This window comes from Malania oleifera, chromosome 13 (genome assembly GCF_029873635.1).
Source record: "Malania oleifera isolate guangnan ecotype guangnan chromosome 13, ASM2987363v1, whole genome shotgun sequence".
NCBI classification, from domain to species: domain Eukaryota; kingdom Viridiplantae; phylum Streptophyta; class Magnoliopsida; order Santalales; family Ximeniaceae; genus Malania; species Malania oleifera.
Genome location: NC_080429.1, coordinates 42526246 through 42598334, shown reverse-complemented (window position 1 = coordinate 42598334; position 72089 = coordinate 42526246). Strand labels below are relative to the sequence as shown.

General features: G+C 35.5%; 2 protein-coding genes and 1 long non-coding RNA gene across 3 annotated transcripts; all 3 read left to right on the top strand.

Moving 5' to 3' along the window:
- Positions 1 to 24960: 24960 nt before the first annotated feature.
- On the top strand, positions 24961 to 38277 carry LOC131146472 (uncharacterized). The gene is made up of 4 exons (XM_058096104.1): positions 24961 to 25680; positions 29006 to 29128; positions 29275 to 29562; positions 37608 to 38277. Exons 1-4 carry the CDS (start codon positions 25141 to 25143, stop codon positions 37812 to 37814), a joined length of 1158 nt encoding a protein of 385 aa, XP_057952087.1. The 5' UTR covers positions 24961 to 25140; the 3' UTR covers positions 37815 to 38277.
- Positions 38278 to 41623: 3346 nt separating this feature from the next.
- On the top strand, positions 41624 to 45281 carry LOC131146497 (uncharacterized). Its single transcript, XR_009134377.1, has 3 exons — positions 41624 to 41751; positions 41925 to 41994; positions 44838 to 45281. It is a non-coding gene; the product is annotated as an uncharacterized LOC131146497 (long non-coding RNA).
- A 15563-nt stretch (positions 45282 to 60844) lies between these two features.
- Positions 60845 to 62942, top strand: LOC131146278 (uncharacterized). The gene is made up of 2 exons (XM_058095755.1): positions 60845 to 61645; positions 62494 to 62942. The coding sequence occupies exons 1-2, from the start codon at positions 61007 to 61009 to the stop codon at positions 62647 to 62649; spliced, it is 795 nt and encodes a 264-aa protein (XP_057951738.1). The 5' UTR covers positions 60845 to 61006; the 3' UTR covers positions 62650 to 62942.
- The last annotated feature ends 9147 nt before the right edge of the window (positions 62943 to 72089 follow it).

Sequence of the window (72089 nt, the reverse complement as noted above, 5' to 3'; positions counted from 1 at the left end):
TCAAATTAAGTATGCAATATTATGCTCAATTTTTGTCCAAAATTTCTCTCCCTTTTGACATCAATAAAAAAGAGTAAGATATCAAGAAAAACGTATAAATACTAAGACATTGAGTAACCATAAAAAAAATTTATTCATCATGCATAAAAAGATAGACAACAAGTTCCAAAGTAGCATGAGAAAATACAAAAGATTTATCATAATTTTCAATTATTTCCTATCATGATACCATTATTTATTAAGTCTAACTCCCCCTGAATGAAATGTATTTCATATTCAATAAATTCAGACTTTAATTTGAAGTATTATGAAGATACCAATTATGCTTTTGAATTTTATCATGCCACGCTTCAAATATTAATTATTTAAAGTAAGTGCTCATGGATACCAATATCAAGAATAATACCAATATTATATCATTATCAGAAATAATATAACATGCTTATGAATACAAATATGCTATCATCCTCAAGTATCAATTAAACATACACATGGATACCAATATATTTCATAGATACCAATAGTAATATCATATCTTGAGCTACTTATTGATATCAATTTATGTTCATAGATACCAATTTTTCAATTCAACTCTCTCTCCCCCTTTTTGACATTAAAAAAGAAGGTTATCAATAAGCATATGTATTCTAATACAAGGTACAACACAAGACAAATAAGCCTTGGACAATTCATCCAATAATTGTAGCCAACAATATTATTTTCATTTGTTTCAATATGATAAGTATCAATAAGCTTAGAAACTCATCCTTATCCCCTACTTCAACATGTCTACTTATTTTCCATAGATTTGATCAAGGAGAATTGTTCTCCTTGAGTCAGCCATATGCTATGAGCATAAAACAAGTTCATTGCACCTACAATACTTAAATTAGTTGTATTTCACTCATGAGCTTTGTTAGTGATTGATTTTTTTAAATCTCAAGTATGTGCAAATAATATTATCTGTTGTGCTCTTACAAAAATTTCAACCTCAAGTACTTATAACAATTCATCTAAGGTTATGCTTTTTCATCCCTTTAACTATAGCTGAAATATTCACCATGATATGCATAGTTAATATAGACTTTCAGATTATGCATCAAATAATTAAGGTAGACATATCTATTTATATTTCATGAGTTAAGCATGTCTATTATCAGAGCACATTTATAATTATCACTTTATTTCTAATTGGCTAACTTAAATTCCATAGGTTGTTGAGTCATTACTAATCCATTTCATTTTAGCATAACTTTAGCTTTCATAACTCTAATACGTATATCTAAAATCAAAGGTTTATGAACTAGTCTTTCATCTTGGTACCTATACTTTCTTGCGTCCGGTTGGTTTAACAAGAGATATTTCTTTTACTTTCCAAGCTTGTTTAATTTTCAAATCTTTCCTCTTTAATGGACATTCAAACTTTATATGACCCTTCTTCTTACATAGGAAGCATATAGTGTGAGTATAAGCAATATTAGAGGAGGTGCTAACATAGCCTTTGGAGGCCTTTGTAAAGTACCCCATATGGAGGTTCTTTTTCTTTGTATTTTCAATTCCATTGAACCCTATGCCCTTCTATTTAAATACATTCTTTGTGCACCAATCATTCTATCTAAATTTTCTTTTCCTTTAGTGAAGTTGTAGATGATTTTAGCTTGATCCTCATTTTTCCTCTTAAGATCATTGATTTATGAATTTTCTATATTTTTACCCTTTTCTTGATTTTGAGACATCTTGGTAATTTTATTTTCTGGTTCAAAAATAAATAAGTCTTTTTCATCATCCATAGAAGTTTTGGACTTTAGATCTTCTAATTCTTTTATCACCTTCTCATTCTTGCTTTCTAGTTTATTGATTTTTAAATCTTTTTCTCTTTCAGCAAGTCGTAGAGATTCCAGCTCTTTCATTACACATTCATTCTTGTTTTTCAATGATGTATTTCTTTTAGTTACATTAACTAAGATTTTATGCACTTTGAATAATTCATTTTGAAGTTTTTCATAAGAAGGCATACTTTCATCATTTGATTCTTCAGATGAATCATTGCAAGAATCATTAATTGATTTGGATGAGGAGCTTTCCTCATCGTCCCATGCGATATAGCAAGCAACCTAGTGGTCACTTGATTCATTATCTAAACTACTTGTACTCATATTATCCCAAGTAGTTGCTTTCATAGCCTTTTTCCTTTTCTTTTTGGAATCTTTCATAAGTTTTGGACAATCTAATTTTATATGTTCAATTTTCTTACAATTATAGCATGTTGGTGGTTCAACTTTTGCTTTCTTTTTACTGATTTCCTTTTCTTCTTCTTCATCTGATGTTGAGTTTCGAATTTTTCTTGTAAATTTATTCTTTCTTCTAAGAATTTTTGCAAGTTTCTTAGATATGAAGGTTATTTATTTTTCATCCATTTCTTCTTCATATTCATCACTAGAGTTTTCGTTTGAAGCTTTAAAAGTAATTGATTCTTGAGCTTTAGTTTTTCCACTTCTTTCATTCATAGACATCTCATATGTGAGAAGGGATCCTATGAGTTCATCTAGAGATGTATTTTTGAGATTTCTTCCTTCCATAATTGTTGTAACTTTAGGTTCCCATATTAAAGGAAGTCCTTTAAGGATTTTTCAGATCATTTCATAAGTTGAGTATGTTTTTACTAAGGCATTGAGGGACTTTATAATATGTGTAAACCTTGTATAAATATTTTTTATGGTTTCATCCTGGTTAATCTTGAAAGCTTTATACTCACTCATGAGCATGTCAATTCTACTATCTCTAACATCTATAGTTCTTTCATAGGTTACTTCTAGCTTGTCCCAAATTGCTTTGGCCGACTTACATGACATGACTCTATTAAACTCATTAACATCTAAAGCACAATATAGTAGATTCATTGTAAGAATCCGACCCTAGAATTTTGAATTAAATAAATAAGAAAAGGAAGGAAATTTAAATAAAGGAAAATCAGCAGAGCTTGTCGACGAGGCTCGTTCTCTCATTGATGAAGTCCCTTCTACAGCTCAGCGACGAGATTTAGAGGTTCGTCAATGAGTGAATGCCCAGAGATTTGGGAATTCTGAAATCTCAGGCTCGTCAATGAGGCCAACTTAATGGTCGAAGAACTCCTTTCTTATACTCGTCAACGAGGACGTTGTCTCTTCAACAAGGCTGGCCGGGTCAACCAAGTTATAAATATCCTATTCATTGCTTAGTTGCTAAGAAAACTAAGATTCTCTCTCTCTCTCTCTCTCTCTCTCTCTCTCTCTCTCTCTCTCTCTCTCTCTCTATCTCTCTCTCTCTCTCTCTCTCTCTCTCTCTCTCTCTATCTATCTATCTATCTATCTATCTATCTATCTCTCTAAGATTCGGGCTTTTTGTTACCTAAATCAATGATCCAACGTTGCTACGTGGATCAGGGGAGGAATCTCTACGTTTATAGTTGATCGGATCTTCGTTCCGAGGATTTTTGGGTTTTGTTCCAAAATCGTGGTAAGGGTCCGATTTCGTTTTCATTTTAGTTGATATGTAGTAGACAAGATTACATTGAAGTTGTGTTCTTCGATTTTTAGGTTTTGGGAACTTGGTTCGCTATTTTGGAGCTATTTAGTTCGTGTTTTGGTTTTCGGGAAAAGGTAAGGGGTTTATGTTTATATCAGTTATTTTGTAATCTGAATCGGTAAAACTGTGGTTTACGATTATACAAATGTTTTGGCTACTTATTTAGGAAAATTTATAAGGTGAAATTATGAGATTTTTAGGTTTATAGTTTTTGGGAAAATTGGGGGTTTCAGGTATCATCTCCGTTTCAATTGGAAAACTATATATTTAGTTAAATTGCACTATAGAGATGATCGTACTGTTGATTATTTTAAATTGTATTTTCGAAATATCTGATATGAGATTGTTAGTTTACCCAAATAAGTGTGAAATAAGCTTATATATATTGAATGATATGTTTTGTGAAAAAGCATGCCAGTTAACTACCGTAGGCTGTGAATGATGTATTTTGTGAAAAAGTGTACCGGTTAACTACTATAGGCTGTGTGTAATTGAAACAAGATATAGGAACATGAGTTCTAAATTATTTCAAGTTTCATGAAAATGCCGATTTAGGATAAAACCGAAGGCCTAGGACAATCGAAGCGTGCCAATTAACAACCCAAGGCTGAGATATGAGGCTTGTCGGAATAAAATCATAGGCAGCCGAGTCAGTTAACTACCGTAGGCTCAGATATCCAGCTTAAGGCCGAGGGTGTGTAATACCATCTATGATTCCGGTTGGTCACCAAAGGGTATGAGTTTGTACCATGTTTGCACCGGTTGAATGTAATAGGGCTTAGGCTACACCAAGTTACCCGAGGCACCATGTCATATGGCCGATTTAGGCCAAAGAGTGTGACGACACTAAACTAAGGCGTTTTGGTGAGATGTCTACTGGAACTGTATTATGAAAATACTGAAATTATGAAATGTTTATATTTTATTATTGAAATAACACTCATGTATCCACACACTGATATAACATGTTTCTCCTTTACTGATAGGTGTCTCACCCCTATCATATAAATGTTTTTTTAGGTCCTTCAAGTAGATGACCCTAGCATTCTAGCATTTTAGGAGCGTGGGTGTTGGTTAGCATTGTTTATGTACTTGTGTAAGTACTAAACCGTGGTCGGGGTGTCATTTTGAGTTATGTGGATATTTGGGGATTATGTTTTGTATTACGGGACTAGATCCTAATGTTTTATAGACTCTAGTATGATTTTTGAATGTATTAGGTTGAATTTTTCGCTGCGTATATATATTTTTTATGTGATGATGGATAAGGTATACGTGAACCCTACAAGGTCGGACCCTTATATTGTGTAGTATCATGGATGTTGTATGATACAGGGGCAGGTTAGGTTACTAAATCACATCCTAGGTCTCATTTTCAGGTTCGAAGTGTGACAGCTTGGTATCAGAGCTAACCAAGTTGTTAGGTCTTGTAGGCTTGGTTAGGCGTGATTTTGTGAATATACTAAAGTATAGGATGTAGAGGATGGGTAGAGTAGGTCAAGGGTTGTCTTGTAGCTAGACAGGGATTCATTGGCGGTGTTCTGTGTTTTTCTTAGAATGACGATTTCAGTAAAATCACGGCAAACCATTAATGGTTTTGTGTTGGTGCAGTGAGGCAGACCTAGGCCTGAGAGTTTAGAAGTTAACATGATTATTCTGCAATGATTATGTTAATTGTACTATGATATAGGAATTCTAATCTATTCCCGCCCTATTTTAAGAATGGAACCCAAGAATAGAAAATGGGATAGTAGTTCAGAGGCGACTACGAGTGAAGAGTCACCTTCTGTGGCTCGGGGTTTAACCGGGCATATTATGCGAGAGATCGGGCGAAGTGTTAGGGGACAGGAGCGTCCATCTACGACTGCAGGTTACACCACTGAGAAGTTCACCCGCATGCATCCTTTGACATTTTCTGGAGGATCTGACCTGATTGTAGCGGAGAACTGGGTGCAAAAGACAGAAAAATACTGAAAGTTCTGCATTGCACCGATGAGCAGAAAGTTCTTTATGCTACATTTCAGCTGGCGGAAGAAGCTGAGAGGTGGTGGATGGTCGTGAGTCTTCTTAAGGAGTAGAGAACTGATTCATTAGGGATGATGTGGGTTCGTTTTAAGGAGGTATTCTTCAAGAGATACTTACCGATTTTTGTCCGTGACACAAAGGCATAATAATTCTCAATTCTGACTCAGGGGACCCTAATAGTGCAAAGTTACGCAGCTAGATACATCGACCTATCATGCTTTACGCCGTGTATGATCTCGAATGTATACGAAAAGGCTCGAAGGTTCGAGAAGGGCTTTAGGAAGGATATCCGTAGGCTGGTGGGAATCTTGCAGATTCGAGAGTATTCTATTTTGGTGGATAAAGCCATTGTAGTTGAGGCTGGTCTTCAGGAGCATGAGGTCGCACAGGATCAGAAGAAAAGGTTAGTACCTTCTGGTTCTCAGACTGGTTCCCGTCAGGAGCAATGGAAGAAGAGGAACTACGGTTCACGTAATCTCTAGGGTATGAAATTGTGGGGTTCACAAGAGAATCGATCTCATGGGCATTATGTCAGGTGCCACAAATGGCATGATGGTGAATGCCAGCCGTTTGGGGGTAACTATTACAACTGTGGCAAAACGGGCCACAAATCCTGACTGTCGTATGCAGATGACTGGTACGTCTGCATCGAGTCAGAATTGAGAAAATAATCAAGTGCCTCGGGGAAACTTTCAAGGAAACACAGCTCAATCGAGAGTGTACTCGCTTACTCCAGCAGATGCACAACACACTGACAATGTACTGACAGGTACCATGTTACTGCTTTTAAATAAAGTTATTGTTTTATTCAATTCAGGAGCAACCCACTCCTTTATATCTACAAATTTTGTGAAACTGTGTAGGGCTAAAACCCGAGTGTTGGATGAGGGGTTGTCTTTAGCTACACCGTCTGGGAGTGTAGTGGTCTGCAGGAAGTTGTTAGGAAACTGCCCAATGGTAATTTAGGGAAGGTCACTACCAATGAATTGCTGCCAGGCAAGGCATCAATTTCTATAGCTCCATACCAGATGACTCCAGCTAAACTTTGAGAGTTGAAGGAGCAGTTGCAGGAACTACTAAATAAGGGCTTTATCAGACCTAGTGTTTCGCCCTGGGGAGCTCCAGTATTGTTCGTGAAGAAGAAGGACGAGTCAATGAGAATGTGCATTGATTACCGCAAGATCAACAAAGTAACAATGAAGAACTGATACATATTACCTTGTATAAATGATTTGTTTGACTAGCTGCAGGGAACGCAAGTCTTTTCAAAGATTGATCTACGGTCAGGGTATCATCAAGTGAGAGTTAGGACTAAGGATGTTGCGAAGACTACTTTTTGAACCAGATATGACCACTACGAGTTTCTAGTCATGCCATTTGGGTTGACTAATGCTCCGACGATATTTATGGACCTAATGAATAGGGTTTTCCATGAATACTAGGATCAGTTTGTAATAGTATTCATCGACGATATTTTAGTATATTCTAGGAGTCTGGAAGAGCATGAAAACCATTTGAGGTTGGTACTTCAGATACTACGGGAAAAGAATTTTTATGCCAAGTTAAAGAAATGTGAGTTTTGGTTGAAGCAAGTGCATTTCTTGGCCATGTCGTGTAGGGAGGTGGTATCTCAGTTGATCTAGGTAAGATAGAAGTAGTGGTTAACTGGGTGAAAGCAAAGAGCGTGCAGGATGTTTGGAGTTTCCTAGGACTGGCTAGGTATTACCGATAGTTTGTGGAGGGATTTTCTAAGTTATCTAGTCCTCTGACACGATTTACGAGGAAAGAAGTGAGATTTGACTGGACTGATGAGTGCGAGTAGAGTTTCTAGGAGTTGAAACACCGACTAGTCACTACTCCGGTTTTAACCATCCTATATGAGGACGGTGGTTTTGTGATTTACAGCGACGCATCTCTGGAGGGTTTGGGATGTGTGCTGATGCAACAAGGGAAAGTAATTGCTTATGCTTCTTGGCAACTCAAAGAGTACGAGAAAAATTACCCCACGCATGATCTGGATTTGGTGGCAGTGGTATATGCGCTGAAGATCAGCAGACACTACTTGTACGAGGAACAGTGTGAGATCTTCACGGACCACAAGAGCCTCAAATACTTTTTCATGCTGAAAGAGTTGAACATGAGGCAGAGGAGGTGGCTGGAACTGATCAAAGACTATAATTGCACCATTAGTTATCACCTGTGGAAGACTAACGTGGTAGTTGATGCGTTGAATCAGAAGTAATAGCTCAGCATCATATCAAACGAGATCTTGAAAGCCTTGGTGTGGAGTTGGTGGATGGTAATCATCAAGATATCATTTCTAGCTTGGTGATCCAGGTGACATTATTAGAGAGGATTAAAGCCCCGTAGGCTAATGATGAAGAATTAGTCAAGGTTTTAAAGAAGGTGCAACAGGGGTTGGCTACAAATTTTAACATCTTCAAGGGAGGTGTATTGAGGTTTGGAACCAGACTGTGTGTTCCAAATGACGAAGGGATAAGAAGGATGATCCCGAAGAAGGCACATCATTCCTTGTATATGGTACATCTGGGCAGCACCAAAATGTATGGGGATTTACGTGAATCTTTCTGGTGGAGTGACATGAAAAGGGAGATTGCTTGATTTATGGACCAATGTCTGATGTGTCAGCAAGTAAAGGCTAAGCATCAGAGATCGGCAGGGCTGTTGCAGCTATTGAGTATCTTGAAGTGGAAATGGGAGCATATCTCCATGGACTTTGTCATCGGGTTACCACCAGCAGTTCACGGGCAGAATGCAATATGGGTGATTGTGTACGGGTTGACCAAATCTACTTACTTTGTACCAATGAAGGTTAGCTACCCTTTGAGTAGGCTAGTAGACCTATACGTGCAGGAGATAGTCAGAATGCACGGGGTACCAATGTCCATTGTTTCAAATTGAGGCCTAAGATTCACTTCTCGGTTATGTAAGAGCTTACAGGAAGCACTGGGGATGAAGCTTACTTTCAATACAACTTTCCACCCCTATACTGACGGACATTCAGAGAGAATGATAGAAATCTTGGAGGATATGTTACGGGCGTGTGTGTTAGACTTTGGTGGTAGTTGGATGCGGTTCTTATCATTGGTGGAGTTCGCCTATAATAATAGCTTCTAAGCCAGTATTGGTATGACACTGTTCGAGGCATTGTATGGTCAGAGATCTCGGTGTCCTCTGTACTGGGATGAGGTCAATGAACGAAAGATATTGGGTCCCAAACTCATACAGCAGACTTCTAAAAAGGTTAGCTTAATCAGGGATAGAATTAAATTAGCTTAGAGTCGGCAAAAGAGTTACGCGGATGTTCGCCGTTGTGAGTTGGAATTTTAGGTGGGGGGTAAGATATTCTTGAGAATCACTCCGATGAAATGGGTGATGAGGTTTAGGAAGAAGGGCAAGCTAAGTCGCGATATATCGAACAACGAGTGGGGCCAGTAGCCTATAGGATTGCACTAGCCCCAACGCTCTCTCGGATCCAAGATGTATTCCACGTATCCATGTTAAGAAGGTATGTGCGGGATCCATCACATGTGATTAGTTACGAATCCTTAGAGATTGGGGATGCTTTGGCATATGAGGAGATACCCGTTCAGATTCTGGACCAAAAAGTTTAGAAGCTGCATACCAAGGAGATACCATTAGTGAAAGTGCTATGGCAGAATCACACGGTTGAGGAGGCTTCTTGAGAATTAGAGACGAAAATACGCCGAAAATATCCACATTTGTTCTAAGGAGTAATGTTTACAGGTACGATTTAGGTATGTATGTGATGTATCTATTGTTTATAGTGTTAATGTGTGGTTAGTCTCTGAGAGGGTTTTGTGATAAATGTGAACTCCCGAGACCCTATGTATGTAACCATGGTATTCCTCTGCCATAAGTGATGGTATGTTATATATTTGGGATGGGGCTACTATGTGGGTGGCCACCGGCTCTTCCTAGAGTTGGGTGTGTGTTTGGTTATATTGATAAGTTAGTGAGCGAGAGATTGCAAATTTCGAGGACAAATTTTTTGTAAGGAGGGGAGGTTGTAAGAACCCGACCTGAGAATTTTGAGTTAAATAAATAAGAAAAGGGAAGGAAATTTTAAAAAGGGAAAATCATCAGCGCTCGTCGACGAGGCTTCTTCTCTCGTTGACAAAGTCCCTTCTATAACTCGGTGATGAGATTCAGAGGTTTGTCAACGAGTGAATGCCGAGAGATTTTGGAAATTATGAAATCTCAAGCTCATCGATGAGGCTAACTCCATCGTCGACAAACTACCTTCTTATGCTCATTGATGAGGACGTCATCTCGTCGACGAGGCTGGCCAGGTCAGCCAAGTTATAAATATCCTATTCATTGCTTAGTTGCAAAGAAAACTAAGATTCTGTCTCTCTCTCTAGAACTCGAACCAACTCTCTCTCTCTCTCTAAGATTCGAGCTATCTATTACCCAAATCGACGATCCGACGTTGCTACGTTGATCAGGGTAGGAATCTCTACGTTTATAGCAGATTGGATCTTTGTTCTGAGGATTTTTGGGTTTTGTTCCAAAATTGAGGTAAGGGTCCGATTTCATTTTCCGTTCGGTAGATATGTAGTAGATAGGATTATATTGAAGTTGTGTTCTTCAGATTTTAGGTTTTAAGGACTCGGCTCGCTTTTTTGGAGCCATTTAGTTTGTGATTTTATTTTCGGGAAATGTAAGGGGTTTCTATTTATATCAGTTATTTTGTAATCTGAATTTTTAAAACTGTGGTTTATGATTATAAAAAAGTTTTGGCTACTTATTTGGGAACATCTATTGGGTGAAATTACGGGATTTTTGGGTTTACAAAATTTTGGGAAAATTGGGGGTTTCGGGTATCATCTCCATTTCTATTGGAAAACTATATATTTGGTTCAACTATACTATAGAGATGACCGTACCATTGATTATTTTAAATTGTATTTTCGGAATATCTAATATGATATTGTTTTTTTACCCAAATAAGTGTGGAATGAGCTGATATATATATTGAATGATGTGTTTTGTGAAAAAGCGTGTCGTTAACTACCATAGGCTATGAATGATGTATTTTGTTAAAAATCATGTCGGTTAACTATCGTAGGCTATGTGTAATTGAAATGAGATATAGGAACATGAGTTCCAAATTATTCCAGGTTTTGTAAAAATGTCGAGTCGAGATAAAATCGAAGGCCTAGGACAATCGAAGTGTTCCAGTTAACAACTGAAGGATGAGATATGAGGCGTGCTAGAATAATATCGTAAGTGGCCAAGTCAGTTAACTACCGTAGGCTCAAATATCTGGCTTGAGGCCGAGGGTGTGCAATACCACCTATGATTCTGGTTGGTCACCGAAGGGTGTGAGTTTGTACCATGTTTGCACCAGTTGAATGCTGTGGGGCTTAGGCTATGCCAGGTTACCGGAGACGCCGTGTCGTGCGGCCGGCTAAGGCCGAAGAGTGTGACGCCACTAGACAGAGGTGTTTTAGTGATCTCAAAAATCAGATTAAAGATAAAGAAAAGGTCATTAATAACTTTACAAAAGGAAAAACAAACTTTGACAAAATGGTAGGCTCCCAAAGAATGTCTCTAAACAAAGAATGCATTGGATTTAATGAAATTGTAAATAAAAAGAAAAGGAATCTTTACATGGGTTATTTCTCAAAAGCCTCCAAAGATAATGCAAGCACATCCCTTAATGCTTATACTAATACAGTATGCTATCAATGTAAGAAAAATGGGCATATCAAGTTTGAATGTCCATTTAAGAGGAAAGGTGTGAAAACTAAACAAATATGGAGAGTTAAAGAAACATCCTTTATTAAATCAACCGGACCCAAGAAAGTATGGGTACCAAGGTGAAAGACTAGTTTATAAATGAAAAACTCCATGGATTAAGTCATTCCCATTTAAAAATTGAGAAAGTAACTTAATTCATGATCAACAAACAAACTAGTTGAAATAGAAAAACTTGACAAATGAGTTAAGAGCTTATTATAACAAATTCAAAATGACATTGTTGGCCAAAATCATTAGATGATTTTTACAAAGCTTATCTTAAGAAAATATTAAGAAAATATCAAATTGAGCTTATTACATAAGTACTTCAAGTTGATTCAAAAACGATTTTTTTTAAGCTCATTAGGCAAAGAGACTTAGAGACCTTAGTATAAAACTTGAAACAAGTTTTTCAAAGTTAAACAAGTTCATTTTCCAAGATTAATTGAGCAAAGAAGAGAGAACTCAAAAATATGTTGGAATGAGTAAAATCCAGTTGACAGACGACTGTCTATCTAGTGACAGATGACTGGCATGTTTTTGAAGTGTTTTTAACACAAGTCAAAAGACTGACAGACGACTGTCAAGTAATGGACAGACGACTGCCAGGGACCAGTGAGCTGTCTGTGAGTGTTCTACTAGACGATTGCCAACCTTCTGTGTATATTGAAAAACTGATTTGTTCATGGACAGGCGACTGTCACCATATGGATAGACGTCTGTCAGCCTTCTGTTTATTTTTATTTTTTTAAAAAAAAAAAACCTAGTTGTTTAGTGACAGACGACAGCCCCCTGTTGATAGGCAACTGCATAAATTTTTTTTAAAAGATATTTGAGAATGAAATGCTATATGTTCCATTACATGCCTATACGAAATGCTATATGTACCATGCTTACATGCCTATATGAAATGCTATATGCTACATGTTTACATGCCTATGCTACATGATATGCTTGACTTATATTGAAAATTTATGGCTTACTATGTTGAAAATTTGAGCATGAGATTATTGAGTATAAGCGTGAATTTTGATATGAGATTAATTCTTGATCATGCATGCTATTGATGAATTACATGGATAGACTTACTGCTTTTTATATTAATATCCATGAGTTATAAGATATATAATGGTTATATTGGTATCCATGAGTTGTGTATAATGTGATAATGACTTTGGTATCTATAAAGTCTTTGGTATCCAAGAATATTTTTGGTATCACATTTTAAAAATTTTAATTGGTATCACAATTTTACAAAGCTCACTTGGTATTGCAATCTAAAAGTTAAATTTCTCTTTTAAGCATGACAAGTATGATTATATCTATGAGCATAGTATGACATTGATGATATTAGCATGATATTGATATTTGATACATGATGTGAATCAATGTTTTGAACCATGGGATGATGAAAGCAAAATTGATAACAAAACTAAATGTATTGAATTCAGGGGGAGTGTTATGTCATATTGCTTATATTATGATTGTTTCCCTATTAATCAATTCAGAGAATTTTCAATTGGTATCAATTCTCAATTAGTATCATGAATTTTAAATAGACATCATGAATTCAATTTTAAATCGGTATCATAAAATCAACAATTGAAATGTTGAACAATGTCAAAGGAAGAAAAAGTTGTTAGTAAAGATATGACTATTAAAACACACTACACATGCTATATTGAAAAATCAATTGAGTGTGTATGCATGTTTGATGATATACTCAAAATGTGATTTTACTTGAACTTAATTTTTTTTTTTTCTTTTTGATGGATGTCAAAAGGGGGAGAAGTTTTAAAGCAAAAATTGAGCATAATATTGCAAATTGCAAAAACTGAGCATGAACATAATATATCAAAAGGATGAGAAGTACTTGATGTTGATTAATAAACCTGAGCTTGAATAAAGTGATGAGCATGATTGTAAAATGAAGTGATGAGCATGATTGTAAAAGAGTTTTTGAAATTAATATTGATCTTGCAAATATTGTTAAGATAATGCCTATTGAAAGGGGGAGTCTTTTTAAGGCTCACTCCAATTTTTGCTTCTTGTTTGTCATCATAAAAAATGGGGAAATTGTTGGCCCTACAAGACTTAACATCTTATTTTGATGCTAACAAACAAGTAGAACTTAACATGCTTTGTTTAAGTGATGTATTTTCAGGACTTAATGATGAATGTAAGGTTAAAGAATTCATGAAAGCTTGTACTTCAAAGAATGATGATTATATCAAAGCATGAGGCATGGATTAAAACTTGAAGATCACGAGAACATTGATATTAAAGAAAAATCTTCAAGAATGAAAGCCCAAGTGATCAACATGGAAAGTTTAAAGAAAGATGAAGCAAGCATAAAGACCTCAAGAAATTCAAGGATTGAAAATTTGAAAGAGTCTAAGAAATTTCATGTAAGTACTTCAAATAATTTCAATATGGATGCATGAAACTCTTAGGTTAATTTCTTGGACCTAAATACCTTTTAACATACTTTTAAAAGATTTTTATAAGGTAAAAAATTGTTTCAAAAAGGTTAAAATCATTTTTGGAATGAAAAGCACCAAAAAGAGGATTTCTCAAATGCTGTCAATTTTTCTACATTTGCATTGATGTACATTTTTCGCCATCCAAAAATCTTTATTTTAAAATGTGTTCAATATAAAAGTTTTAGGATAATATCTTAGCTTTCATTTTACACCAAGAACGTCAAATTTAAAGTTACACATAAAAAGTTATGATAAAAATACTGAAAAGTGCTTGAAGTTAATAGCATGACAAACGACTGTCAAGAACTTGACAGACAACTACCAGTGCACTTTGAGGCGTCTGTGCATGTTTGGACAAATGAATGACACCCTATTTCCCCTTTGGTTTAACTAGACATATGACTGCCAAAAATGGACAGTCATCTGTCACGCGGCTGTTTTGAATTTTTTCATAACGGTCAAATTTTTAAATGAAGTTGCTTGGGGCTCACACTTCGTGGAAACTTGGGGAATACTTCAAACCACTTGGGGATCAAGTTACATACTTTTTCAAGTCTATAAATAAGCCTTAAATATCATTGAATAATATACAAAAGAATTCAATTCAACAAAAATTCAAAATCTCTCTCAATTGCTCTCAAATTCTCAAGGCTCTCTCTTGCTCTCAAGCTCACATATTGTGCACGAATTCAATTGAGTTTTATCTTATCTTCTTCCACCGGAATCGTGCTAAAAATTCTAAATCTTTCAATCATTGAAAGAATTAATTGGTGATATACTTCTAATTTTCATATTATTGTTTACTTTGAAGTATATTAGTTGTGCTGTAAGTGGTCTACTAACCAGCTCTTTGAGGAGCAACTTCTTTGTATGCATCTATTTGATTTGTATCTTGTAGATTAACTATTCCAAGGGTTGTTTGGATCATTGGCTAAGCAAGGGGATATTGTTTAGAGAGGCGGGCTCTAGCCTAGGTAAGGAGTGACCAATCAAGGGGATATCGTTTGGAGAAGGCGGGCTCTAACCTTAACGAAGGAGTATTGTAAAGGTATTGTTCCGCCAGTTAAAGGAACAGGTTTAGTGAATCCTTTGGTGGTTTACCAAAGGCGAGGACGTAGGCTAGGTATAAGCCAAACCTCCTAAAAATCTCCATCTCACTCTCTTTTTCCCTACTCTTTATTTTCAGTACATATTTAAATTGCGTGGATGGTTTAAATTGGAAATCATATATACTACATATATTTGGAAATCAAGTAAACTTGAAGTATGATTTTGATTTGGGTTGCGAAAACTGAAAGAGACTACATTGGTTAAACCATATTTTGCGGAAACCATACGGGAGTACGTTACTTGGTTAAACATCCCAAAGATAAATTAACAAAGAGTTTATTTGGATTTTGAATATTGGGAAGAGTGTCGGATTCTATATTACACATCATATTAAAGAGGCAAATCCATTTATACAGGGCTTTATATCAGCAAGCATAACATTTCAGATATATAGGGCTTAATTCAATTTTATATCCAAGGTTGATAACATAAGCTATATTGTGATTGAATGATTTAAAGTTTGATATTGAGTGGTTTGTGTTTATATTCCAAAGAGTGTTGTATCTTCCATTAATCAAATAGTGCTGCAGTTAACTTATACTTGACAAATCATTTGGTTGTTTGGTTTAAACATTATGCTTGATTGGTTTGGTTGAATGATTGATTACTTGTTTGGCTAAGCAATAGTGTTGTTGATTGGATAAAAGAATTTAAGTTCTTTTTTGATCAAAGAGTTAAACAAACAAGTTAAGAATTGGTTAAAAGAAATAAAAGAAGTTTAAGAATTCTCAAAAGGAATTAAAAGAAAGTTTTTAAATCCAATTCACCCCCCCCCCTCTTGGGACTACACCTTACTTTTCACTTCTTCAAGTACTTCCTGAACTTCTTTGTTAGCAAGGTCATGTTATCATATGATTCTGAATCACTTCCCTCACTAGAACAGTGAGATGATGCCTTAAGCGCTGTAGCTTTCTTTGCTTTGTTTTGCTCATTCTTCCTCTCATTTATTGCAAGCTTATAGGTGATGAGTGATCCAATGAGTTCGTCAACTGACATGTCCTTGAGATTTCTCCCTTCTGCTATTGCCATAGCTTTCGCTTCCCAAACTGGAGGTAGTCCCCTGAGTATTTTTCTGATCAACTCATAAGTAGGGTAAGTTTTTCTAAGTGCATATAAAGAATTTTTTATATGTGTGAATCTAGTGTACATGGATTGAATAGATTCATCAGTAGTCATTCTAAATGCTTCATATTCACCAGTGAGCATGTCTATCCTACTATCTTTTACTTCCTTCAGACCTTCATATGTAACTTCTAATTTTTTCCAAATTTCTTTAGCAGAGTTACATGCTATTACCCTATTAAATTCATTTACATCTAGTGCACAGAACAGCAAGTTCATCGTAGTAGCATTTATTTGTACCGATTTCCAGTCTTCCTTTGTATACTCATCTTTAGTTTTGCGTACATTAGCCTTATCAATTACTTTCATAGGGGCATGGTTTCCCTTGAAAATAATTTTCCACACTTTCCAATCCACATTTAAAAGGTATATACTCATCCTTCCTTTCTAGTAGGTGTAATTTACACTGTAGAAAGTAGATGGTCTAGTAGACGAGTGTCCCTCACCGAATGGAGTTACACCGATGTGTGTCATGTGATCTTTTTACAAAAGAACTATTAAGTCTATGTAAACCCACTCTAATACCAAATGTTGATTTAGGTGTAATCCCAAGAGGGGGGGGGGTGAGTTGGGTATTTTTAAAACTCTTTCAGATTAATTACCACTTAAACCCAATTTCTAAGTTTAACAAATTAAATGCAAGAGTTTGAGGCTGATTTAAATTTATTTTATCAATGAATTCCTTTTTACCCAATTAAGTGCATGTGGAGTTATTCAACATACACATGCAAGCTAGATATTGAAATGCGATGCGGAAAATAAAAAGATAAGGGAAGAGAGAAGGCAAACATGATTTTATGAGATTCAGCCAACCCGGTCTACATCCTCGCCTTGAGAAACCCACTCAATGATTCCACTATAATCCCTACTCCTTAAATTGGGACAGAGCTTCTTTTACATCCGTTGCTTACAAGAGGTACAACTTCCTCCTCACTCAGTTCACAACTCGAACCGTGATTACAATATAATATCAAATCTGCAAAATAACTCAAGAATTGCTTCTAACAAAACTAAGTGAGTACAATTGAAACCTATCAGATATACATATGATGAAACTTGAAGCTCAGTATGTATGAAATGATACAATCGTTTTATGAATGAAATGCTTCAACACACTATCAAATCTCCCAAAATTGATGATATAAGTAAAAGTTTTGGAAAAATTATGATTCAAATTCAACTTCTTTAATGCTCAAATATCAACCACAATCTTATCAAAAGATTTATCTTGAATATTATAACAATCAAAATCAAGAAGTTTACTTCCAAATATTCAACCACAATGCGATCTTTGTAATATGCAAATATATATATACGATAAGATTTCCAAGGATCAAAAACCTAATGTTATATTTTCAGAAAATATCCCTTAATAATATATCGTTATGAACACTAAGGATATTCATACAAGTAGTTTTGTAATATTGAAAATATCAAGTCTTTGAATGAAAACTCACTTGAATAAAAAATAACTAATTAATAAAAACAGATTTTCTCAAGTGATAATCTTATCAAAATGATTTAATATATATGCACACTCAAGATCAACCTCTTAACAAATATTCAAAAATTGATTGAGCAATGACAAGCTCTTTAAAAAAATAAATATCAACCAGCAAATCAGTTTAGATGAATAAACTCTATAAGAACAAATAATAATGAGCATATTGATTTACCAAACTTCAATACCAAAATGAAATCAAGATGTGTAAATGAAATCCCTTGTGTTTCTCTAAGTTGATTTGCCGAAGCTTGATGAGTATAAGTTGGAGTGCAGGCAATCGTATAGCAATATGTTCAAGTCGCTCAATTCTATTTCAACAAGATGTTCTCTTCTCTTCTTGTGTATCTTCGCTTTAGAACTAGGGTTTAGATGTTCAATATATAGGTATCTTGCCCTTAGAATCAATCTTAACTGTTGGATCAAAAAATAATTCACGAGTTCTCTTATTAAAAATCAAAATTTTAAACTTTCTTGCAAGTTCAAACGATTGAGGGTTAAGGCTCAGACTATTGAAGTTCCTTAGAGCTTTGAAAAAATAACCTAGACATGGGGTCAGATGACTAAAGTTAGGATTCAGTCTTCTGAAGTGTCGGGTTCAGACGACTAAAGTCTAAGTTCAGTCTTTTGATCTTAACTGTTGGATCAAAAAATAATTCGCGAGTTCTCTTATTAAAAATCAAAATTTTAAACTTTCCTGCAAGTTCATACGACTGAGGGTTAAGGCTCAGATGACTGAAGTTCCTTAGAGTTTTGAAAAAATAACCTGGACGGGGTCAGACGATTAAAGTTGGGATTCAGTCTTTTGAAGTGTCGGGTTCATACGACTAAAGTCTGAGTTCAGTTTTTGAGGTGCTTCTACCAGGTTCTATGTTTCACCATAAATTCTTCAGATGACTAAACTTAATCTTCGGCCTTCTGAAGAAATTCTTCAGATAACTGAGCTTAACTTCGATCTTCTAAAATTGCATCTTCAGACGACTGAACGTTGAGTTTGGTCTTCTAAAGTGACCAACCTGGATTTTTCCTTTTAGTTCAAAAAATCTGCTTTACTCTCTTTTTTGGCTCTTTTATAAAAATATTTTTTGGGGTTCTAAAAATATTTCTAAGTTCATAAATATCCCCTAATAATGTTCATGAGATGCATGACTCCTAAGGTCATTCTAGGTTATATGTTGAGCCCCAAATTAAATCATATGAAGTATGTGAATACATAATGTAACGACCCGAAGAATAATGATATTTAAATAATAAAGAGGGAGGGAAATGGGAACAGAAACAGAAAGAGGCAACAGACTTTGTCGACGAGGGTTCCTCAGGATCTCATTGACAAGGTCCCGTCTTGTCGACGAGAAGATACTGAGAAATGATTGGGAAGTCTGAAATTCATCAACGACGGTGCAGATTCGTTGACGAACTTTCTACAAGACTCGTCAATGAGGTGACGTGGCTTATCGACGAATTCTACAGTATAAATGGCCGTAAACTCAGTTTAATCTCAGAAAAATCGACGCAACTTTCCTCTCTCTCTCTCTCTCTCTCTCTCTCTCTCTCTCTCTCTCTCTCTCTATCTCTTTCCTACGGTCTCTCCTCCATCTTTCTTTGATTTCGGTTCCATCAGACGTAAGATCGATGATTTGAGGCCATCACGACACTCCTAGTGAAGTTCTCTCCAAGTTTACTAGGACGGATCGTTGGTGGGATCAAGTTGAATTTCTTCCTAGAGTTAGGGTAAGACATTTATTTAGTTTTTGGCCTTCTGACAGTTGCAGGAAATGAAAGAGACAAAGAAATAATGATGTTTTGTTCTAGAAAATGTTGTTTTCAGGGTATTGAGTAGAAAGCCCTGCGAGTGTTGGACCAATGTACCATAGGGGCTTTCCAGTAGTCAAGTAAGGAGAACATGCTATGCTAGGAAACTTCATTATGATTTCAGTACAAAATATAGGTTGTTATCAAATTATTATTCAGATTATATATATATATATATATATATATATATTAGTTCATAGAACCTGATAATATTAATATTTATTTGTGTGGCTTGAGTTGATAACATAACAGTATTATATTTATAAAATTTGTGAATACCATGTCTATAGTTATTAACATAAATACCATGATATTTGCATGATATAGAATGACGAATTTTTCAGTGAACAGTATACTCAGAAATATGCATTTTCAGTAATTCTAGAATAACATGTTTATCAGTACCATAACACCCCAATATACATATGTTTAGACAGCAGTTCAGTTATACAATATACAGATTTTCGGTCAATTTATTTAGAATTTCATATAAATTCTATGGGGTTATGGTTATTTTAGAAACCACAGTAAAAACAGTATATTATAGATATCAACTACTTATATAATATTAGACCCTGATGGATTAGTCTGCAGAGCACGGTGCCGTAGCTACAGATATTCAGTTTAGAGTGCAACCACTTTACTCAGATAGTAAGTGGTATGAGGTCGATCGTGCCCACGTTGGGATAGGCTCTCCTTCAGATATGGATTGAGGGGGCCGATCAGACTATTGGAGTTCAGTTGACTTACCCTGGTAGGCCAGCCAGGGTAGGTCTCGCCTTCGGATCGCATAACCCTGTCATGAGGGGTTAAATCATGAGATACAACCATCTAGGGAAAGTTTCTCAAATATTATAAGTGTAAGTAGATTTCCAGAAATAGTAGTAGTATTATGAAAAGTAAATTTATATAGTTTCAATGTATGTTGTTCATATCAGCAGTTACAATTTCAGTTATCCATGATATTATTTCTAAATCAGATTATAAATACAAAAATATAACTAAGTAGCCACACACTAGTAATAACATGTTTCATCTTACTGAGCGTTGGCTCATCCTAGTATTGAATTGTTTTTCAAGTGAACCAGCTACGCGAGCGGAGCAGGCTCGCAGGTAGAGGGGTTGTTGTACTGCCCTTTTGAGAGTGAGTATTATTTTTGAGTGGCATGTTTTGTAAACCCTTGGTATTTGTAAGGGTAGTTTTCGAGAGAACAATAATGTTTGTATATTGTGGGATGATTTGACATTCTAGTATTGTATTATATGTGGTTTTATTTTATATGATTGGTCTTCCGCGGTTTAAGTTAATGATTGAATTTAAAACTAGGTAAAAAGATTTTATTTTATTAGCAGGTCATTTCACATAAGTTCTAAGTACTCATTCCCGTGACGATCTTGAACTTGTCACTTGCATCTTCAATCTTCTACTCTTTCAGTTCCATGTATTGTGCCAAGATATGTATGCTTTAATATTCATGACTTCCATGACTTGTCATCCTTCCGTACATGCTATATATTGTTCTTGTTCACAATCTTAATGCACATATCAAATATCAAGTGATTTGTCATTATCAAAACAGGATTGGACTCGTAGAGTCAACATGTATGTTGAATAACCCCACACACACTTGATAATTAATTGGGTAAAATAGAGTTTATTGAGATAATAATTTGAATTAGTTTCAAACCCCTACAATTAATTTGTTGAATATGAAAATAGGGATTAAGTAGTAAATAAGTTTAACGAATTTTAAAAATACCCAATTCAACCTTCTCTTGGGATTACACCTGAATTAACAGGGTGAATTGGGTATTTAAAATTTCTTCCATGGTATGTTCAAATTAGTAACAGTAATACTCAACCTAGGGTTTGTCTATATATTCATAAACCCAAATGCGCAGATAAATAAAATGTGTGGAAATTAAATCATGTACAACATTCACAAAATAACATACATGTGTAGGAATGTAAATTGCAGAAATATAAATAGTGCACACATGATATGTTATCGGGGTTCGATCAAAATTGCCTACACCCCCACCTTGGCTCATCAGTACAAGGATTCCACTAATGCTCACTTAACGGGTGGAGTGGCACCTAATACAACCAGGTCAATTCACGGGGCTGACCTCAACCTACAACCGCACCTTACTAGGATGGTGCACCTAACTTTCTTAACTGGGTCTAAGCCAATCCGAGACTATTCAACAGGGTTAGTCTCCCTCTTCAAGTCCATGCCTAAAATACAACAATTAACTAAAATTTGGCGTACAAATAAAGTGCTTCTACAAAAGCAGGTATGTACTACAATATATCATAGTATAATCAATGCACATCAACACAATATATAGAAACTATAAGCTCTGCGCAATAAGTGTCCAACTACACTCTTACAACCGTCAATATGCAATAACCATAAAGAGTGTACAATTAATATATCTTTAAAACCAAGTATCAATATTGATCAATCATAGCAAGAGTTTCAAAGATTTGCAGCAAGAGTGTTCAAAATATCTCACAAATGATTTTCTAAAAAATTTAGCTCAAGAGATATTTGAAAAGTATGCTTGTAAAAATGTATTTGCACAAAAGTACAAGCTTAGTGAGTCTTGCAATGGTGATGCAAAGACCCACTAGTTACAAGGTTTTCCCATACAAAGAGTATAGATTATACCAAGGAAAACCTTAGCTAAAACTCTCCAACAAAATCAAACAATCAATCTCAAGTAAGGAGAGTGTTGAGCAAATGTAGCTACTCAAGATCACTCAATAACACTCTCAATAAACTTGGTTTATTAAAGGAATCACAATAGAAAAGTGTATTGGGTTTGTATGTGAAAAATAGACACTTAAAATTTTAGAGGATTTTCAAGATAATTTAAGTGTTAATCATGTCTTAATTTTGTAAATGAGCTTGTATATATAGGCATAGGAAAAATTATGACCGTTGAGGACATAGGAGTAATTATTAAAATTATTTTGAAACTATTTTAGGAAATTAACCCCGTTTAACCATTCTTAATTGTGGTAAAAAATAAAACAACCCGAGAGTTTTCGGGTGCTCAATCCACAGTTCGGTCGCCTGAACAGACATACTCAGAAAAGTTATATTTGATGTTTAGGTGCCCAAATATGGGTTCAGTTTGCTAAACCGAGGCAATTATCCAAAAGACCGCGATTTAATCACTCGGTTTAAAGTTCAGTATGCCGAATTTGAATGTTCAGTCGTTGGAGGCCTTTTTGAACGTACAAGTTTAGACTACCAAGTTGGTGGGAAAAGTTAGAGTCGTGGTTCAATTGACTAAGGACGGTACGTTCATTTTTGGCTCGGTCGCCCAAAACCAAGTCAACCTTTTGACTGGTCAAGTGTTCGGTCACCCGAGGTGTTTTGAACACCAGGGTTTTAGTTGCCTGAATCCTCACAATTTTGCCCTTTAAGTCCTGATTTAATTCAATTTATTCTCTTGATATTATATCTAATATTGGGGACAATCTTATGTGTAAGTGCAATGACGTAAGGTCTTTGAGTTAGTTCCAAAAACTTGGCAGCGGTTGACCTTAGTCTTATCTAAAGTCTCTCGATTTTCATGTGATGTGTAGGGACCTAGGGCCGTTCTAAGGCCTTTGAGCTTGTAGTTCCTATATGCATGATGCACATCAATTATTACAGACTATTTCCTATATTACTATTACAGACCCGAATACAGCAATAATATAGATTACAATAAAAAATAAGTTCTTCTAGGTCTTTAGACTTGGAGTCTTCAAATGTCATCAAGCGATTAGCTCATATGACCTGCACACAAACTTGATAAGTATTAAATATATGAGTATTTGTCATTATCAAAACCGGGTATGACCTATAAGGTCAACACATAGCAGCTACTCAGGCTTGCAAGGAGGCAATTTGGATTAAAAGGTTAATGGAATAACTTGAGCACATGCAAAAGAGGATTCTTTTGTATTGTGATAGTCAGAGTGCCTTAGATATTACAAGGAATTCAAATTTTCATTCCAGGCAAAAACACACCGGAATACAATATCACTTCGTTCAAGAAGTTGTGAGGAATGAAGTGTGGACATGCAAAAGATTCACACCAAAGACAACCTAGTAGATGTCATAACAAAATCAATCAACGCTGACAAGTTCATATGATGTAGATCCTCTTATAGCCTAACAGAAATGTAAGTAGCATGAAACTAGCAAGACTAGAAAGGATGAGGAGATGTTTGAAAGTGGCTTTAAGTGGGAGAATGTGAAAAAGTAAAGTCCTTTGTTTTATTTAATAAATGTGAAGTGGACTGCCCATGTGAAGACCTGCATGAATATGTTTTATTCAATAAATATGGAGGAGACTCCATGTCCTGCATGCATCATGTGGAGACTTGCAACAATAAATAAATGTTGTGCATCCCATGTCATGAAGCTTGCAGCCGCACCATGCCTAGCTATGTGAAGTCATAGGAACCCATGCCCATTTGCAGCTCACGCTAACCTATGATGTAGATGAGAAGCCTACATGAAGTGCTTTGGTATGCCCAAATGCCTTTTTAAAGGGTATGCTTGTTGTTCAAAAAATATAACCCGAAGCATCTCCATTTTTATAGGTTCTCCTATTGTAATTAGAGAGATTTGTATACTCTTAATTCAAAAAAGAGGTATCATTGTTCTCTTCTTGTAATTAGAGTGAAGTTGTATCATCCCATTTTTATAATGGATTCCTTCTAACCTTACCCGTAGTTTTCCTTCAATTTGTTTGGGGGTTTTCCATGTAAACCTTGGTGTCAATTCCTGTTTTCTCATTTCTTATTTTAACTATGCAATACTATTTCTACCTATTTAATTTCCTAACAATAATTGAGTCAAACTTACTTGTGAGCTACCCAGACTTGACTTATCCCCTAACTCGACTCAATTCAATTTTACTCGAGTTCAAGCTACTTGAGTATTTAAACGAGTCGAGTTTGAGTTTAGTAATAGTACTCAAGTTGAGTTTTTGAGCCTGATTGAACTTTTTAATTTTATTATTTTTATATTATATATGTATATAACATATATTTATATATGTACTTAATATTAATTTATACTCAAGTTGAGTTCGAGTTTTATAAACTTGTAATAAAGTCGAATTCGAGTTTAACAATTATGAAATCGATTGAGTTTGAGTCAAGTTTCAAACTTATCATTTTTGAGTCGAATTGAGTTTGAGCATTTTACTATGTCGACTCAACTCGAATACACTCCTAATTGTAGGGTCTATTTCAGAATCTGCAGCACAAAATTTGTTATAGAATCTACTCTATAGTGTATTGCAGAATTTTTGTAAGTTACTTCTAGCTTATCTTATGTTTCTTTTACAAACTCACAATGAGCAACTCTACTAAATTAATTAAAATCTAATGCATAATAAAGAACTTTAATAACCTTTGGGTTAAGATGAATATTTTTATCATCATTTTAATTCCATTCATACTCAGATTTGATAATAGAAACATCATAAAAAAAAACTTACATGGGGGGTGGGGTATATTTATATGATCTTTCACAAATTAATGGATTGATATTTTTATTCTAGCCCTTCAATACATATATAGCTAGAACCATAAAACAAAATAGGGGGCGGGGGGGTTGGAGAACGCCATTGCTTGCCGTGAATGTCGGACCCTGAGCTGTTCGTTCGGGAGGGAGAGGACAAAGGAGAAACAAAATCGCAGAAGCGAATAACAAATTAGAAATGGTGGCGATCTCATTATACAGAGGGAACCTGCACAGAGTCCCCGACGTTCCCCGCCGGTGGTTGATGCCAAACCGTCAAATATCGCTCAAAGAGTTCAAGATCCTACTCCACAAACGTACGCTAGCCCTCCCTCACCTCCTCCCCTCCTCTGCCATCGCCACCTCCGCCGCCGTGACCACCGTCGGCGCCACCTCCTCTAGCCCTAACCCTGACCCCAATTTAAAGCCGCGCGAAGATCCTCCCAAAGATAATGGGCTTCCCAACGGCGACGCTCAGCCTCAATCTGAGCCAGCTGAGGTTAGGGTACCCGAAGAATCGCATGGGACTTGTGGGGATGTCAAAGATGGGGTCAAAGATAATAAGGGCGGATCAGAAGGTGGCGATTGTTCTGCAAAACGGGTTGATGAATCTGTTCAAGAGGCTGCTGATTTGAAACAAGTTGCGCCGGGGAGCGCGGCAAATGTGGCTAGTGACCATGGTAATTCGCAAGCTTTGCGGGAGGATAAGCCGGATGTGTCGTTAAACCCTAATACTGAGGTACGGGATTTTGGTGCTTTCGTAATCATTGTCGTTCTTTGGTTTAGCTTACAGGGTTCCTAATGTTATAGCAGTGAGTTCTTTGCATATGAAGGTTTGAGGAGTAAGATGGATGGGTACGTAATGTCATGATTTTGTGGCACTCTGTAATACATTTCATTTTTGGCCATACACATTATTTTGAGTACCTTGTGGGTATTATTGGGGATAGATAACTAAAAGATAATAAGTGAAAAAGAAATCATCTAGATCAAGGACATAGACAGGATCAGTATAAAAGGGAGAGGATTAATAAGTTAGTATAATAAACTAAGATAAGATTAGCGACTTGGAATATAGGCACTCTTATGAAAAAAAAGTATGGAAATAGTGGAAATAATGTTTAGAAGGACAGTTAATTTAGTTTGCCTTCAAGAGAGAAATGGGTAGGAGAAAAAGTCAATAAAAATTGAAAAATCAGGATTTAAACTTTGGTACATGGCAAAGAGAAACATAAAAACGGGGTGGGTATTATTGTAGATAGAGACCTAAAAGATAATGTAGTAGATGTTAAAAGAATAGGGGATAGGATCATTACAATCAAGTTAGTTTTAGACTTAGAGATAGTGAGTGTCATTAGTGCATATGCTCTCTAAATAGGCTTAGAAGAAAATCTGAAAATACAGTTTTGGGAAGATATAGATAAGTGTTTTACAAGGGATTTTGATGTCTGAAAAGACATTCATAAGAGTTGATTTGAATGGTCACATTGGGAAGGATAATATAGGGTATGAGAGGATACATGGATGTCATGGATATGGAGATAAAAATGAGTCCGGTGATACAATCTTAGATTTTGCCATGTCTTATGATTTGGTTATATTGAATATTTGCTTTATAAAAAGAGAAGAACACTTAATAACTTTCAAGAGTAGGTGCAATAAAAGCCAAATAGATTTCTTTTTAACTACGAACAGGGACCATCTATCTTATAAGGATTGTAAAGTTATCCCAAGTGAAAGTTTGGTTACACAACATAGAGTCTTAGTATTAGATATACCTATTAAAGAATGGAAGTGAAAGAGTAACATAAATCAACACAAGAGGACTAGATGATGGAACTTAAAGGGAGATAATATAGTAAAATTTAAAGATAAAATGAACAAAGAGTGTGATTGGACAATAGGGAATAAGGTTGATGCAAATACTGTTTGGAATAAAATGGCGAATTTTATCATAAGGATAGCAAAAGAGGTTTTAGGCGAGTCCAAAGGAAGATACTTGGGTAGTAAAGAAAGTTGGTAGTGGGATCAAGAAGTTCAAAAAGCTGTTAAGGCAAAAATAAATTGGTATAAAATATGGAAAAATTGTAGAAATAAAGAAAATCTTGAAAAATATAAAGAAGGAAGAAAAAATGCAAAAAAGACTATCAATGAGCTAAGCATAGAGCTTATGATACTTTAAATATTAAGCTAGATACAAAAGGAGAAAAAGAAGTTTATAGACTTTGAAAGAAAATGTAAAGATTTAGGTTTTGTAAAATATATAAAGGACGAGAATGATAATGTCTTAATTAGAGGAGAAGACATAAAATAAAGGTGCCGGTGATATTTTGTTAAGTTGTTCAATGAAAATCAAAATGAAAGATTGAATTTGGAAGTGACAAATGAAGAGATGATTAAAAATAGTAGATTTATTAATTTATTTGTAAATTAGAGTGTCTTTTAAGTTAAGATGACATTAAAAAAGATGAAAAGTGGGAAATCTATAGGACCAGATAAAATACCAATTGAAGTTTGGGAATGTTTAGGGGATAAAGGAATTATTTGGTTAACTGATGTATGATATAGTATTATAAAAACCAAGAAAATGCCAGATGAATAGAGGAAAAGTATGTTAGTACCTCTGTATAAAAACAAAGGCGACATTCAAAACTGTAATAACTAGTTTGGAATTAAGATTATGAGCCATACAATGAAATTATGGTAAAGGGTAATTGAACATAGAATAAGATTAGAAATGAAGATTTCAGAAAATTAATTTGGTTTTATGCCTGAGAGATCAATAGTAGAAGCTATTTATCTTTTAAGAAGTTTAATAGAAAAGTTTTGGGAAAAGAAGAAGGACTTGCATATGGTTTTTATTAATCGAGAGAAAGTTTATGATAGAATACCTAGGAAAGTGCTTTGGTGGGTATTAGAAAAGAAAGGAGTTTGCATCTATGTAGAGGTTTCTAAGAATATGTATGATAGAGTAGTGACTAGCGTTGGGATCGTAGGAGGAGAGTCTAGAGAGTTTCCAATCTCAATAGGTGTTCATCAAGGTTCTACTTTGAGTCCTTAACTCCTTATCTTTTTACTTTGGTAATTGATGAAATTATTAGGAATATCCAAGATGAGATCCCTTGTATGTTGTTTGCAGATGATATTGTGTTGATTGATGATAGTAGGAGCGGAGTGGAATCTAAGTTGGAACTTTGGAGAGCTACATTAGAGTCTAAAGGGTTTAGGATAAGTAGAAATAAAACCGAATATATGAAATGTAATTTTAGTAATGTAAGGAGTAACAATAAAGAGAAGATTAAACTGGATAATCAAGAGATTAATAGCACTGAGGTGAAGGGGAAATCGAAGAAGATGCAGTACATAGAATTAAGACAGGTTAGGTAAGACGGAGGAGTGTGTTAGGTGTGTTGTGTGATCGGAGAATACCCTTAAATTTAAAAGGAAAGTTTTATAAGACGATTGTAAGACCAGGTATGCTTTTTAGTTATGAATGTTGGGCAACTAAGAAACAACATATACAAAGAATGAAAGTTGCTGAGATGCGTATGCTAAGGATGATGAGTGGTTTAACATTAAAAGATAAAGTAAGAAATGATCATATATGCAAAACTTTAGGCATAACGCCGGTTGAAAACAAGATAAGGAATGGGCGACTTAGCTGATTTAGGCATTTAAAACGCAGGCCTAGTAGAACACCTGTGAGGAGGAATGAGTTAGTTATGGTTTTTGGCATGAAAAGAGGTAGGGATAGGCCTAAAGTTACTTGGTGTGAGGTAGTGAGGAAGGATTTAATTGCCCTTAATCTAATAGAGGAAAATGCTCTAGATTGAGTGAATTGGCGGAAAAGGTTTCATGTAGCCAACCCCACCTAGTGGGACTTAAGGCTTGTTGTTGTTGTTGTTATTGTTGTAGCTTCAACGTGCTGCTATTTTCTCTTTGGAATTCTAAGAAGTAAATTCAAAAAAGAAAATTTGAGAAGCTTAATTGAGCTATCATAACATTTTTGTGTTTCCATTTTGGATAATGCTTTTTTATCTGTTTTTGTTTTTCATACTTGCTAGACAAACCTGACAAGCGACAAGGTGGATGAATTTAATGGTAAAGAGAAAAGGAAAAGGGAGGTAGAGGAGAAGTTGCAAGTTTTGAATGCAAAGAAGCATAATTTGGTACAAGTGCTGAAGCAGGTAAGTTTCTGTTTTATTTTCAATGCGCAATATGTGAGGAGAGCCTTTTAAACATTATGAACTTCAACTGTCTACCTTTTATTGGACTTGAGGATTGGTCTTACAATGTTTGATTACTAGCCAGTTTGCTTAGTGGTGTTTGACAGATCTTGAATGCAGAAGAGGAATTGAAGGGACGAAATAGCATGCAAGCAGTAGCAACTCGGCCATCTCTTCCACTTCAAGTGGATGTAACAAATGACTCTGGGTCAATGACTAGACAAGTTGCTGCAAGGATGGGCTCTGAGGGAAACCTAGGTGGAGATGTGGAAGGGGGAGAAGCTGATGATATTTCAAATCATAACACACATTATCGCCATTTGCATCGGATGAGCAGTGTGTCACCATCTTCAGAGTCCCCTCTTAGAAGGCCTGCATATATTCAGCATAATGCGGTAATTTTTATTAATCGATACCTCCAACAGCATATTATTTTGGAGTCTAAGCATATGTTGGGTTATTTGCATTGTGTCTTTATGCTGATACTGTTTTTTATTTAATGTCTGATCTGTTGGTGGATTTTATTTCATTCACAATATTTGTTAAATATCTGGGGGGGTTCTTTACCTCCCTTTTCGCAATACATTAATGGATTGGTAAAAGACTTGGCTAGAATTCTATATTATCATTTTATCAAGACTTTGCAACCAAATAAACCTATTGTGTCATTAACACCTTTTTAGCAACTATTAGACATTCTAACATGTTATAAGCTAGACCTAGGATGGAGGAACTTGTTCACAGTTTAAATGCCTTGATGAAGAACAGCTACTAATTGAGCACTTGCGGAAGATGGGAGATGGAGAATGTGATAATGCTGTGAATCTCTTAGGCAGTGGGAATGAAGGTGGTTAAGAGAATGTGGGCAATTGGGGTTGGGGGGCGGGGGGCGGGGGGGGGGGGGGGGGGGGTGGGTCCTGATGCAAGTCAGAACTCAGAGCCTCTGTTATCAAGTGACGATCATATAAATTCTGTTCAGAGAGCATGGGCACAGATGAAGTCTGAATTCTAACAGGAACTAGTCACTCTACATTGGGGGTATGATTGCGCTTTTTTAGTACTACAGAAAAATCCATAATTCCAAGTTCTCTTCCTTGTCTTAGCTTGATGACAAGATTTCTTGGAAATAATTTAGAAGCTCAGCAACTGAGCATTGCAAATTCTAAGGTAAATCTCCCATTCCTCTGTTATTTCATTCTAAATTTAAATCCCCAAAATTCCATAGGGAGTTAGAATTGGAGGGAATCTTGATGAGAATGTTTGATTGTTTTATTCAGGGCCGAAGTTAAGAGGTTGAAGGAATAATTGAAATGGTGGAACAAGAGTACTTTTGGAAATATTCGGTTGGAGAAAAATGTTTTACTTAATGGCTTGAAGGAGCTGGATGTGGAGGAACTAAGCCGAGGCTCAGTGGAATGCTGAGAGTAAGACAAGGAAACTCTCACTTAAAAAAGAGCTTGCTGATGTCATTAACATGGAAGAGATCACCTGGAGGCAGGAATCCAGGGCTCTTCGGCTGAAAGAGGGGGATTGAGATACCAGGTTCTTCCATCGTACAGAAAATGCTCACTGCAGATTCAACTCTTTGTCGAATTGAAATTGTGGGCAAGTCTTTAGTTCAAGTGGAGGATCTTAAAAAGGGTATCAGCAGTTTCTACAAGGGTCTTTATTCTGCACCGAAGCCTTGGAGACCTGCAGTAAATGGCATCACTTTTAGCACCCTGAACTCTTCCACTGAGCAGTGGCTTGAAAGACACTTTGACGAGGAGGAAATCTTTCAAGCTATCAAGGAAATAATATAGATAAGGCCCTGTGCCCAAATGGTTTTGCTTTGGCTTCCTTTCAAGCTAACTGGGGTCTCCTCAAGCAAGTTACTATCAATATTTTTGGTGCCTTTTACTGCATAGGCAGATTTGAGAGCAGTCTGAACTCCACTTTTATCACCTTGATCCTTAAGAAAATTGGGGCTTGCAACATCAAGGATTTTCACCCTATCAGTCTAGTGGGTAACATTTATAAGATCTCATCCAAAGTCCTTGTTGTGGGGCTTAAAAATGCAATTCAAAAGGTCATTAAATGACACTAACATGCTTTTGTAGCAGGAAGGCAGATCATGGATGCAGCCCTTATATCTGATGAAGTTTTGGATGCCTTTAAAAAAAGGAAAGGAAGAAATGGCCTGGTTTGCAAACTTGACATGGAAAAGGCTTTGATCGTGTGAATTGGGATTTCCTCCTTAAATATTCTTGGACAAATGGCTTTTGGGGATTTGTGGCGTAGGTGAATTTGTCAATGCATCTCAACCCCATCCTTATTAGTGCTTTTTAATGGCTGCCCATCAGATAAATTTTTTTCTTTCAGAGGCTTGAGGTAAGGGGATCTTCTCTCTCCCTGCTGTTTATCTTGGTTATGGAAGTTTTAGGCCTCATATTGACAAAAGCTCTGAAGGAGGCCTCCTGGGTCTTAGCAGTGGAATGAACGGGAGATAAATGGAAGTCTCCTGTCTCCTGTTTGCAGACGTACCATTATTATTATTATTATTATTATTTTTTTTTTGTGAAAATGACCCTGATTAGATCCTCAATCTTTGATGTATGCTCCTGAATTTTGAAGTAGACTCCAGGTTAAAGGTGAATTTTGGAAAAAGCGAGCTTATTATTATTGTAGACATTTCAAAGGGGTCACTCCTTGTGGGCCTCTTGAAATGCAAACTTGGCGCTCTTCCAATTACATACTTTGGCCTCCTACTCCGTGATAAATTCAAAGCCAAAGGAATTTGGGACCCAATCATTAAAATATTCAAATGAAAGCTGGCCACTTGGAAAAGGAATTATCTCTCTAAGGGTGAGATATGTACACTTGTAAAGAGCACTCTTTCTAATCTCTTGGTCTACTTTATGCCTCTCTTTCCCATCCCTTGCTCAGTTGCCAAAAAATTGGAGGGAATTCAAAGGACATTCCTTTGGGGAGCTTAGGGGAGGATTTCAAACACCACCTGGTAAAATGGGGGGTTAAACAGCTCTAAGATATGGAGGTTTAGGGGTAAAATCCCTATCTACTTTCAATAAACCTCTTCTTGGAAAATGCCTTTGGAGATTACGAAGGAGAAGGATAATCATTGGAGGGAATTAATTGCTTTAAAGTGTGGTCATCAGCATAATGGTTGACCATTAAAGCTGGAAGGAGACCTTATAGTTTTGGAGTTTGGAAATTTATCAGGAAAGGTTTGGAGAATTTCTTCCCCCTATATCAGTTTCCAAGTGGGGACTGGGGACTATTTTCTTCTCGCATGATATTTGGTGCGGTGCATCTCCCATAAGCAACAAATTCCCTTCCATGCTTGTGATTAGGATGCTGTCATTAATTATCATCTCCAAATTTTTGACCAAGGGAATTTTTGGAACATTCCTCTGATTAGGAATGCTTTAGAATGCAAAAAAAAAAAAAAAACTTACTAATTCCTTTGATTGCTTATACAAAAGCTACTGCTGTAACTCCGTAAATGATGACAAGTGGACCGTAGACAATAACAGCATGTTCATGGTCAGATCCTTCTATAGGAAACTCACTTACCCAAGAGAAATTTTTGTCAACTTCCCTTGTAAGCTCATATGGAAAACTCAGCCTCCAGTAAAGTTGCTTTCTTTGCATGGTGGCAACTCCTGGGAAAATTCTAACCGTGGACAACCTCCTAAAGGGGGGCTGACACTTGTGAACAGGTGCTCCTTGTGTTTAGAAATTGCAGAATCTATTTATCACATCCTCCTACTCTATTTCTGGACTATAGCCCTATGGGACTTTGCCATTTCCTTAGTCAAATATCAGTGGGCTATTGCTACTTGCAATAACGGTGGAAGGAAAGTTATGGGCTTGGAAAGGAATCCATACTATTGAGGAGAGGAAGAAAGCCTTGTCCCTTGTTTTTCTTTCCATGTTTTGGTTGGTGTGGAGGGAAAGGAATAGCAGAGCTTTTGAAGGAATGGCTATGCTCCTAATGTTTTTAAAAACCAATGGGTTAGTAGTGTTACTAGATGGCATGGTGGTTTGTCCTTAGTTGACTCAGATATCATTCTTAATTTTTTTGACATCCCCATGATGCCCTTTAATGGATCTCTCCATTGCTGATAATAAAAAAAAAAGGAAAAAAGAAAAAGGATGTGCCCTTGAGTAATGGTAGTTCACTTGCTGGCTTTTGGAGGTAGACATGCTTGTCTCACATTGATACATTTTTGTTCACCCATTCTTGAGGAGATCAATTTCTGAATGTTCTGCAGGTGCTGGTTAGGTCTATTTCTGATCATTGTGTGGCACTTTGGACTCTAACCCACTCAATGGGGTCCTATTCCTTTGTAGATTTGAGAACATATGGTTTTTGGATCTTTTTTCTGGGATAATATTACAGGTTGGTGGAGGGAATGCCGAGTTCAGATGGGAAGGTTTTAAAGTTATCAGCAAATTGAAGTTTGTTAAAACTAAGTTGAAGGAATGGAATGAAGAGGTGTTTGGGAATACTAGGGAGCAAAGAAAACAATGTTTTCTTTTGGGATAGCTGGGTTGGATAGTTTGGAGGGGTATGGTTTGTTGTGGGAGGAGGATAGATCTAGTTAGGAGCACTCATCTTTGTAATGGTTTGTAGGTGCTCTTGACGACAAAAAGGAGGTGTTGGTGTAAGAAATTGAGGGTGAAATTGCTGTAGTAAGTGGATTGTAATTTTGGTTTGTTTTATAGGGTGGCTAATGGGAGGAGGAGAAAGAGCTATTTAAGTAGTTGGTGTTAAGACTCGAGGGGAGTAGTGAGGGATCACAAATAGATTGAAAATAACATTACACATTTTTATTTTTATTTTTGTGTTATGTAATGATGAGTGCAAGAATAGGTTGATGGTGGAGGGACTTGATTGGAGTTCCATTGGGAGGATATTACTAAGTTGGTTACGAAGGCCTGATATTGAGGAAGTTAGGAGGGATGTGTTTGATATGAATAGCGATAAAGCACTAGGTCCGAATGGTTTTTCTATGGCCATTTTTCAGGATAATTGGGAGTTGCAGGAAATTATCATGAGGTTTTATTGGGAATTTTCATTGTAGTAGGATGGTGGGGAAGAGAATGAGCTCAACTTTTATAACACTTATTCCTAAGAAGGAGAGGTCAAGGAAATTGAAGGGTTTTAGCCTGATTAGTATGCGTTCACAAAGTTTTATACTAAGGGAGATGTTGGGGGATATAGTAATGATGGCTCAATTTGCTTTTGTTAAAGATAGAAAAATCTTAGATGCTGTTATGGTGGCTAATGAGGTGGTTGAGGATTTGAGAAGGAGTGGTATGAAGGGTGGGTCTTAAATTGGATTTTGAAAGGTCCTATGATATGGTAAATTAAGGCTTTCTTGATAATTGTTCTGTAAAAAGGGGCTTTGGGGCTCTATGGAGAAATTGGATAGGAGGGTGCCTTAGTGCTTTGAATGTGTCAATTGATTGTTAATGGTTAGCCCATGGATTGGTTTAAGGTTTCTCTAGTGTTAAAGCAATGGGATTCATTGTCTGATTTTTTGTTCGCTTTGGTCGCTAACGGGTTGAGTAGGTTGATTTTGCATATGCGATCTTACAGTGATTAGGAGGGAGGAGATGGAGGTGTCTCATCTTCAGATTGCAGACTAGACTTCAGAGACTAATGTTGGGAAATTCCACAAGGTTTTTTTTTTTTGTAAGAATTTTTTAGAAGATTTTGGAGTTAAAAATAATTTGTCCAAAATAGGGGCAGCGGGTGTTAATTTGAGTATGGGTGAGGTTCAATGCTTGCCTTAGCCTTTAATGTATCTTGGTCTTCCTTTAGAGGGCAATCCTTTGTCAGTTGCTTTTTAGGATCCTATGGTTGAGAAAGTAGGAAGGAGATAGTTGGAACATGGCTTATTTATCGTAGAAGTACGATTACTCATCTTAGCATTGCCCTTTGTAATATTCCCATTTTTTCGCTCTCTTTTTAGAATCCCTACGAGGGTAGTTGGAACTTTGTAGAAAATTACGAGGGATTTCCATTGCCAATTTTTGGAAAGGTAAAAGGGGTCACCTTATTAGCTAGGATGTGGTAAGGAGACCCAAAAATGAAGGGTACCAGGGCTTGGTAATGTGGAATCTTGAAACATATCCTTGATTGGTTAGTGGTTATGTAGATTTCTTTAGAGGCTAATTGGCACCAGGGTATTGGAAGTATGAAGTTCATTGGAATGGGTGGGATATGAAAGGAACTGGCAATGTTTTCCACATGATTCCCTTAAAGTATTTTATTTATTTATTTATTTATTTTTTAAAAATATTACAAAAGAAGATATATTAGATGAAAAGAAGAGACGCTATAATGTGCAAGAACAAAAGGTCCACCAAAAGAACAAAAAAAGAAAAATACAAAAAATTAAAAAAAAAAAGAGAAAAAATAAAGAATAAAAAATAAAAAATGAAAAATAAAACTAAACAATATTAGCCAAGAAAACCCCTTTCAAACCCTTTCCATCATTGTTCATCGAGCTCTTCAAATTTTCTTATTCCCTTTGTCCCTTCATCTTTAGGCTTTTACCACCATCCACATGCACTTCATTTCCTCCAATGTCATTCAATTTGATATCCATTTTATCCAAAAGATTTTAAGCTTCTAAACCCTTCTTAGGAACCCAAATTTCATCCGTACTCTGTATCTTGTTCACCAACCTATCATTATCAAAAATAGAAACTCCCTCCAAGCCTTCCAATGGGGGTGGATGGACATAAGTACCATAGGGAAATAAATGGTTATGGAGATGTAATTAGGAATGGGACAACTTATGGAGATAAATAGTTCCAGATAAATTTGGGAAGACCTACAATGGGTAGCATACAAAGGTGAACGGAAGGCCTCCTGGTGTATGGTTATGGAGCATTGAGGGGGTTGGGAAGACTTCTCTAGAGGTAGTGAGGTGAGGAATGGATTTTCCACCTCTTTCTGGTCTCATCCCTGGTGTGGTAAAGTCTGTGATGTGAAAAGAGTAAGGCAGAATGCTTAAGACTCTAGACATCAAGGAAGTAGGGGAAAAATGAGAACAGGAAATAAAAAGCAAATGGAACAGGCCTCCGCGCACTTTATAGCGAATCTGCCTCCCATCAAGCCCCTCAGTACCTTCAAACTAGAATAAAATATCCTTCCCCCCCGCCACCACCCCCCCCCCCCCCCCCCCGGTTGACTATACAATGACCTGCACACATTCTGCACATAGCTCATTCACCGCTTTCAGCCCTGTATCCCTCCCCCGCCTGCCCTAAAGTGCACTCCACAGACCATCTTTCTGCATCCACCAATTTTTACACAATGGCCTCCTACCCACCTCCACCCCCACCTACCCAATCCATGCAATTAATGACGAGTCTCTAAAAGTGCCGCCTGCTTTGAGTGTGCATCTGCAAAATAATTACCCTCACTCAAGGGTGAACATAATTAACATTGCTGATTATCTTTTCCAAATCCATAATTCTATTAAGCACTTGAATGTGCCTCCAAGGTACTGCCTTCCATTTAGTATCAATGCTAGAGCAATTTTAGTGTCGCTATGGTTGCACTTTTATTCTTTTTCCTTCTCTGGTATATGACTTCAGATATATTTCAATAAAATGATTGAAATTCACTAACCTACCCCCTGCCCTAAATTGGCCTTGAGCTTCCATGCCGACCTCACCTTGACTAAATCTCAGCCCAGTTCACATCCATCTTTCTGGAAGTCACTTCATTTCTTTAGATAAAAAAAACTTCATTAAAGAAAGTACAAGGAAATGATTACATGAAAAAAGAGGAGAAAACATCCTCCTTACAAAACTAGAAGAACGAAGGAACAAAAGAAGCAAAGGATTTACATGAATGCTGCCTTCCAATCCCTCTGGACAACGGATAGAAAATCCAAAAGGAAGCCTAAAACATAGTTTTTCCCAAATCCATTTCGTGAAAGTCGCTTCATTTTATGTCAGGCAAGTAGAGCATGTCAGTGCTAAAAATGCTGCCCCTTGATTATTCTTCTGGCATTAAAATTCTGCTGCCTAGCATATGCTTATTCAGTATATCTAGGAAGAACAACTATAACGGTACCATATTAAGGACATTGCCCATCTTCCATGCTTGATACAATGAATCATGAGATGTGAAGTGGATTCCTCATGTGTATTGTAGAAGCTGAATGGAATAGATTAACCAGCTGGTAGACGCTACACGCACTTTACCGATGAGTCTGGTAGCAACAGGAGTACATAATTGTCTATGAAAAGGTCCCAAATGTACTGCAAGTGAAATTATGTTACGCTATGGCACAGTGCCGCAAAGTTGTGAAATTCATGCAAAATTTAACTTGAATACCCTTTGAAGGCTCTGCTTTGGTAACATCATGATGGCATTAGAATATCAATTTTCAATATTCATATTTATTTGCAGGTTCCACACCCCTCTCGGGCGAATTTGGGGACGGCTGGTAGTCCTAGTCCATCACGCTTTGCTCCCACTGGTCACCAAGGCCACCCTGCAAACCTGCCCACAGTTTCTGTATCAGGAACTAGTTACATTGCCTCATCTCCATCCCCTGCAGCGTCAGGCGGAACTTCAGTTTTTAGAGACTCTCGGTTGCCAAGCCCATGGAACTAAGGCATCATTGTTTGCGCCAGGCTTGACAATGTATGTTGATTTCTGATGTACCCACATGTTTCAGACTGTTTGGGACCAATTTGCTGTCAAATACGTGACTGTGACTGCAGGCTGCAGCAGAGAGCCATTTCAAGGTTTCGTTCAATGGAACAAGAATCCAAATTTCCAGTGTCGGGGGAGCTCATGGGATAGGACCTAAAATTTGAGATCTAAAATCTTCTTTTTTTTGCATTTTGCATCCTTTGATCCCAAAAGATTTGAGCGCCATGGAACTAATGCTGTTTCATGTCTTATTAGTTAATGTTGTAAATTCAAAAAATATCAAAATCTTGGGAAATCGAGGTGTAAATAGTTAGAAAGAAACAAAATATAGACTTGAGTTTGATATTCTTTCCATTTTCCTCATCTCAATTTGTGCTGTGGATTTTGCATTAAACATTTTATGCATTTCTTTTTTCAGCAACACCCCTGTATGATTGTTTTATTCACATTACGATTGTGAAATTTATAATCCATTAAGATAAATCTTATGCTTCACCTATGTTAGTTGTTTTTTTTTTTTTTTTAACTGAATGTTTTAGATGCATATTTTTTCCGTAAAATATTGAAGTCGGATAATTTCGTTTAATATTTTTATGCAATTTTAACTATGGAAGTTAAATGAGATAAGGTCATTCAAGATATATGACAGGCCGTATGACATGGCTCGCAGAAGAAGGGATTACAAGTGGACTCTCTGTGCGAGAAGGCCATACAAAATACAAGACAGAGGTCATACAATATCAACGTAGGCTGTGCAAGATATACAATATAGGTCATACAATATAAACCATACAAGATCTATAATATAGACCATAGGTCTTTTGCCCAAGCCCATTGTGGGTCGATCAATCTCTCTCTCTTTTCTTCTTGGTTACAGTGATTGCTACCAAACTAAATTAAATAGTTTAATTCAAAAATATGACTTAAAAGTTATTGATTCACATGAAAAACAATCTTCTCATTAGATGGAGGTAATAGATGCCCTCTCAAATTCCTAATAATGAGTGAGACTATGCACTAAGATTGTGTTTTGATCACAACTTTTATTTTTAGAATTGATGACTTTTATAAAATATTATAAAATAAAAAATAATATAATTTTTTATATAGTTCCACAAAAAAAAAAAAATGATATGTAGGAATGACTATTCCGTGCTACTTTAAGTGAGTCATTAGGAATGATTATTTATAATTGTCATCACATTTTCATTGTGTTTTGCTCTATTCATAAGAATAGGTCCTGTGAAGTGAAAAAAGAGTAGGAAAAGAATGGAATAAAAATTTGTAGGAAGGTTTTGTGAAGACATTATGTGATAAATTCAATTTCATTTCATTCATATGTAGGAAATCGTACAGTTGGTTCACAAAATAGTTATTCTTAGGAGTAAGGTGGAATGCAAAGATAAATTTGAGAATAAAGATAATAGTTATTTCTTATCTTCTTTTGAGAATAAAGATAATAGTTATTTCTTATTTTTTCTTATTATTCCATTAACATAGAATAGGAAAAGAATAAACATTCGTATGAATATATATAAAAAATTTCATTATCATTTATTTTATAATAATAAGTTTAATTTAAACTACCGATTCGTTATATTGTAATTCCATTCTTAGCAATAGACATTTGTCAAATTCTTAGCAATAGACATTTGTCTTGAGAATCACCTAAAGATGCTTCAAAGTAGAGTCATCTTTATGCTTGGGGAATAATAATAATAATAATAATAAAAGTAAAATTAGGGTTATTATCATTGTGGCTAGAAAATTTTCATCTTATGATTCCTCATAAAGAGAGAAGGGAAAGGAGCTTGATACTCATGGTGTTAATATTAGGGGCATACAAGAGAGAAAAAAGATGGAAAATAGAGAGATATGAATCTCCAATTAAATATTTTACATTGTATTTGGATTTTAAATTTTAATTCATGCATATTTAGATTCAACTCAACAAAATGCATTTTATATAGGTTTGCATAATTCAAGGTATGCATCCTAAATTCTCAAACATAGGGTTATGTTGTATTTATGATTATGAATTTAGGTCTTAAATTCAAATTTATATAAATTTAAATGAAACTCAACATAATTTGTACTGTATTTATTAAAATGTACATAAATCTAAATTTGATGTTTGAATTCTAAGCTCTAAAATACATAATTATATTACATTTAGAAAATGGAACTCAAATTTTAAATTTAAATGAAGCATAACATAAAATTATATTTAGATTATTTATATTTCGTTCGATTTTAAATTTAAAAAAAATAACCTCATTTGATTATTTATAGAGCCAGTATTCTTGATTTAATCAAATGCTTGGATTTATTTAAAATTAGTCATGCCAAAAGTAGAATATAATTAAACCCATTAAAAAAAGGAAAAAAGAAAGAAAAACTTCTATAGAATAGGACACTACATAAAATTTATAATGCACCATTTTATTATGTCCCTATCACAACATCCTGGAAAGGGGTCTGGAATGGCGAGAGGTGATATTAATATTGATGGTTTGATGAATTTGCTACTAACCTGTTATTTTCTTAGGTACTGGTAGTTCACCTAATTACTACTCATTGGTTAGTCGCTAAACTAATCTTAAGCACAAGGAACCAGTAATCTTGGTCTGCTTTTACTAAAATTGGGATCAGGAGTGCAATTATACGAGGAAAAGACATTAACACCTCCTACACACCCGTTCTATCAACTATACCTAATCAACTATTAATCATATGGTCCTTAATGAACTCCTAAACAAACCAATAAACATTAATTTCAAAAGAAAAATGTAAAATCAAGTGCGGATTAGGAATGTCTAATGATACTTCCAAAGAAGAGGATTTTATTAGATAAACCCTCTTAAACTGATGTAGATGAGATTTGAAACACCTCTTTACCCTTTGTTTTATCGTTGGGGCGCGCGCACACACAAAATATGACATATACATATACTAAACATATAAAATGATCATACAATTTCATCAAATTTAAGCAAAAAGGATCATTAAATAATTCATAGATTTCCAAAAAAATTTTAAGAAAATTTTCCAAGATTTTTCCTACAACTTTTGGAGATTTTAAAGAATTTTCTCCATTTTATTTATTTTTTGACACTTTATTTTTTTCCATTTTTTTCGGTTCCTTGAGTAAAAAATTGACTCAAAGAGATTTTATTTGTTTTTTTTTATGTTTAAATAATTTTTCTGATTTGTTTTACTATTTGTTTTCCAATTTTTAAAAAATTTAAAATAAATTTAAAATTAACTTAAAATAAAATTTTAAATTCAAAAACAAAATGGGTAGTCCAAAGAATCCAAATCGTTCAATCGGTGTGAATCAAGTCAACGAGTCAACTAAGATTGACTCGAATCAAATCGAGTTGACTCGATCTAGGGAAAGAGAAGGTGGGAAATGAGACTAGCCATTCATGGCGACACATGGCTGCCGGCGAAATCTTCTTTTTTTCTTTTTGAAATAAAAGAATTAACACGTGGTAAGGTAACCTTAGCACGATGGTTTTTGCCATGTGACAAAAAGTGATAGGTACAGGGTATTTAAAACAGTTCAATGACATGACAGCAATCCGACTGTATAGAGAAAACATAATTTAGATGATCAGAATTGCACCATGTAGCATCTTGGCTATGCTACGTGTCACCATTGGTATTTTTTTGAAGATCAAATATATACATTTTGTTTTTTTGTTTTTGTTTTTGTTTTTTTACTGTTTGTTTCTCTCCGACCTCTCTCATTCTTTCTCCACTCTCTACCCTCATCTCTTGGTCTATTCTCCCTTTTTGTCTCACCCACTATCATCTGCCACCATGGTCGGCCAGCTCTTACCAACAGCCGTTGCCCCTCCTGCGGCCTTTGCCGTCCACAGCGAAGCCGAAGGTAAGGTTCCTTTCTCTGCTTTCGTTTCTTTCTCTCTTTGGTACTTCAATCTCTCTCTCTCACATCATCTCTCACTCTTACTCTCCTCTTGGGTCTCTCTCTCTCTAACCTATTTGTAATTTCTTTATTCTCTGATCTCTCTGATTCCCCCTCCTTCTGATCGCCTTTTGTAGGTCATGTGCACGGCCATGGTAAAGAGCTTCGTGCTTTCTACTTGTCTTCCTTGATCCAGCCGCAACACAGGTATACCCTTCCCCTATATTCTATCTTCCTCCTTCATTCTTTATTTTTCCTCTTTTCTTCCATTTTCTTTTTTTTTTTTCCTTGCATTTTCTTTCAATTTCTCAATTTCTTTTTATTATTATTATTATTATTATTATTATTATTATTATTATTATTATTTCGCTAGGCATAAAAATAACTCTACTTTGAAGCATCTTGAGCTGATTCTCAAGACCAAAAAAAAAAAAAAAAACGCAAAATAACCCTATTATTATTATTATACCCTTCCCCTATATTCTATCTTCCTCATTCATTCTTTTTTTCCTCTTTTCTTCCAATTTTTTTTTCTTGCATTTTCTTTCAATTTCTCATAATACAAACAAGGCTGGGGTTGGTTGACCAAGGTAGGTTCAGGGTTAGGTCAAGTTAAGAGTTGAGATTTGTGTTAGACTTGGATTAGGTTAGTTTAGCTTTGGGCTTACGGAGGTATTGGGCTGGTTGGGTATTTTGGGTCAAATTAAACCAGGCCCAATTGTGTCGTGGATTAATTGGGTCTTAGGATTTTGGATTCAATTTAAATTAATTTACCTGGGTCAGGCCTAGTTAGACCTGGGGCAATCCTGGTTGGGTTTTATTTTAGATTAGCTTAGTTTAGTTGCATGGTTTGAGCTATTGGGTTAGGAAATTAGTTGGGGATTTAATTTAAGCACAATTGGGCTTTAAATTAACTATAGATTTAAGTGGGCTTGGGTAAATTTGGTTAATAGGTCAGTTGACCCAGGTTCAAGTTGACCTGGTCAGGTTCTTGGGTCAATTGACTTGGACTCGAGTTGAGTATGGACATTCAAATATGAGTTTTCAGACTTGAGTTTGGTTTTTTAGACATAGCTATTTGGGTTTGAATGATATGAATATTATGATGTATGATGTGAGGACACATCCTAACTCGACTCATGCAATGATAACAATTTACAAAATGCATATGGGATGCTTCCTATCACTATTGATGATATGCATGCAATGCATGAAGATGCACAAATCTCTTCTTCACGCATGCTTATGAACCAATATCCACACAATTAATAGACAAGATTCTGAGACCAATCCTTGCCATATCTTAATTCGTCTTCAAATTCCAATATGTGGATAGGAGAGTTCGTGCTTTGCAAATGATGCCTCTATTAGCGATTTTTAGGGGAACTATGCTATTGGGTGAAAAAAAGTATCACCAGTGTTGTTTGATTTGACTACCTCTAGCTTTTGGCTTTTATAAGTATGTTGAAACCTGGCCTAACTTTTGTCCCGAGCCATTTGGGACCAAGTTACTTAAGTTCACAGCTTGACATGTTAGTCTCAAGAATGTTGATTAACCAAGGCTTCCCTGAACTTTTCTGACGAAGGCTGTAAGGACTGTGCTCTTAATATTTAAATCACTTTATAGCTAAATGAAAAAAACATGCAATCAGATAATACAATCTCCTCTGTGATATGAATGAAATATTCAAACTTGTCTATTTGCATGGTTTTCGCATTATCCTAACAGGAAATGATTTTACCAGTACTCTAACAGTGCGCAACCTTGATATCAACTTAGAAAATCAAATCAATAAGTGAACACTTATGATTTTCTCCCTACTCCATACTCACTAATAATCTCCTTTTTCTTCTCGTAGGAAACAAAATAGAAACAACATTGCCCATCTAAATGCACCTACTTTTTCACTATTCCCGTGTAAATTTAATGCTTACTTCCAATAAATAGTACCTTCTTGATCTGTGTCCTAAAGCTCATTTTAGCTTTTCATCCTAAATTGTGATTAGTGTCTTATCAACTGTTTTAATTAGTATTTTAATCTCAAGGTGGACTTTAAGACACGGGATGAAATGTAGGCTAAAGATATAAGTTTCCAGAAGAAAAGGAAAACTAAGGTTCAAAATCCCCTCCTTAAAATGACATTTCTGCCCTTAGTGGTGCAAAAAGTTGATCAAACTTGTTGCTCTGAACAAGCTGCTTATGTATCCTATTAAGATCAGGTTATATCATAGTTCAAACTTTATTGAGCTTGACAATTCATTTGAGGTATTGACATATACCAATAAGGCTAGAACTTTCTTTTTAGACCATGATGTAGGCTGGGATATGGGCTAAAGAAGAAAAAGATTTGATTAGACCTGAAGTCATACATTTTATCATGGTAGCTAACATTGGTCAAGGATCACCTATGAAGTATGCCTATGATCATTCCACCTTTTTTTTTTTTTTTCTTTCTTGTTATTTTACTAGATGAAGCCCACTCAAAATTGAACAAGTAAAGTCAATTGAGTTGAGCTATAAATTAAGTGCTCAAGTATAGTTGAAGTACCTTGATTCACTTACACTTCAATCAATTAGGATTCAAACCATTTAATTAATTACATATAAAACTGTAGAAAAGAATGGTGTAATATATAATAGAAATTGCATTTGATCGATCAGAGTTGTGCATTGTGTTGTTTGCTTTTGTTTAAAGCATATTTCTCCATATAGAATTGTTTGTGTTGTCAATGTGTTGGATAGAGTTGCAATCACTCGATAAAATTAGATTTTTTTTTTTATTTTTTATTTTGCTGTTTTGATTGTTAGTTGTATTATCTTTTTATCATATTTGGGAAATCTAAGGTGCTGTTGATATTGCTTCATCATTTTTGTATGTGGAATAAACAGATTAAACAAATTAAATCCTTTCACTTCTTGTCAATAGATGCAAGTGGTTTTTACAAGTCAATTGTAGAAAATTTTTGAAAAAGGTGTGAGCATTTTTTAAAATAATATGAAATTATAATTAATTATTAATTTAAAATTTATTTTGACATTAAACATCTAGGAGGAGGACACTTTGGGAATAATAAAGGCACACATCCACAAAAGGTTTATGGACTGCTTGGGAGAATTATGTAACATATGTTCTTTATGTTGTCCATGTACTTATTTTTAAGAAAAATTTATGTCCTTTGAGAGGATCATTGTGGTGCTGCTCTACCCTTTTATCCAATGAAAATACTCCAAACAATGGATCATACCAAATTATATATGTAGACTTTATTTAGTGCGATCCACTATTTGAAGTGTTTTTATTGGATGGAAGGATCTAATACGAGGACCATGGTGGTCGGCTGAGGCGTTTATAATGCACTACAGTCGATCGATTGAGACCCTTTTGAAAAACGAAGTATGTCCTGATTTTTGGCTTTGAAAAAGATGTATCCCTATTTGTGTATGTCTTTTTAGATTAGGGGATCTAAAGTCAATCTATGACCTTTGAGCATTAATTTCTAATCATGCATGAGATGCAAATATTACAGATCATATTATAATTATAGACCCAAAAATAAAAAACGCATTACAATACAACACAAAATGTCTTCATTCTTTTTGCCTCCTGTTAAGCAATCATGAAGTGTGATCTTTGTGGTCCTAACGACTTCCTTGTGTTTTTATCATCCGTGCGTGCTAAGAGCTAACCATGTTCATAAGCTCAGTGTACAAGTAAGAAACAACGTGATTTGTCATTATCAAAACGGGATCGGACTCATAGAGTGAACACCCTCCCCCTTTTTGATGATGACAAATACATAAGCAAAACGGGTATGACCTTAAAAGGCTCTCCTTCAAAATATGCATTAAAGTAAAACTTGATAGTGCAACTCAAGCATAAGTGGAAGGAAGACATAAAAGAATAAATAATGCATTCAAATTTTGGCAGGAAAGATATGCATTCAAGTTTGACATTGATGCTCAAACACTAAGCATGTACATGGGAAAATAAAAATCATGCAAAGTTAAATCAATAACAAAAGCAAAGTACCTAGTTTTGTACCCAATTTTGCATACTTCCCCTACTTTTGGCATCTGCAAAGGGGCTAAGGTAAAAGGATATAAGCATGAAATTAACCTTAGTCAAAGAAACATTTTGAGCACATCATTGTATGCATTAAATCATAGTCATTCAAATACATGATTTTGGGAAGAATTTTACGAAATTTCGGCAGCATGCTTTTTGAAAATAGAGCATTTCCCCCCAAAAAACTGTATATCAAAGACTTGATTGATTATGTTAAGTGGTTTATAGTAATGCGCATCATTCAGATCAAGTATGCAAAGTATTCATTATAGTCCAAGGAAATCCATGCAATAAAGACCGTACATCCAATATCCATACAAGACAATAAACATGCAATTCATTCTAGATAGCTAATACATTTCTCACGAGATATGAAGTACATAGAAAACAATTGTGAGAAATCAAGTTTTTAGAGCCGTAGTATTTTAAGTTAAGTTGCTCCCCCTGAGTTTATGCACTTTTTCAGTTTTCTAGATGACTTCTCTACTGTGCATTAGGTCTTAAGTAAAAGAGTTTGGGGCAAGCAATATTCGTCCATTTAAGATTTTCAAGACAATCATTATGCTTAAATAATCATACCACAATAAACTCAATATAGGTCTGAGCCAAAATTTTGGGTGAGCTAGAAGAGAGAATTTTAAAACAGAAGCTCCACCTTTCAATTTGAATGCTAGCTTAGATGCCAACAAATGCTTATACCTATTAAGGATGATATTACTAAATGCAAAACAGTATAAGAAAAAAATATTAAATCCTTAAATGCTTTTAATGGACATAAGATTAAGCCATTTATATTCATCTAGCAAGTTTATTCTTTTAGAACTCATATGCATTAGAACGCCAAAGTTTAAGATATGCAATGTTCGTAAATTCCAAGAACAATTCATATCATCTTATATTTTCATAAAAACAAAATGAGATATGATGCTCATGGATTTCACAAGAGTCTTAGGACTCAAATCAAGCCAATGATGATAAATAAAATAAAAAATGAAATTTGACTTCCTTGTACATTCTTAATCACACACATATATGTATTTTAGTTAAGGATGACGTTCAATTAATAAACTATCATGCTTTCATTCTTCATAATCATTCAGCGCCCAGGAGTTCATTATATAGCAAATTATAGGTATTTAGCACAAGATCACTACATATTGCATTTTCACTTAGCAAATGATGGCCAATGAAGGCAATACTCAAAATTCATGCAAAGGCTATGCAGTAGGGCTTTAATAAGAATAACACAACTCAAATGAGTGTGTGACATAAAGCATTTCCCTTATGTCATCCATTTTCTCCAAGTATATGGATTGCCATCTAACCATGTGATATTAAATTTAAGGCAAAATGATTCACCATTTTGGTCCTGAATGAAGTTCAGAATCTAAAGTTGAGACCAAAAGAGTAACGATGGGCAAGATTTTCCTAGAATTAAATAAGGTGTATATGATGAATATAATCTAGGGAAATACAAACCATAATCATACAGCATGCAAAGGCATAATATTAATCATTTAAAAAAAACAACATGCAAATGATTCTTTTAACATGTGAAGAATTTAGAATTTTTGACCAGTCCTATGAAGTTATGATCTTCATTAACTAACTAGCATGTTAGTCTATATGTGATCATTCAATTTCAATCATGCAAAGCCCTAGTTAACTACTAGCATGCACTTCACGAATCTGCATCAACCATGCATATGGCATTTAGTATAAGCATGCAGTCTAGTATGACTCAAAGTAGATCATGCCCAAGAATAATCCATCAAACAAATAATATGACATTAGGCGAAAAATGGATATTGATTTGCAGTTTACACAAAGCATCTGATGAATAAACAAAAAAGCATAATACTATAAAGTATTTATTAGATGAATTTTAAAACAACTGCTCCCCCTCAGTTATGTAGCCAATATGCAATTTATCTAAAACTCTCAAATGAGTTTTGTTTTGAATTTTCGGAGAGGCACATGTTCGAATGACTTTCAATTTTAATTGTTTTGTGCCTAGGTTCTTTTGAACTTTGTACCTTCTTCGGGATTAACACCCAATGCAATCATTGTAGCCATTTAACATGATTCAACAACTATTAATTAATTCGATTTGAAGTTGAGAGCTTATGAGGGGGGAATGCATAAATACCCTCTAATGCCCCAATACGCCACGTGGGGCTCGGGGTGCTACTTTAGTAATATCTATGTTCCTGATACCATATTCATTATATAAAAGCAGCGCAAATAATTGATACATCCTCCAAATACATTACTAGAGTTTTAAATTGCTAACATACATAAAAGTCTCCCAATATCAATGTTACATCCTAAACAAAAGAAAGAAAGCTAACTTAATCCATACGACCATATTACATATCCAAAGCTCCAAACAAAACTTTAAATACTTCAGAATTCTTATAAACATTCACATAAAAAGAACTAGCTTTCACCTCGCCTCGGAGCTGGTTAAGTTCGGTCTCGATATGATCCTAAAAAATGATAAATTGTATATTAGGGTGAGAAACCTCTCAGTAAGACGGATTAAATTAATATCAGGGTGTGGTCAACATGAATTTAAGTAAACATATATATATTACCCAATTATTAAATCTGATAAACATAGCATTTGTATATCATACTCACGCCTACACAGTTAAAAATATACTTCCATGATACCACCTGTAAATCAGTTTAATAAATATCACCATTCACATAAATTAACATATATATATATATATATACACGTAAAAATACTCCTTAGGTCCAACGGTATGTTTAACTCCCATGAAGGGTTGTGTGGTCCGAAGGCTGGAATTAACCTGGGTGATTAGCCCAAAACTAACTCAAAGTAACCATCTACAAGTGCGTCTGCAGACATCTGCAACCTCGTTGCAGGTCCGATTGCATTATATAACTCCACCCTTACGTAGGTCAATCGGCTACAAAGACCACCCTACATTTCCACTACAGTGTGGGCACACATGACCAAATATTCTCCTAGCTATGGTACCGTGTTCACAATACAACAGGTCCTCAGGATTTTTAAAATCATATCATGCAATTTTAAATAATAAAACAGTAGTATAAATATATGTTTCAAAATCCAATATAAATCTGTTGTATCAATCCCAACTCTTAGCTGTCAATAAAGGACCCGACTCTTAGGCGTCATATAAAAACCTAGCTCTTAGCTGTCATATAAAAACCCGGTATTTTACACAAGAAGTTCCAGTATAGTTCACAAACAGTTTCAGTATTTTACAACCATTTTCATATGTGGTTACTACAATAAACTATACCAATTATTCACCTACCACACAATTTCCATATATGAACATAGCCCGATAAACAATTAAGAAATATAGTATTTTAAATCCATATGATCAAACAAGCTTTCCACCGTTCGTATTATTCAAAATATTATACCATATATCTTATATTTGCAAAAATTCATTTTGAATGGTCGATTTTCGAAATAATCCTGGAAATCAAGTATACATATATATATATATATATATATATATATATATATATATATATATATATATATATAAAGCAGTTTAATCAGTTCAACTTTAATAAAAACTAGACTTAATTTAATCTCCTTACCTATTTACTGAGATATTTTCTGAGAAGACCCTAAAACCAAACCCGCGACGTTATTGAGCTCAAAAACCCTAAAACCACATTTTTCTAATTCTATCAGCTCAATCCCAAAATTATAATTTCCTTAATATTCCTAGGCTCACAAAATTCCCAATAACTATTTTAACATTTCCTAACTCTATAAACTCCAAATAAATAAATAAATTCCCAAAAATAGTAATTTTCTTAATTTCCTAAACCTTACCCTAGATTTGGAGTGGTGCTTAGGAAACCCAAATTGAAAATTCACTCTGATTAAAATGACGACGATCGAGGTTAGGACCCTGTGGTGGTGTTCAATCGTTGATTTGGCTAAAGATTTAAGGAAAAACTGAGAAAAGGAAAAGAGTTTACGTTACCCTACAAGTGGTTGGTGTCTACGTCACTCCTATGACAAATCCATTTCAGTAGGAATGTCGGTTGCTGAGAATAGAACCCAGGGGTATTTTTCGTTCTTCAATCAGCGTACGATTGGTCGACGAAATCGAGGAGAGAGAGAAAGAGAAGATGAGGAGAGTGTGAGGAGAAAGAGTGGCGAGGATAACTCTCTGGAACCCCAAATTGAAATCCTTTCAATTTCTTCAACAGGAAGCTTCTAAGCTTCATGTTTCTTTAAGCTTCCATTATTATATATTATAATGACATTATATATTACTTATTACTTTAACCTTGCATATATACATATATGTATTTAATTAAATAAATTCAATAGTATTTAATTAATTAATTACTAATATTATTTTTTCTTCTGGGTTACTACATTCTCCCCTCCTTAAAAGAATTTTATCCCCAAAATTTGCTAACTGTTACTGATCACATCCCTAACTCAGGATCGATCACTATAGAAGAGTTGATAGTCATCCACATAGCAGCCCCGTCCTAAATTTATTAAATACCCTCACTTATGGCGGAGGAATACCATGGTTACATGCAAGATTGAGAGATTACAATATTAAACAAAACTCTCCCAAAGAACACTCATATCCTAAACTGTAACTAACTGATAAAACTAACCAAATCTACCTTACCTAACCTGCAAACAAAACCAACAACCACTGTACTGATTTGTCTAGTGCTAAACCTCTCTAAAAATCTGTGGATACTTCTTACGTATTTTTGTCTCTAATTCCTAAGAAACCTCCTCAACTGCATGATTACGCCATAGTACCTTCACTAACGATATATCCTTAGCACGCAATTCCTATATTTTTCGATCCAAAATCTAAATTGGTACCTCCTCGTATGCCAGAGCATCCCCGATCTCCAAAGGATCATAACTTATCACGTGCGAAGGATCTGACACGTATTTCCTCAACATTGATACGTGGAAAACATTATAAACTCTAGACAACACTGGGGGTAATGCCACTCGATAGGCAACTGGACCAATCCTTTCTAGAATCTTGAAGGGCCCAATGTACTTAAGACTTAACTTGCCTTTCTTCCCAAATCTCATCACCCCTTTCATAAGAGCAATCACAAAAATACCATATCACCAATCTCAAACACTAGCTTAGCGAGTATCTGCATAGCTCTTCTGCTGACTCTGTGCTACTTTAATCCTCTCTCTGGTAAGCTCGACCTTTGTAGAGGTCTGCTAAACTAGTTCTTGCCCCAAAATTTGCCGCTTGCCTACCTCATCCTAGTATAATGAAGATCGGCACCGAAGACCATACAAAGTGTCATATGGTCTCATCTCGATACTGGCCTGATAACTATTATTATACGCAAACTCAACGAGCAGTAGATACCGAATCCAACTATCCCCAAAATCCAGTACACATGCTCGCAGCATATCCTCTAGAATCTAAATGGTCCTCTCGGACTGCCCATCCGTCTACAGGTGAAACGTGGTACTAAAAGTGAGTTGAGATCCCAAGGTGTCCTGTAAACTTTTCCAAAATCGAGAAGTGAATTGTGGATCTTGATATGAAACAATAAAAACCGGGATGCCATGAAGTCGTACAATCTCTTGCATATAAAGTTCTGCCAGCCTATTCATAGAATAACTGACTCTGATTGGAACAAAGCATGTAGTCTTCACTAGCCAATCCACTATAACCCAGATAGCATTCTGTCCTTGCATCGTTGAAGGCAACCCCGATATGAAGTCTATTAAGATATGCTCTCACTTCCATTTAGGGATATCAAGTGGCTGAAGTGGTCTTGCTGGCCTTTGGTGCTTTACTTTTACCTGGTGACATGTCAGATACTATTCCACGAATCTAGCAATTTCGCTTTTCATGTTACTCCACCAGAAGGATTCTCGCAGATTTCTATACGTCTTTGTGCTTCCCGGATGAATAGTATAAAGAGAGCAATAAGCCTCCTCTAGAATCGTCTTTTTAATCTCTGCGTCATTAGGTACACACAACCTAGTGTGAAATCTGAGAACTCTCCCTCAGAGACAATGAAGTCCATCTGTTGCTCACTCCGTACTTTCTCCATAATTTCTATTAACTCTACGTCTTTCGTCTGAGTGACTTTAATTTTCTCCTGTAAGGTTGGCTGAATGATCAAACTAGCTATGATCACCTGTGAATCCCTATCCATTAACTCTACACCCAACCTCTCCAGGTCCATCCTAATATGATGATGTATAACAACTGTTGAAATTGATGCACCCATCGACTTCCGACTCAAATCATCAGCTACCACATTAGCCTTTCCTAGGTGGTAACTAATAGTACAGTCGTAGTCCTTAATCAACTCAAGTCATCTCCTCTGCCTCATATTTAATTTCTTTTGGGTGAAAAAGTATTTAAGGCTCTTATGATCAGTAAAGATCTCGCACTTTTCACCGCATAGGTAGTGCCTCCGGATCTTTAATGCATAAACTACTGTTGCCAACTCCAAGTCGTGCGTAGGATAGTTCTTCTCGTACTCCTTAAGTTGGCGAGAAGCATATGTAATAACCTTTCCTTACTGCATCAATACATACGTGAGTACTTTCTGAGATGCGTCACTATAGATCACAAATCCACCCTCTCCTGATGGAATGCTCAATATTGGAGCAATGATTAGTCGTTGCTTCAATTCCTAAAAACTTTGTCGCATTCACTAGTCCACTCAAACTTTCTATTCTTCCTCGTAAGCTGTGTTAGAGGACCTGATAATCTCGAAAACCCCTCAACGAACCGGCGATAGTGTCTTACCAAACCTAAGAAACTTCTAACCTCGTGCACGTTCTTCAGTCTTGCCTAATCAACTACTGCCTCCACTTTGGTCGGGTCCACTAAAATTCCTTTTGTGGACACTACATGTCCCAGAAGTGCAACGAGTTCCAGCCAGAACTCGCATTTCTTAAATTTAACATACAACTTTCCTTCTCTCAGCACTTGAAGCACTATCCTCAAATGTTCCTCGTGTTCTTCTGGGCTCTTTGAATGCACCAGTATATGGTCAATAAATACTACTATTAACTAGTCCAAATACAGGTGGAAAACCTTGTTCATCAAATCCATGAACACTGCAAAAGCATTTGTCAATCCAAACGGCATAACCAGGAATTCATAATGGTCATACTTGGTCCTGAATGCTATTTTCGGAATATCTTCCACCCTAACCTTTACCTGATGATACTCGGATTGCAGATCGACCTTGGAGAAAATCTGTGTGCCCTTTAGCTGGTCAAGCAGATCGTCTATACGAGGTAATGGGTACTTGTTGTTCATTGTTACCTCATTAATTTTCCTGTAGTTGATGCACATCCTCATCGACCCATCCTTCTTTTTTACAAACAACACCGAAGCTCCCCAGGGTGACACGTTCGGTCTGATAAATCCCTTGTTAAGTAGTTTGTTGACTCTATGGGTCATGCCCTGTTTTGATTATGACAAATACTTTGGTATTTAATGTCTATCTAGTTTGTGTGCAAGTTTATATTAGCAAACCAATTGATGGCACATGACAGCAAAGCATGAAGACCCTAAGGATTCTCTTTCATTTTGTAAATTCAATTAATGTTATATTTGAGTTTGTAATAGTAACTAGGCATATGGTCTGTAATAATCTCTGCATGTCATGCATGTAGGTTTTTGTAAGCTCAACATGGCCATAGACTGACCTTAGGGTACCGAATGTCATTAGGGCACCCTTTGGTCAACTGACGCTGGATTTTTTCGATGTACACATAGACCCTAAAAAGACCCTAGGTCCCAACACTTAGTGCACATTGTCCCCATAATTACATATATTATCTGGGGAATTAATTGAAGTAAAATTGGGTAAAATTGCACAACATTGAGAGAGGTCGGGCGACCAAACCCTAGGAGTTCAAAACTCCTTAGGCGCCCGAACTGTTGAGAAGTCAACAGTTGACTTGGGTTCTCGGGCGACCGAACCATTTTGTGCATACCGTCCACGGGCGCCCGAACCCTTTGAAAGGGACATTCCACCTACTCGAGCGACTGATCCATTCAATTCAAATTGAGCCCCGGGCGACCGAACACACAAGTTCGGGTGACCGAACCTAAGACCGGGCACCCGAGGTTACGAACAAAGGCTACTGACTTTGATTCGGGCCACCGAAGCATGACACGGGTGACCGAACTTATTTAAATATCTTTTAAAGTTGTGTCTATTCAGGCAACCGAACCACGGTTCAGCCACCTGAACCTTGGTGGGTTAAAATTGTTTTAACTGCGGTAAAATCGAGTTTAGTTGGGTTAAGTGTGTTTAAACATTTTGAATTTTTTCTAATAATTCCGAACAAGTTCCAAACAGTTATAATTTTACCTCTGCCTATAAATATGGGTTCATTTGTGAGGATTAGTGTGAGAATAGTCAAAATAATTAGTAAAAATCTTTTCTATCTCAAAATCTCATTTTGCTCAAAATGCTCTCAAATATTTATTCCCTTGATATATCTTGATCTTGTGAGAGTTTATTAAGCTACCTTGTGTTTATTAGATAGTGCTAATACTCCAATTTGATTGGTTGATTGTGATATTATTTTTTGGGGAGTTTGGCTTAGTTTTATCCCACAGATTTTAATATTATAAATCTTGTGTTGGGATAAACTAGCAAGCTTAGGATATTAGCATTATTATTGCAAGTGTCCAATAGTTTGGTTTTTTTTGTTGTGCAAAGATTTTTCAAACAAGTAAAATATTTTCAAACTAGTATTGTGCTTATTTCATTAAGGAAAATCTTCTTGAACTAGTTTGATTATCATATTCATATCTTTGGAATATTGATTTGCTACTGAACTGTGTTTTGCTTAGATTCCAAGATACTACTTGTTTTAAACACTCTTAAGCATATCACTGATTATACCATATTAAGTGTTGTTAGTACAACTATTTGCATCAATGAGCTTACATTTACCTACATTGTTGATGTGTATGTGATTGCGCGTATTGGGTACATATCTATTTTGCATGAAAGCATAATCATTGTACTAGTTTATTGAGAAAAATACTGTTATATTTCTAGGCGTGGCCTGAGGGGGCTTGATCTAGCCCAAAAGGATCAGGTTGGGATCAGCCCTGTAAATTTGACTTAGGGCCTTCTTCGCCCTGCAAGAAGAATTTTTAAAGGTTGTGGTTAGCCCTGTGCTAATTGACCTGATTGTATTAGGTGTTGCTCCACCTGTTAAGTAAGCATTAGTGGAATCCTCGGGCTTGCGAGTTAGAGGCGAGGACGTAGGAATTATTGACTGAATCCCGATAACATATCATGTGTGCACTGTTTATCTTTCTGCAATTTACATTTCTACACGTGTATATTATAGTTGGTGAATGCTGCGCATGATTTTAAATTCCATACGTTATATTTATCTGTGCATTCGGAACTGCATAGATAGACCCTAGGTTGTGAATGTACTACTGTCATTTAGTTCAAACCTAGGAAAAAGTTTTTAAATTCTAATTCACCCCCCTCTTGGGAATACACCAAAGCTAACATAGTTCCTGCAACTATTCCTTTAGCTCCTTTAATTTAGTCGGAGCCATTTTGTATGGAGCCTTAGAAATGGGTGCTGACCCTAGATTTAATTTGATGACAAACTCTACCTCGCGATCAGAAGGCTATCTCGGTAAGTCCTTAGGAAAAACGTCCAAGAACTCCCTTATCACTGGGATATCCTCCAGCCTAAGTCCTTCCTTCGATGCTTCTTTTACCAATGCAAGATACCCCTGGCCACCCTCCAAAAGTAACCTCTTTTCCTGAATTAGTGAAAGGATTTGTGGTGCAGAGCGCGCACACACGACCCGACGAATTTAAACTCCTACTTCCCTAGAGGTTTGAACATTACTTCCCTTTTGTGGCAGTCAATACTCGCGTAGCTGGATGATAGCCAATCCATCCCCAAAATAATATCGAACCATGCATGTAAAAAAAAATTAGACTAGAAGGCAGCCTTTTTCCTTGAATCTCCATTGGGTGATCCCTAATCACCTTGTTACCCACTACTACCGACCTTATCGGTGTGACCATTGCTAACTCGGCATCGCTGTATTTCTACCCCGCACAGTTTAATAAATCCTCAAGACACAAAAGAGTGTGTCGCATCTGAATCAAAGAGCACACCAACTTTATTTGAAAGCACATAAATGTTACCTGTAACCACATCTCCTGCGTGCTCGGCGTCACCTAGAGTCATAGAATCATTTACTCAATTCTGCCACAAAATCGTCAAGGTATCAGCCTCTAATCACAACTCCGAGACTAAACACCTACTCACCCCACCTAACATTCCTACTTAAGTTTCCAAGTTCCAGTATCTCAACCCAGAAACGAAATCATCGATGGATTTACCATGGTTTTCCTAAAATCGTCATTCCAGGAAAAACACAGAAGATCGTCAACGGATCACCATCTCTAAGCTTCCAAACCAAGACTCACCTAACCTACCCACTCTTATCATATCTCAACCTATACTCTAGTAATTATCAACTGTCAAAGTCTTCAGAACCTAACAAACCTAGGCTTTAATACCACCTGTAACACTCTGACCCGCTAGTGGGGCTCGGGGTGCTACTTTAGTGGCGTTTGTGTTCCTAATATCATATTCATTATATAAAAGCGGCAGAAGTAATTGATACATCCTCCAAATACATTACCAAAGTTATAAACTACTAACATACATAGAAGTCTCCCAATATCCATATTACATCCCAAACAAAAGAAAGAAAGCTAACTTAATCCATACAACCATATTACATAGTTAGGGCTCCCAAAAAAACTTTAAATACATCAGAATTCTTATAAACATTCACACAAAAAGAACTAGCTATCACCCTGCCCCGGAGCTGGTTAAGCTCGATCTTGATGTGGTCCTGAAAAATGATAAATTGTATATTGGGGTGAAACACCTCTCACTAAGATGGATTAAATTTATATTAGGGTGTGGCCAGCATGAATTTAAGTAATATATATATATATATATATATATATATATATATAAAACCCAAATTATTAAATCTGATAAACATAGCATTTGTATATCGTACTCACACCTACACAATTAAAAATACACTTCCATGATACCACCTGTAAATCAGTTTAATAAATATCACCATTCACATAAATTAACATATATATATATATATATATATACACGTAAAAATACTCCCTGCGTCAAACGACATGTTTAACCCCCCCCCCCCATGACGGGTTGTGCTGTTCGGAGGTTGGAATTAGCCTGGGTGATCAGCCCAAAACTAATTCAAAGTAACCATCTGCAAGTGCGTCTGCAGGCATCTGCAACCCCGTTGCAGGTCCGAATTCCTTAGAATCTTGTATCTTTGAGTTCGAGCTTTCTTTTCTTTAGCTTCATAATATCTTGTATCTTTGAGTTTGAGCTTTCAAAAGACTTTGTCAAGCACTTGTTCTTGAACACTTGAGTCTTGAATCATCACTTAGTCAAATATGTTAAGTTCCTTTGATTTGTTATCATCAAAACATGATTTTAAGCCTTGTGAGGCTAACACTGTAACCTACGCTTTAATACTAGAAAATTGTAGCCCATCCCAGCTTGGTTAATTGGGACCATTGGGTTGGGGTATGACACCAACCATCACATAAAATTTATTATACATTAATCATGTGGTGTCATATTAGCATTTTTTATGCAAGCAGAATCCAAGTTGTACCAATATTTATGCTAAGTAGGATATAAAGAAAAAATGTGAATAAAGAAAAATTGTATTTCTCATTCCAATGAATGAAACGTGAACACTAAGTAGTTGAGGAGGATACAAGAAGGGGTATTTAAATAAGATTACATGATATAGTTGCAAATCAAGGAGATATCTTAAATCCCAAGAAATCTGAGATAAAGGACTGTTATGAATCCCATAGAATTCGAAATATTCGCAAACTATCTGAAATATTCACAAATTGTACTAGGAGTCCATAAAATTTGCTTTGCTGACATATATGGTCCTTAGATTTTTTTTTTCTTTTTGAATCAATAGGCTCTGATTTGTTAACATATATGGTCCTCAAATTTTTATTATGACGATTCATTTCGAGTCTTTGACGCTCCTTAGACTTTATTGTGACGATTTGCCTCAGATCTTTGACACTTAAATCTGTAGCAGATAAAATCATCGACAGTTTCCTTTTGAAATTGTTTATACTTGAAACCATCGATGTAACCGTCGATGGCATCACTCTCATTGAGTGTGCCGAGTTGTGATGCATTGCTAATACCCTCCCACAAACTTTTTCGAGGCTAGAGACAATGTTTGTTGTGAAAAATAATGAAGGGCGGCCTTCGACATTGGCTTTGTGAAGATTTCAAATTGCAGACCAAGATTGGTGAGAAGACAAACTACTTTTTCTTGGTCTGAAATGGGCTTCCCGATGGCTACTAGATTATCATAAAGACCTTTGAAGGTGCGGATATGTTTAGTGATTGTTGTGTGATCTTATTTCCGAAGGAAGGTGATATGTTGACAAAAAGAAAATTCACGTTCTTGTGATTCTTGAGCATATGCATTCTTGAGAGCCTCCCACACTGCATGAGCCGTGTCGAAGCCAAAGACGAGTATGAGAGTTTCCTCAGAAAGTGTCCCAATGATCCACCCTCGAAGTAGACGGTTATACCTTTGCCATATGTCAATTGGGGAATGGTGTCGACAAGCCTTAGAGTTTCCTCAGAAAGTGTCTCGATAATCCACCCTCGAAGGAGATAGTTAGACTTTCACCATGCTATGGTGCAGCATTAAGAGATAGTGTAGCCGGTGAAAAGAAGAAAAAAAGAGCAGAAGATAAGCAAGAGGTGTATAGATAATGCAGAAGCTGTGATTTTTTTCTTTTTGAACTAATGTTCACAATGGCTCTAATACCATAAATAAAAAATGAGAATAAATGAAAATTGTATTTCTTATTCCAATGAATGAAACGTGAACACTAAGTAATTGAGGAGGATACAAGAAGAGGTATCTAAACAAGATTTACATGATATAGTTGCAAATCAAAGAGATATCTTAAATCCCATGAAATCAGAGATAAAGGACTATTATGAATCCCATAGAATCTATAATATTTGTAGACTTTCTAAAATATTCATAGATTTTATTAGGAGTCCATAAAATATGCTTTGTTGACATATATGGTCCTTGGATATATATTTTTTGAATCAATAGACTTTGATTTGTTAATATATATTGTCTTCAAATTTTTACTATGACGATTGACATCGGGTCTTTAACGCTCCTTAGACTTTATTGTGACGATTAGCCTAAGATTTTTAACATTTAGATCTGCAGCGAACAAAACCGTCGACGGTTTGATGAAATAGTTGATGGTTTCCTTCTGAGTTTGTTTTTGTCTGAAACTGTCGATGTAACCGTCAACGACATCACTCTCATTGAGTGTGCCGAGTTGTGATGCATTGCTGATAGGATTCACATTCTTTTGATTTTTTTATTTTTTTTCAATCAGTTGGATGCTCACAATGGCCTAGGCTATATAGCAAGGAGTAGCTCATCTCCCATTCCATATTCCCTTCTAAGATTTAAACTTGAAACATCCAACACGACAGTCTCAATCTTTTTACCAAAATATCCCGCAAAGGAAAATAAATTATACTTCTGCAAAAAATGCTAATGTAGTGTAATGGGACTATTGCTTTTTAAATCTTATGTAATGCACTCATTCTATATAACGATTTTTTTTTCCCAAAAATGGGTCTCAATTTTGTTTAATGGATACAAATGAGTCTCAATTGTATAAGATTTTTTGACAAAACATGATATTATCAACATTTTATAAATTTCACATGGTGCTCGCAATTTCAAAAAAATAAGAATATAAGTTGATTGTTCATCTTTGTGCACATCCTTGAAATGTGATGGTCATCGTTTAGTCAAGATAGTGCCTTAAAAAAGAGGTTGCTTAGGTAAGGTGAATCTCGTCTTGCTTAATCACCCTAATGACTAAGTAGAGAATCGCTTAGAACTAAAGAAGTGTAAGACAAACATTGTAGGTTAGATTCAATCGTTTAAGGGATGAATTCGCTTGTCACTTATGTGACATAGAAGTTGTAAGTAGACACTCAGGTGATAGAGACTTCAGAGTCATCAAACAACAATGATCACCTACGTCATCAAGCAAAATTTACCGTTATCAGGTGACAAGGTGGATAAACATTGGATAAACATGTCAACTGTAACAAATTGAACATTTAATGTTATAACATGATCTCAATTTATGATTAGTTTTTTAAATGTTTTAAAAAATTCTCTATTGAGATTTAATATTTTGAATTTATACTTTTAACCATTGAATTAATGTAGGTTTTACTCAAGAAGGGTATAAATGTGTGTAATGATCATTGTAGGAGATCTACAACTCAATTCAACAAACATAATACAACAGTCCAATGCTAAATAGGTCTTAGTGCATTTTACCTGTCTTATCTCGTTATCTCTGTCTCACAAGAGTATATCGAAGCTTAAACTCGACTCGTCAATTTATTAAAATTGAATCAAGTTATAAAGTCACTTGATCTGGAGCAATTTAAGCGTCAACTTAACTCACTATAAAAAGTATCAATCCATCACATGCCTGTATGCTTGTTGCTTAAACATGAAACATATGATGTATAGATCCCACATGTCCAATGGATCCACCATCATATTTCCCTTATAATGGGGGCATAAAATGAGGTCATCGTTTGTTGCTAATAAGTAAAAATAGTGTAGGATCCGTCTCATTGAAACTCGTCTAAAAACACGTTTTTTATTTATCTGAGTCTAAATATTAATTAAAAAAAAAAAACCACTTCTTTTTTAATATTTAGAATTTTAAAATTAGTAATTTTGCCAAAACTACCATTGCTCCCAAGACTTTTCACTGCTATAAACTACCCACAAAATCACCCATTCTTTCCCAAAGCAGATCCAGTCAACTAATCAAACAAAAGCATCCTGACCAATCCATCTTCATCTCCCCCACTCTCATTTATTCATTCACACCCAAAACATGTCACACCGTCCCACCCCCCATAGCCCATAGGGCCCAAACTCCATAGTTCTAGACTGAGACTCCCACCCATGGATCCCACCCCCAACAAAAACCACCTCTCCGCCCCCGCCCCCGCCGGCGATTCCACCGCCGTCCGGCGCTCGAGACACCTGGATCCCGCCGCCCCCACTTCCGCCACTCACAAAATCTTAGCATCTCACTTCCCCAGATTTAGGTCGCTCCCCACCAAATCCGCAAAATCTGCAAAGCCCCAGCCGCAGCTTCCCCCAGCGGACGCCCGTTCCCAAGCAAAGACCATGTCCATGTCCATGTCCATGTCCATGTCCGCCAGGGCCGATTCCTCCAACAACCTCTTTCCCAAATCCAGTCGCCGGAACCCCGCAACTGTTGTGGAGAAGCAGAGGATCGTCGCGGAAAAGCAGAAACAGAGCAAGTCGTCGTTGAAAGCGGTTAAAGAGAAAGAGGAGGAGGAGGAGTCTAATGTTGAGAAGGCGATTGTTTCTTTGACCGTGGGCGGAGGAAGAAGAAGGAGATCCTTCGATAGCCCGCAGATTGAGTTGGCGGATTTCTTGTCCTGCAACGGGGTGAAGGTGGTTTCCGTTGATATGCCGCCGTTTATGCAGATCCATGCGGTGGACTGTGCGCGGAAGGCTCGCGATAGCCTCGAGAAGTTCACTTCCAAGGCCCTCGCCTGCACTCTCAAGAAGGTAAACTACTGATAGGTCATCATTTGGGATCAAACCAATTGGATTTTTGTGTTGATTTTTGAATTGGGTTTTTGAATTTGTTATGAAAAAATTATAGTTTCTAGAAATATTTAGAACACAGGATTTATACAAGGTTTGAAGGTATAGGCAGCCATTGATGCATTATAAGCTGCAATCCTTCTATGTGTAGTAATAGAAGAATAGCTAGGGCTTTCCCTTCTTCTCCGCCTCGATGGATTATCAACTGGTTCGCCTCTTTTGATTCTGAAATTAGGGACAAGAAAGAGGGGACTAACCTTTTACAGAATTGACATGTCCCAACTCCTAACCAGACCCATCATCATGGTGAACTCAAAATTAGGTTTAGGGTTTTACACCTGTTTTGTCACATTCACATGTGGCCATCTTGTTAAGTCATTCCAAAATTTTGGATTGTTTTGGTTCACTATGTGATCTTGGACCACCCTAATTTTGGCAGATTTAATTTAGGCTTACTCTTTAGAAAACTCCAACCTTGGCAAGAAAGTATTACAAAAATTTGTGGACTCCTATTAATTATTGAAACAAGCCTCCCCACTTGTCATAAAATCTTGCGATGAGTAGGAGATAATGTAGGATATGAGGGTTCGCATAGAATGAGAGCAAATGAAGGCCATCACTCATGCTCATGATGTGGCTCATAGCTCATAAACTATCATGATCAAAGCCTTTTATGTTGGGCAAATCAATATTATTAACCAAGTTAATATTTATTCCTCTTTCCTAAGAGCCATAGCATTATAATCAATATAAGCTCATGAAAGAAGATAGTGTTTTTAAACTTGTGAATGATGGTTTGTGGGGTGCAGGAATTTGATGGGGCTTATGGACCAGCTTGGCACTGCGTGGTTGGGATGAGTTTTGGGTCTTTTGTGACACATTCTGTCGGGGGATTTTTGTATTTCTCCATGGATAAGAAGTTGTATGTCCTCCTGTTTAAGACCACTGTACAGAGAGCTGATTGATATGGGAGATCCCTTGAGACAATACAGATGATTTTGAAAGCCAACAACCAAAGCATTGCTATGTGCGTTGCAACTTGTACATTGATTTTGGTGGGAAAGCTTTGGAATTGAGATTTGATTGCACTGTAATGGAGTGGTTCAATTTTTCCTCCCTAGCTGGAGAGGTTCAATGGCTTTTTAGTTTTCAACCATCTACAGCTTAATAGGTTCTGTGCTCTTTTTTTTTTTTTTTTAAACCCATATAATATATCAATTTCCAAATTTTGACAGTATATTTGAAATTTTTTATTAAATTAATGGCCGCAAATTTAGCATTAGGTTTATTCCACATTCTGCAGTTTGGAGGGAGACCACATTCCTCAATCATATGGTTAAAGTTAGGAGTCTCATCAATCACGGGATATTATGAGATGGCATCAGGCGATTGGTTGATTCTAATGAAATATCAAATCATCTGCAATGACATTTCACAGTAACATTGGCAGCGAATAGCACAATTGTTTGGGTCGAGTGTGAGTCTTGCTTTTCTAGATAGACTCATACATCTTGTGAAGAAAAAAGAACTAACCACCTTAGATGTAAAACTATAAAACCATGAATGTGTCTATCTAAATGTATTTTGATTCACTTTCAAAAGTAATTGTAGCCTCTGTTTGGAATATTTTAAAAATTTATTTTTTCATTAGAAATCTTTTTATTAGTATTTATGTCAATAAGTAGTATTTGGAGTATACTTAAATAAATACTTATTTCAAAAAAGTATTTTTTTTTCAAATTACTTTTTTTCTAAAGAAATAAATATGTTCTATATCGTAACGTCTCAGAAAAGGGTTCGGAATGACAAGAAATAATATAAGTTGGATGGAGTCGCCACTAACCTATCATTTTTGTAGGTGCGGTTGTATTATCTGATTACTACTTGTTGATTGGTCTTATAAACTAATTTTAAACCAAGGAACTAGTAGCCTTGGTCCATATTTACTAAAGTTGGGATTGTGAGTTCAGTTAATCGAGAAGAATGTACTAGCACCTCCTATACACCTATTCTACGAACAGTATCTAATTAATCATGAATTATACGTAAATTGAATTAATGGTCTTTAATTTTAAAAAAATAAACTATAAATAAAGAAATAAATAATTTAAACGAGAAAATTAAAACTACAATGCGATTTAGAAATGTGTTATAAGATCTCCAAAAGAGGAAATCTTGGTAAATAAACCCTCCTCAAAACTAATATAAGTGATATTTGAAATACCTCTTTACCTTTTGTTAAATCATTATGACACACACCCCCAAAAATAAAATAATATAGATAATAATAATAAAAAAATCATCACATTTAAGCGAAAAGAGTCTTTAAAATATTCCCATATTTTTCTAAAAAAAAAATTATAGAATTTTTCTGAAAATTTTCCAACATTTCTCTAAAATTTTATAGGATTTTAACAATTTTTCTTCATTTTTTTGGAATTTTTATTTTTTCACTTTTTTATTCGAGTCAAAATAACTCAAATATTTTTATTTTTTTTCCTAATTTTAAAATATTTTTTTTATTTTTCCATTTTTTAAAGGTTAAAAAATAATTTAAAAATAAATAAATAAACCAGATGTTCAAAAATTAGACTAGTTCAACCAATCTGAACTAGGTTTAACCTGATTGGAATTAATGGGTCACATGACTTTTTTTTTTTAATCATAGCATGACATCACCTTCTTATATTTTTTATTATTTTTTTAATAAGATTTTATGCAGTAGGGTGACGTCACCCGCCATGTGGTAGTTTTTGACTGGTTTTGAGTGTTTAACGTAGATTGTTGACGTGGCAGCAATTCGACCATCTAAAGAAAACACATTTTGGACTGTCAGGATTGTGCTAGGTCACCTTCCGAAGGCGCCGTCCTGGTTAAGCCACATAACATCATACGAATGGTGACACGCATCTCACTAACACTCATATATAAACTCCTTTTCTTTCTCTCTCTCTCCTCTTTCTTCCGTTTCATTTCTCTTTTTCTTTTCTCCTTCTCTCTCTTTTCCATCTCTTCTTCTCGCACGAATTTCTGTTTTACTCTTTGATTTTTGTTCTCCGTTCTCTATCCCTCTCTCGATTCTTTTCTATTTATAATGTTTCTTACTCTCCCTCTAGATTTCTCTCTGTTCTTCACCCTCTATATCTTTCTCTCTATTTCACTTGGATCTTGCTGCTCTTTTCTCTTATTGATTTATGTTCTTCGTTCTCTTACTCTCTTTGGATTCCTCTTTATTCTTCACTCTCAATTTCACTATGATCTTTCTCTTTTTCTTTCTTAGTTCTCATCCCATTTTTCTTTTGTTTTGCATATCAAAACCAGAAAAGGGAAGCATGAACAAAGAACATTAGGTTATCAAACTCAAAATCAAGATGAGTGCTCTGTCTTATTGACTTGATTATTCTTTGTTTGTTTTTTTTTTTTTTTTAGATTTTCTTGAGAAAATTTCCTAGGTTTTCCTTTGAAACAAATAATTTGGGTTAGGTTTAGGATCAAGTCCAATTGGTTGGGCTCAAACAAATTGAGCTAGAGGTATTTTGATTTTGGGCTTATATTAACCCAATTTAAATTTGATCACCTAGGCTCGGTCCAATGGGCCAAGATGGATTGGATTTTGACTATGATTGAATTGGGCCTTGTTTGATTGGGTCACAGGGCAATTAGGTTTTATTTTTTTATTTGATGAGTTTTAGCCATTTGAGCAGAGCCTAATAAGCTTAATTTGGAAAATGGGTTGGAGTTCAATTAAGCCTATGGGCTCGGATTAAATGGGCTGAACTATCTCAAGCCCATTTGGGTTTTGGGTTTTGGGCCTAATTGAATGGGATTGTGAGCCAGGTGCAAGGCCAATAATCAATGAACCTAGGTCCAAATTAGACCTGGGTCTTAGGTTCTTGGATTAAGGATTAATGGATTTGGGTTTTCGGGTCTTGGGGTGAATAGGTCGGATCAAGATCAATGGGTTGGATTCGAGTCAATGGGTCGGATTAATGGATCAAGTTTGAGTTAAAATCTTGATTTAAACTAAATTAAATCTCTATCAATCACAACACTTTGATTTTCTTAAATTTTGCAATTTGAAACATAATTAGATAGAATTTAAAAAGAAAGAAAAAAACAACAACCTTTGTTTTCAAAGTCCTTCTTTCTTCAAGCTCAATGTCGGTCTTTCAATGCCTCTCTAATTAAGGCCTTCACTAATCTTTAACCTTCAAGTCCTAACTCTTGAACTCCAACCTCTGTTCGAAAGTTCTTCCGTTTTTTTCACAAATTCTCCTGCAACCTCACAATTCTCTCAAACTCTCAATTTTCTTTTGCTCACTTCTGATAACAATCTTTATCCATCTCACTTCCAAAAAATCTCTATTGATAGGCTTGGAGATCCAATCAGTTTAATACTGATTAAGTCAATCAGTACCAAACTTAATCAATCACTATTTATTTGAATTTTCATATGTTTCTCACATATCTAATTGTTGATTCTTTCTTTGCAAGTTTGAATTTGAAACTGAAGATGCTGACCACTTATTTATTTATTTATTTATTTTTTATATTTTTTAAAATTTTTATTTTAAATGTGCTATTTATTTTTTTTTTTGTGGGGCAGACTTAGATAAAGAGGAGATAAGGGCTGTGTGTTGGTTGCCAACAATCATGAAGAGAAGGTGCAACGCGCGGGGATACTTTCAAGTTCCACAGTTTCATTGAGCACTTGGGTTGGGCTTGCTAGGCTTGGTCCTTGGGCTAGCCTTGGGATTGGGCTTGGGGGTGGGTTTGGCCAACTTATAAATTGTAAATATAATGAAAACTTAGCCGAGCTTGTAATCGAACTTATTAACAAGCCCATTACTGAGCCTAAACGAGGCAAATTTGTCTGTGTTTATGCTTAATCGAGTCTAAAAATCAGTTTATCTAGATAATAAATAAGTCCAAACAAACTTTTATTGAGTTAATCTCTCGATCCGCTCATGATTGATTTGACTCGTTTTCAGCACTATGCACTAATAAATAGTAATCCTATTTTAGATTACCGGGCATCAAATGGCCTTCTCATAAAAAATTCTACTCAATAAAATTATAATTTTCACTCCAAAAAATAAAGTTAAAAACAAAAATACCCAAATTTATTTATTTATTTATAGGTCCTTCACTTCACTTCCTCAAAATAAGGTCCTAATCCTACTGCAAGCAGATCTGAAATAGTAGGGTTCGCTTTTCAGAAGGTGGTCAAAAGATGATTGCATAGCCCAGACTTGTAGGGGCCCAAACGAAATAATTTATGAAGAAAGCCTGGACAAGATCCAGTCAAGAAGTGGGGGCTTGCTAAAGGGCTGAGAAGATTCATGGGACCAGGTTCAATGCGAGAGCAGTCTTTTACCTCTCCACGTTCGGTAGAATCTAGGCCTACCAAATTCGATTTTGTTTTAGGCTGAATCTCTGAGACAAGTGCGTTTAATTCTTCTTGTAGAAATAGAAATTCATCTTCTCAAACTTCACCTGTCAGTATATTCTTTCTATGCAATCTCAAGAGGATTTGAATCTCTACCACTTGGCTGTGGAGGGCAGAGAAACACAACTAGTGTCACAAATCCAAGTAGTCAGTTGAGAGGAATTAACTCTCTAATTTTATTCACATTAGAGTGAGATAATCCTTTTCCCCAATATCCTAATAAAGAATTGAGAGGAATTAAAACTCTTTGACACATTACAATGTCGTTGAGAATATTCCAACTTATCATTTATTAATGATTTTTTTTAGATTATTCTATCTTACCGTTTATTAATGACTTTTTTTTTTTCTACTCTTTCCAATGTGGGACAAACCCACGTAGCATTAAATATTTTAGAAAATATTTCAACAAACATATTTTTCACTGGGCTCTGGATCTGTATTATTGCGCATATTTTAATTTTAAGCATCAAAGAGATTTCTCAAATACAATCAAGGTCTTTTGAGCTTTTTCTTCTTGATTGTAAGAGACTCGCAAATTTATCGATTTATGTTGAGAATAAATATAAGAATAGATTTACTAAGAGTTAATTTAAATATTTGAATGTCTTTGTGGAGGATAGAGAAACACCACTAACCCACAAGAGCTTGGGAAGAAAGTAGTTCTATAATTATAATATTGGCATTAAATTTGAGGGAGGTAACTCTTTTCACCAATGTTTGGTCATGTATCCTAATAAAGATTATTTCTTTTACCAGCCAAAAGATATGCTTTCCCCCCCTCAACTCTAGATCTATATTACTGCACATATTTTGATTTATATATGGAAGAGATTAGTTGGAGACAATCAAGGTGGCCTTTTGAGCTTCTTCTTCTTCTTGACTGTAGGTGGCTTGCAAAATTGTTGGTACAAACTTCAAATTTATATTAATAAATGCGGAAATAGATCCTCTAATACTTAATTTAGTTGTTTGAATGTGAAATATTAATATTATTTATTCAAAAATTCAAATTAAACTTTAAAACAGATATGGAAAAGTTTTGGAATAACAATAGTAGCCTAGAAGGCTAGTTCCAAATAACATTCTAATGAATTCCACCAAAGAAAAAAGGATTGTGAAAATGGGGTCACACCTAGATGGGTAAATCCTAGCCCTGAAAAACTTCTTACCCAACACCTAGTCACCTTGAGCATCCACTTTAGAATGCAATTCTAGGCATTTCAACCTCTTGTCATAATGCTTGCAATTTCAATGAATTTCAATAGATTTGCAATGCTCGAGGTTAACTTTGGTTTTAATTGTTTGTTTGTCTGTTTGAAGGTTGAAAAGATTTACACATTCTTGTGAGGTTGCACTTGTTGCCATGCGTGAAATTCAAATGGATTTTGATAGATTTGGAATGGTTGAGGTCAACTTTTATTTTATTTTATTTTTGTTTTTTTTGGAGGTGGAGAGAGTAAATTTATGCATTGTGGCAAGGTTGTGGTTGCTGGCATGCGTGAATTTCAAATGAATTTTGATGGGTTTATGATCATTAATGTTTCTAACCAAGGAGGGCTTATTTGTGGTAAGCATTTTGGTAAGGTTGTTGTCTTTCCCACATGAAAGTTGAGAAGAAGACACATCATTGTATTTCTCCACATGAAACTCTGAAGTTTGAACAATTCACTATAGTTGAAGAATTGGAGGTCACATTTTTGTTTGATAAGAGAGAAAGGAATGAGTGGAAGAGTTTGTGTATGTGTGTGTGTGTGTGTGAGAGAGAGAGAGAGAGAGAGAAATGTGCGTTGCTCATATTTTATATTTTTATTTGATCCAATAAATAAAAATAAAATGAACTCTTTGGGGACATCTCAAAGATTGGAGTTCAATACTTTCATTTTGTAGGTTAGAAGATGGATTAGGTGCATTAAATAACCCAACCTATAGGAATTAGTGTATTCCCAAGAAGGGGAGGGGGTCAATTGGGTATTTTAAAAATTTCTGCCTAGGTTAGGTTCAAATCGCAGTTAGTAATACACAACCTAGGATTTTTTCTAAAACAACCTCAATTCCCCAAGAAATTAACTGAGCAAATATTCAAAGCATATATAGCAGACTTAGTAATTCACAATCATACACAATGATAAAACATAAACATTCAAGTACAGGAATAAAATTGTAAAAATTTAAATTAGGCACAAGAAATGTTATCGGGGTTCGGCCAAACTTACCTACATCCTCACGTCAAGCTCACAAGCAAGAGGATTCACTAAATTTCTCACTTGTGGGTGGAGCGACACCGATTACAATCACCTTTCCTTACTGGGCAAGGGAATACCCTAGGTCACATTCACAGGGTTGACCCCAACCTTTACAATTACACCTTACGGTACAACAGGTCCTCCTAATCGGGTCTGAACTATCCAGTGCTTTCTTAACCGGGTCTAAGAAATCCGGTGCACATTACAGGCAAGTGCAATCCTCTTCCAACCACACATCGGGAATACAACAAGAATATCAATATTTTTGTATAAATACAATGCTTCTCCAATAAGCAAATGTGTACACAATTAAGCGCTAATGCATTCACATATAATATGAATTTAAAGCTCAAGTGAGTAAGGGTGTTTTACTCAAAATGTTTTTTCAACCTTTGAATTAATGTATATGATGATCACTCAAAGGTTCTGACCCCGATAAAATCTTTCCCTAAAATAGTTTTCAAATAGCGTTTAAGGGAAAATAGGGTTTTTGGCTCAAAAAGATTTTGCAAGTAAACACACATGAGCCTTTGAATCTTGCAATGGATGTGCAAGATTCATAAGCAAACACAGATTTTCCCAAGAAAATATTTATCAAGAAATGTATGGGAAAACTTTAGGAAACACTCTCAAGAATGATCTTTTAAAAATTAAAAAGTGAGTGTGGGTGCTCGACAAAGATATGCCCAAAATAAAATGAATGCCCTAAGAGAAATTTCTCTCTTTCAAAAGATTTGTTAAACAAGAATAAAAGAGAGATGGAGTATAAAATTTTGCCCCAAAAATGATTTTTTGAAGTGAAAAAGGATATGGGGGAACTTTGATTAAGAAAAGGATTTGAAAGGATTTTGAAGTTAATCAAAGTTACTAATTTTTCTAATGAAGAGGGTATTTATAGAGTTTCCCAAAAATCTAACCATTGAGGACATGCTTGGTATTTTCCAATTTTTTTAATTAAAATTTAATTGTGATTAGCGCTGAAAAATAACCAGAACCCGAGAAGTTCGATCGACCGGTGTTAGGGACGGTTGACTGAGCACTCACAAAGAATTTTAAAATTAAAGTGGGTTTAGTTAACCAAGGAAGGTGACTGGTCGGCTGAGCTAGTGCGATTTTCGAACCTTCATAGGTTCGGGTGACCGTGGATAAGGGCCAGTTAGCCAAGCTAACATTTTTGGTTGGCTGACCCATTCTAAAACGTGGAGGCCGGTCAGCCGAGGCTTAAGAGCCAGGCCAAATTCAAGGTCGAACGGTCGAGGTTTTTCAAGAGTAAATGGTTTGGTAGACCGCGGCTTTACAACACATGCCTCATGTGGTAGGTTCGGTCAACTGAGTCATTTAGTATATGAGGGGTTAGTCAGTTAAGGCTTTTTAATTAAACCTAAAAGTGCAACGTTGGTCAACCTTCAAAGTCTTTGTAAAATTAATTTTGACCATAAATAATTTTCCTGAAAATATGTTGGTCCCCTATGGTCAGTTTATGGTCTTTATTGAGCTTATCATTCATACCATGTATGCCATGCATTATTATAGACCAAAAAATAACAAAAAAAATGCAATTACAATCAATTCAAATCTCTTCTTGACTTTTACTCTTCACTTCATGGAATACGCCAGGTGTATGTGATCTTTGAGTTTCTTCTAGCTTCCATGACTAGCTTCCATGTGTGTGTTTTGAATTATAGCATGTTCAAGTACTAGGCACACATATGAGTTTCAAGTGCTTTGTCAGCATTAAAATAGGGATCAGACTCAAAAAGTCAACACAACCTATTAATGAAACAAAAAAAATAAAAGAAAAGAAAATATTGTCTCCTAATACTCACTACAAAAAACTGGGTTTTAGTGACAAAAGTATTAGTGACGAATGCAATTTCGTCACTAAAAGTTGGTATTACTGACGGTTTTTAAGAATCGTCACTAATACAACACTATTAGTGACGGTTTTAAAGTTGTCACTAATACTTTCGTCACTAAAAATCATACGGAAAACAATTTTCGCGCAAAAATTATAATGGAAAAATATTAGCGACAATTATGGGGTGTTAGTGACGAATTTAATCTATCACTAAAAGTCACTTATTAGTGACGATTAACTAATTGTCACTACTAGTATTTATTAATAAATAAAAATAATTTAGTTAAGAGTATTAGTGACGGTTTACAAATTCGTCACTAATAATAGGGTATTAGTGACGGTTTAGACTTGTCACTAATAATGTTTTTAATTTAAAAAAAATATGAAAATAGTTTAGTTAAAAGTATTTGTGACGGTTTGTAAATTCATCACTAATAATAGGGTATTAGTGAGAGTTTAAGGATTCGTCACTAATAGTTTTTTATTTATTTAAAAAATATGAAAATAATTTAGTTAAGAGTATTAGTGTCGGTTTGCAAATTCATTATTAATAATAGGGTATTAGTGACGGTTTAGATTTGTTACTAATAGTATTTTTAATTTAAAAAAATATGAAAATAATTTAGTTGATAGTATTAGTGACGGTTTGCAAAATTCGTCACTAATAATAGGGTATTAGTGATGGTTTAAGGATTCATCACTAATAGTTTTTTTATTTTAAAAATATGAAAATAATTTAGTTAAGAGTATTAGTGGCAGTTTGCAAATTTGTCACTAATAATAAGGTATTAGTAACAGTTTAAATCCATCACTAATAGTGTTTTTAATTTAAAAAAAAAATGAAAACAATTT

Coding starts and splice junctions, on each gene's coding strand:
- LOC131146472 (XM_058096104.1), top strand. CDS start 25,141: ATGGTGGCGATCTCATTATACAGAGGGAACCTGCACAGAGTCCCCGAC. Junction 25,681..29,005: donor CGTTAAACCCTAATACTGAG/GTACGGGATTTT, acceptor CATACTTGCTAG/ACAAACCTGACAAGCGACAA. Junction 29,129..29,274: donor TGGTACAAGTGCTGAAGCAG/GTAAGTTTCTGT, acceptor GGTGTTTGACAG/ATCTTGAATGCAGAAGAGGA.
- LOC131146278 (XM_058095755.1), top strand. CDS start 61,007: ATGGATCCCACCCCCAACAAAAACCACCTCTCCGCCCCCGCCCCCGCC. Junction 61,646..62,493: donor TCGCCTGCACTCTCAAGAAG/GTAAACTACTGA, acceptor TGTGGGGTGCAG/GAATTTGATGGGGCTTATGG.